Here is a 72,089-nt window from a genome sequence, read left to right on the forward strand (position 1 = left end):
TGGGATGGGAGGGGCTTCCATCCCAGCAGAGATCTTTGCAGTCTTCCTCCTGATTTACCCAGTCAGGGAAGCTTCCCCGTGACCAGTGACCACTGTCTACACCCTGGTGACTTGTGGCACACTCTACCCTGCATCGGCTTGGTACTTCTTCTGAATCCTGCGGGCTCTCCATGGCAAAGATCATGTAGAGTTTGTCTTCTAGTTTTCTCCAGGGTCTGTGAAAAGATCATACATCCAGAAAATCTCTCCTCAACATCTTACACATGTATTCTTGTCATAATGGCAAAAAGTCGTTCATTCATTAGACTGAGAACTTCTGGAAGGTAAACTGGTTTTGGAAATCCCATCAGGTACATTCTGCGGCCCTGATCGAGGACTCAGTTGTATTTCCTGCATGCCTGTATAATCATTCTGTGTTGGTATGTATCACTTGCATGATTCTTGCTCTCTGAGTCTCTACTGTACAGGTATATTTGATGGTCACTTATTAACTTCAAATATCGCTTACATACTGGAGAGAAAAGCAAAATACAGACAGGGTTTCTGTTCTGACACACCTGGATGCCCAGAACTGTGACTCTAAACATCTCAAATGAAGCACACTGAGAAATGGATTCCCCGCCCTCACTCACCCGAGAACCAGTGTTCACAGATCATGTGCATGCAGCACAGCAGACAGGCTCTCTGTTTTCTATTTTACTCATCTTTCCTTACAGCAAAGTAGCCCTCACAATCCGTTCAATTGATTTTGTGACCCGAGGCTACCTGGATCGTTCCCACAATTTGAAAAGCATTGATCCAGTGCAGAGGTTCAAAGTCTCTTCTCTGTCACGGATTCCTCTACATCACTTACTTCCCCACAGAAAAGGAGAGAAGCGATATTGTAAAGGGAATCTGTTACTTCAAAATGTCTTTATAACAATTAAAATATGTTAAGAAACAAAATACATAATCCAGTCATGGATAGGCCTCATTGTCAGTGCATTAAATGCAAACTCTAGCAGCTGACTCCCAGCAACATCTTTTGAAACAGCAATGAGCAGAAACGCTATATTTAGAGTTCTGCAACTACAATTTGATTCCCAAATGCCTGATTATTAGGGGTGACTGTAACAGTGCTGCGGATACTGCTACAAAGAATCACCTACACTAACTAAGGCAGGAATGCTGACTTTCAGAAGTCAATGGAGACAAAGGAGCAGCCAAATTCATTGAGCCTGGAGGGTTGTAGTGTCCCATAGGAGAACCCTGGTCTTTCCCCTCAAAAAGCACTGTCCTTTTTTTTTTTTTGCAGCAGGACCCAAGGGTTTGATCTTGACTGTGAGATGAGAGTATTCAAAGGAAGGAGTAGATATGTGTGGTGTAGGTTTGTTATCCCAACACTCATAGGAGGCATAGCAGGAGGGTTGTAAGTTCAAGGCCAGCCTAGGCTATCCAGTGAGCCACTTCCCACTTAAACAACAACAAAAAAAGATGAAGCAGATAAGTTAGGTCCACCCATTGGCTACCAGAATATGAGAAAGGAGCCCTCGGCTGCCCATGGTTAGTCAATTTCCCATGCCATGGAGCCTAACCATTTTTGTTCAGAAGCCTGGGCCCATATCCCAGATAGAGCCACAAGTACACTTTCTTTGGATGCTGATCATCATGGATCTATCAATTTTAAAAACTGAGAAAGACTCACTGTTATGGGGAGCTGGGCTAGCAAGCCCACTACCAAGGTACCTCTTCCCCTTTCCAGCCCCTCAGTCCTGACCTGCAGCAGGAGATTTCACAGCAGGCAGTCAGGCCTTTGTAGTCAGTTGGGAAGAAGAGCATCTTCCAGAGTTGGCCATGTGTAACTCACTTGGGCTGTGCTGATTGATGTGTGGCCCCACCCCAGAGAAACATCTGTTTCAGCTGTTAAGGTGAAGGATACCCTAGCAGCGTGGACCAACCTTAGTCCTGTTAAATCTACCCTAAGAACCGAGTGTGGGAGGGAGCATTTTATCAGCTCCCTGGCTGTTTGTCATGAACAAGGTGCCTGCTTGCTAACACGTTGTGGAGAAAGTCACTCCGAGACTACAACTGTTAGATAAATAAGACGACACTTCTTTGGAAGATATTTATAGATCAAATGGGGTGAATTCCTAAGGAGCTGAAACATCTGAGAAGTAAGGCTACTGTACCTTGACTGTTTCTTCCTGACTTACTGAGGAGCAAGGAGGTCTCCCAAGTTCAATAGTGTGCGTGTGTGTGTGTGTGTGTGTGTGTATGTGTGTGTGTGCGTGTGCTGGCTGTATGCACATGCGTGTGCACGCATGTGAGGATGTGAGGGTCAGAGGACAAAGTCAGCTGTTCTGCAGGCACTACCCACTCACTGGCTTGGGACTCACTCATCAGGCTAACCTAGCTTGCCAGTGAGCCCCAAGGATCTGTCTGTGTCTGCCTCCCTAGCACTGGGATCAGGAGTACATGCCACCACACCCAGAATTTTTTATATTTGGGTTCAGAGTGTGTGTCTTTGGGTTTCATTGCTGTGAAGAGACACCATGACCAAGGCAATTCTTATAAAGGGCTGGCATGTACTTTTAGAGGTTCCATCTATTATCATCATAGTCGGAGGCAAGGCAGCATGCAGGCAGGCATGTTGCTGAGGAAGGAGCTAAGAGTTCTACATGTTGATCCAAAGACAGCCAGGAGGGGATTCCTAACCACACTGGATGGAGCTTGAGAATAGGATATCACAGTCCACCCCCAGCACTTCCTCCAACAAGCACGCTCACTCCAACAAGGCCACACCTACTCCAACAAGGCCACCTCTCCTAAAATTGCTACTTCCCACAGGCCAAACGGTTCAAACCCCCACAGGGTGGGATTGATGTTTTATAGTTGCATCAGACACAGCATCCTGTCCACTTGTCCAGGTTGAACAGAAAAGGAGTCATTTGCATCATTAGTGTGCATGATAGCTTATGTGTCAGCTTTGCTAGGCTAGAGTTACCAGCTGTTCAAACGCCAGTCTCTGTGCTGCTCAAGGTGTGTATGTGCTCTATATGTGTACAGTGTCAGTGGTGTCAGAAAAGGTGTCAGATTTCCCTGAAACTGGAGCTATAAGTGGTTATGAGTCATCCGGTGTGGGTTCTGGAGACCAAACCCAAGTCTTCTGCAAGTGTCACAAGTGTTCTTAACTGGAGGCATCTCTCTGGGCCCTTATGCCCGACCTTAACAGCATATAAATGATTTTTCACGAATGTTCAAGTGATTGAAGTGGCCTCTCTCTGAGTATTGTTCTGAGTATATATAGTAAATACACTTCTGTGATGGTACAGTGGACTTCCGGGAGCCTAGATGACGCCTGCAATGAGTAACCCATGTTTCAAGCCAAAGAAAACAAACCATAGGTAGGGACCATTGAGATGCACAGTGAGTGTGTCAGGGTGCTTCCAATGTGTCCACAGGGTAGGTAAGCAACCAGAGTGGCCATTTGCTCTCTGTCGTGAATTTCCTCAAAACCGGATCACCTGTAAAGCACAGAAATGTATCTCTCACAGACTGGGGTCTGAGAAGTCCAAGGCCTTGCCTGGTGGACATGTTTTCTGCTGAAGGCTGCTTTCAGGTTCCTGTGTTCTCAGCTGCTGGAAGATGAAAGGGAGCGCTCTCTAATATATCTTTTACAAAGATGCTAACCCCACCCACAAGAAATTCACCCTCGTGGCCTATTCACCCCTAAGGGCTCTGTCTCCTTATGCGAAGTACTTTATAAGGGAGAGTCTCCAGATATTCTGCTCGTGAACACATACCCATAGAACCCCATATCCGCACAGATATTTGCAATCCACGTTGATTGGTGCTGTATTTAAAATAGTGGAGGGATGGAATCATTCAAGATGTCCATCAATAGATGACTGAATAATGAAAATGGGCTACATATACAAAATGGAATATTATTCAGCCATAAAGAAAAATTGAACCAGAAATTTGCATGACAACAGATGAACTCCAAGACTATAATATTAAGCGAGAAAACCCAAACTCAGAAAAACAGGAAACTTGTATGTTCTCCTTCCTAGCCTATGATGTATTCATGTCCATATGTAAAATGGCAGCAGTGTCGGGATAGTATGGCAGTTACAAAGAACCTAGAGAGGGTAATATCAGTTGATGAAGAAGGACTGAATACAGACGGGAGGACTCATGAGTCGTGCAAGGGGATATAAAGCTATCATTTTCTAGTTCATATTTATTTCCTTTGTGTGGTATCTAATTGCATAGAAATACAGTTGGTAGTGAAAGTGTAAATCTGTAAACAAAGCCCCGTGGCTCTTCTCACTGCAAAGAAGTACGCTAAGGTGGGCAGAGTTTAGACATGAGCAAGTGTGTGAGCGCTCGCATTAAGCTGGAAGTGAGGTGGTTTATTTGTGAGTTAATTAGGAGAAAGCCATATTTTAAAGGGGGAGGTTAAGGAAGAGGAGGAGAAAGACCAGAGAGGAAAGAGGGGGAAGGGAAGGAGAAAGAGGAAGAGGAAGAAGAGGAAGAGGAGGAGCCAGGGACTCAGCAATTAGAGTAGGCTGGCTGGCCAGGTAGCCCCAGGCATCTGCCTGTCCCCATCTCCTGGCATTGATATCATAAGCAGGCACGACCGTGCCTAGATTTGGACAGGAGACTAGAACTCGGGGCCTTGTACAGAAAGTGCTTTGCCCACAGAACCATCTCTCTAGTCCCCATGCCCACGTGTTTTGTTTTTTTAAAAAAGAACCCTGGTCATAAATTCTAGAAAGCAATCCTTATTCTAGGCTATCAGACCCTACCTACCTGGTCCTTTAAAAAGCTGCACAGGCTTTTCAGTGTTTAGCTGTACCATTGTGTGTTCAAGAGGTCCCCAAGAATTCCAAGCATTTACTAGGTTGAACAAGACAGGCATGGGCTCCTCACATTCTGCTTGGGCTCTGATTATGACTTGCTGTAGTGCAGGCTAGGCAGAAACCATGCAAGTTTTGAGACCTATTGACAATTTGCATCCAGCAGAATGGCGCCAGCTTCCTCTGTGTGTCCAGCTCAGTGAATTGTGTGTTTGTCTTTCATCCCAACTAGGAGACAGAACAGTACATGTCGCTCTCCTGGGATTTCTTGGCACTGGAGTACACTAGCAATTTCTGTGTGACCTGGTGACTCCAGGGCCACTTTCTTATTCTAGTTATTTTATCTCTCATAAAAACCTCAGCTCTGAACCTTCCATTTGACCTCAGCCATGTTGCAGCTATACAGACGCTGAGCTCTTTGTGACATACTGCTATACCATCTTTCTTCCGTTTTGTGGCTGCGCTACTGAATTTCTGTACCAGGACACAGAAATGCCCACTTATCTTTATGCTAATGCCCTGTGCTACTGCAGCACACTGCATTGAATCAACACAGGTCTATCATGCTCTGGTCCTGAGCTTCCCCGGGCTAACATCAGGGTGTCTGAAGGTGGTCTTCCTCAGGGGCCTCTGAGGGTGGAGTCCAGTTACTTACATAGGTTGCTTTTGTCCTTGGCTTAGGGCCTTCTTTTTCTATCTTTCTTTTTAAAATAACTTTATTACATTGTATTTTGATGCACATGCACATGTCCATGAATGGAGGTTCAGAGGGTGTCTTGTGGGAACTGATTCTCCCTCTATCATGTAGGATCCTGGCATGCAACTCAACCCACTGAGCCATACTACCCACCCGCCCAATTCTGCCTTCCAGAATCCATGGTGATAATTACACTGTACCGGACAGTGTAACATTAGGAGCCCCATGTGTCTAGGACAGGTTTGCAGATGGCTTCATCAGTGTGGGAAGACAGAGGGAAGGGGGAGTGGAGGGAAGCTGTCCGCTGGCTGGTGTCCACTGACCTACATCCCAGGGAGTAAACGTTTCTTTCCCACGAAGAGGAGAGGGACGCAGGTGAGTGTTGTCAGGGACTGGGGAAAAATGAAGCCAATTACTGGCTAAAGCCATCAAACAAATCACCAGCTAGACGAGTGTCCACAAACGTCGCTCTGTCTTAGCTTGCTCACCGTTTGTCTGAGCTGAGCTTCATTTAGTTCTTCCCTTCACCCCAGATCCCATATGCTGCTCTGTGTGCCCGAGCCCACTGCTAGAGACACGGGTGTGCAATTATCCAGCTCCTACGCGTTTTCTTGTTCTCTTGCTCTCTGAGCTTAATTTCCCGGAGAGGCTTTGCCTTGAGTTTGCTTTCAAACCCATAATTACGAGGAGGCACCTAATGAGTCCAGGAACAAACTTCAGCACCGCACAGCTATTTGGTTTTAATGGGATAAACGGGGGGAATGTCAAGCAGGGGGAAATCTCTGGCTTGTTTCTCTTGCATGTGTGCCTGAAGGATGGCCAGCTTTCCAAAGCACTTGATGCAGTTCACACTGGGGGATTTATCTTTCCGGAGTCCTAAATCGTCTTCGACCCACCTTGATATCATCCAGGCTGGTGACCCTAGCTGTTCTGGCAGACCCAGAAGGCTTCCTAGTTGGGGTCAGCAAAGAAGAAGATCACCAAGGTCACCAAGGGTACAGCAGGGCCCTGACTTCAACCAACACACCTCGGCACTCCCAGGGGAGGACTGATTTCCTCCCAACACACACTACAGGGTAGTGACTCAGACTGAGGCAATTGCAAACAGCGTGGATCATAATGAATATTTTGACTTGGAAAACAGCGTTCTCAGTGATGCCTAATGTCTACGAGAACTTGAGAAGTGACAGGAAAATCTATTATCAAAGTGCCGTTCCCACAGTGTTGTTATTAAGAGGAATTTGCTAAGAGAGGTACCTGCTGAGTACCGGGTACTGTGCCGGGCACTTAGGGCCTGGGGAGGAGTATGGGGGTGGGAGAGAAGACAGAAGAAGGTGCATACGAGCATGTAAGTCAGTGGTAGTGGTTCCCAGCCTTCCTAAGGCTGCAATCCCAGTTTCCCATGTTGCACTGACCCCTCAACCATAAAATTATTTTGTTGCTATTTCATAACTATAGTTTTGCCATTGCTATGAATCTTCATGTAAATACCTGATATGCCACCTCCTAAAGGGAACACGACCCACACAGGTTGAGAGCCACAGATATAAGTAAACACAGGTGCCTCTGCATAGGACAGTGCAAAAGGAAGACAACAAGATACAATAAATGGAGAAATAGATAAAGACAGGACTGTGTTCCAAGGTGTATCAGCCAACACTGGATGCCAGCTGTCAGTCAGCCATCAGGCACACACTCCACTCCCCATGATCAGACTGACTCTTCCTGGAGTAAAGTGGTCCCTCACAGTGCAAGCTTGTTCCCCAATAACTGTATTCTCTTCTTTCTGGAAGAGCGAAATTAAGGTGAGGAGTAGAATGGGATGAACGGGGACAGAGGTCACAATCTCTGCAGGCTTTGAGAGCAGGGCCCAGCATGACTGAATCAGAGAGCAGAGTGCTTTGGGAGAACAGCAGCACTCAAATTATGTATTGGCTGATGCCTGAGGTCATTGATCTGGGAACTAAGCACTGAGCCTTGGCCACCCAGGTGCCGATGGTGTAGATACTCAAAGGGAGACAGGAAGTCCTCACATAACCCCAACTCTCCCACCCCACCTCCCACCCCTGCCCCTGGCTTGTGGCAATTTGCAGGTCACCCTTGACTTGGCTCCAGCTCAGTTAAGACTCATCTCTCCTCCCTACCTCCCATTTTCTATCTTCCTTTCCAGATGGTACCAACAAAAGGTGTGGAAGGCAGATTTATAACCTCTGCAAAGCAGACATTCTGCCTGATTTCTGATTCCCCCTTTCCCATTCCATCACAGATCAGAGTTCAGGGAAGCACCTGAGGTAACTATCCAACCTCTCCTAAAACACATGTGAGAGTTATTCTCTTGAGTTGTTATCAGCCTTGCAGATGCTGGGGCCCTCTGCAGAAACACTGATCTCAGAGGCATAAGAGAAGTGTCAGGAGACCCTGTTTGAATGGACGGTCTAGGTGGCTCGAAGTCCTTCACTTTCTGATCTGTAGCACTAGCACTAGCAGCCATCACACTCAGAACATAAACACTGAGTAGGGTCAGTATGGAAACTGCTGTCCACAGAGCTGGCATATGGCCCCACCATCTACCAGTTTGAGTTAATGACCAGAGCCTATTATTTTGTCTGAGCCACATTTTTCTGCCTATTAAAGTTATTTTGGGTCTGGGGATTGGTACAGTAGTTGCTTAGCAAGTACCATGACTTGAGTTCAACCCCTAGTACTGCTCTCTCTCTCTCTCTCTCTCTCTCTCTCTCTCTCTCTCTCTCTCTTTCTCTCTCTCTCTCCCCCCTCCGTGTGTGTGTGTATGTGTGTGTGTGACATACCTATAATCCAAGTATCCCAGAGGTAGAGGCAGGAGGATCTTAAGTTGATGATCATCCTTGGCTATATATCCAGTTTAGGGTTAGCCTGGGCTACATGAGAAGACAGGAAAGGAAGGGAAGGGAAGGGAAGAGAAAGAAAGGGGAAGGGAGAGAGTGGGAAGAAAAGCAAAGGGTAACTGATGACATCAGAGGTGCCCTCTGGCTCTAGCTACCTGTGTTTTCCAAAGGTATCTGTCCCAACTGGGGGGTAGGGAGAGGGCAGCTCTGCTGCTACTGTCTGTCCCTCAAGTTCCATGGACAGCCACCACTGAGCTGGTGTGTCATGGAAGAAGAGCCACTCTTCTGAGTGACAGCCCCTCCTCCCTCCTATAACCTCTACTCAGTATGACTTTATGAGGACTTTCATCCCATAGCCAACCTCTGTGTCACAGTCCCTAGAGGATTCTGGCAGGCCAAAGAGCAAAGCACTCAGAAGAGTCATCAGGGTCTCTGTGGCAGCTCCCCTCTCTGGCAGTAAGGACTCAAACCAGTGTCAACCTCACACACACACACACACACACACACACACACACACTTTCTAAAATATGAATAGTATGTACCCCATATGAGTGGCTTCCTATTGTTCCGTATGCTTCTATTAGCTGTTTCAATGGTGTGTGGTGGCAACTCGTTATTGTTTTGATCACTTACCTGATGGGGCCTCTTTGGAGGCTAGGTTTCTGCCCTGCCACCCTCATGCAACCTACTCAAGACTGTGGTACCAAAAGAGGAAGAGTCCCCCATGTTGTGCCCAGCCTGAGCCTGGGACTATCCACAGTCAGGACAAGTTTATGCCCAGACCAGCTCTGCCAACATACCTGCTCTTATCTCTCCCAACCATAGACTGAGCCCTCTAATCTTAGGAATCCAGGAATCCCCATTCTGTGAACCCCAGAGTCTGGAAGGGAAAGGAGCTCCATTGGTCCTTAAGACATATCCAAGTGGATCCTCCCATCCTCGTGCATGGGGGGGAGGGGGGAGCGCGGAGGGTTCATTTTCCAGAAGGACTGGCTCTTGGTACCCTCTTGTTAGCAAGACCTCCAGCTCCAAACTTCACCACCTTCATGTGGGTTCAGGGTGAAACGTGGAGAAGTCTGCCTTCGGACTTCATATGAGGCATGCAGGGCAAGTGACACGGTAAATGAGTGTGTTTCTAACAAGGTTCCATAGACTTTGCTCAGTCTGTGAGGTCAGATGGAAGGCCACATCTTCACTTTTGATAGATGATTGGCATTACCCTCAGTTACACTGAGGAACAGACTATCAGGATATTAGCTCCGCTCGACCTTAACACCAGTGGAAACCACAGCTGTGATGTGTCATCTTTCTATTCCTGCAAATATTTGAAATGTAGCTGAATGTCATGACAGTGTTTATATTGTCCCTGGATCTTGTCATTTACTGCGACAATCACTGTGCTGCAGACTTCAAGAATGTTTTAGCAATTATACTTTAACATGATTTGGTTCTCTTCGAATTTTGAAATTATTTTGCTTTCAAAAAAGTTATTTGGAGGAACCCATTGGTGTTATAGGCTGCTAACAGCCCACTGCCTATACAAGGCTACAGATACCCTCCTCACTCCAACCCCACTTCCCCACCCCACCCCTGTTCCAAAGGAAGACTTGTTAGCATGAAGGATTCTGTCTTTGAGTGAAATTTTTAGAAATTCTGAAAAGCTAAGGGCTTTTTTTGATGAGAGAAGGCAATTCTGAGAATTTGTCAAGATTTCTGAAGCTTAAAGAAATCTCTGCGACAGGCGACTTCCCTCATGGGACTATCAGTGGAAATGTGTCTATGAGTGATAAACACCATCCTAAGTGTGATCAGATGAACAGAGCCATCCCGAGTGTGATCAGATGAACAGAGCCATCCCGAGTGTGATCAGATGAACAGAGCCATCCTACGTGTGATCAGATGAACAGAGCCATCCTGAGAGTGATCAGATGAACAGAGCCATTCTAAGTGTGATCAGATGAACAGAGCCATCCCGAGTGTGATCAGATGAACAGAGCCATCCCGAGTGTGATCAGATGAACAGAGCCATCCTACGTGTGATCAGATGAACAGAGCCATCCCGAGTGTGATCAGATGAACAGAGCCATCCTACGTGTGATCAGATGAACAGAGCCATCCTGAGAGTGATCAGATGAACAGAGCCATTCTAAGTGTGATCAGATGAACAGAGCCATCCCGAGTGTGATCAGATGAACAGAGCCATCCCGAGTGTGATCAGATGAACAGAGCCATCCTACGTGTGATCAGATGAACAGAGCCATCCTGAGAGTGATCAGATGAACAGAGCCATTCTAAGTGTGATCAGATGAACAGAGCCATCCCGAGTGTGATCAGATGAACAGAGCCATCCTACGTGTGATCAGATGAACAGAGCCATCCCGAGTGTGATCAGATGAACAGAGCCATCCTAAGTGTGATCAGATGAACAGCACTATCCTAAGTGTGATCAGATGGATAGCACCATCCTAAGTGTGGTTGGATGAACAACACCATCCTAAGTGTGATTGGATGAACAATGCCATTCTAAGTGTGATTGGATGGGCTCACACCATACAAGCAACAGTGCTGTTAAATTAACAGTACTGAGCACCCAAATATTGCAATGTGCCTCTGAGATGTCTATTACCCCAAATCCACATGGCCACTTTTTGTCATTTTAGATTAGTCTTTAAAATTACTTTCATGTAAATAGAAAAAAAAGAGAGAGAGAGAGAGACTCTACCACAAGTGTTTACTCAGCTGTTGGATGTTTGGGCTCTTTCTAGCTTTTGGCTTTGACAGTCACATACAAATTCTCATCTACATAGGTACTCCCAACCACTTATGTACTCTAGCTACATATGTACTCTTAGCCACACAGGTAACGCCAGCCACATGTGCACCCCAGACACACTTGCATCCACAGACACCTGTACACTCCAGCCACGTGCATGCAAACACAATATCAAGTCACATCTTCAAGTACAGTATGCGACTTTTAATCATTCCACACTCGTGACGGAGATGTCCCAGAGGTGTGTGCTGGGGTGATATCTCACTGCAGTTTTAATTTCCACTTGCCTGAGGGCTCTTGATATCAAGAGCTTTCTGAATGCTGCTGGTCATTTGCATACTTTGGCGATGCTTGTTTCTTCTGTCCATTGCTGTGAGGTTCTCTCTCCTATGTAGTATAGGTCTACAATTATGCACAATTCTTTTGCCAGACATGGGAATTGCAAATGCTCCATTTATCCCCTGCTCGTTTTATTTCCTTAATGATGTTTCAGGAGAGGGCTTTTCCCCCTGTGATGAAGCCAAGTCCATCACTTACGATCATTTATTTTTGCAAAGGCATATTTTGCATGCCCCAAAGTTGTAGAGGTTTCCTCCAGTGTTTTCTGCTGGGAAGTTTAGATCTTTAGCTTTGAATTTATGTCTATGAGATTTTCAAGAGAGGTTAGTGCAAGGGATAGGCTGGGTCAAGGCTTATTCAGGGGCACGGGTATGCAGCCACCTTAGCACCATTTGAGGAAGACTGTCCCTATCTCATTGGATTGGCTTTAGCACCTTTGTGGCACCATGAACCATCTAAGTGCTGGTCTATTTCTGAACTCCTTTTTATTGATTTCCATGTCTAAAATTTCGCTGCAGCTTTATTTTTAAAGATGGAAAAACTGGAGTGGAGAGACAGAAAATTCTTGTACAAAGGCAGATAAAATAAGTCAGAAGCCAGGCTAGAACATGGCCCTTCTAAATATGCATCTCGGAGGAGGGGACTCGGGGGTGGATATGATCTAAATGCATTCTCTGCATGTATGGGATTGTCAAAGCATTTAAGATGGCAAAAAAGGCTGATCAGAAGTCAGAAAAATCAAAAAGACAGTGATCTATCCTTATCCTGGGGAGTCTGTTCCAAGGCCAACCCCCAGTGGGTGCCCCAAGCCACAGAGAGCACAGAGAAGTTAAGGAGTTCTTCACCTGTACTAGGCTTACTGTTTCTGAAGTCTTATATTCAGAAGCAAAATTAGCAGGCATTTCTTTTTCCTCCTTCAGTGTTTCACCATGAAGACATTCCTTCCTTCTTTGCACTAGATCTTAGTAATGTCAGCAAATGACTTTTTCTTCCCTTACATTGAGAATTTATCTATTTTCTTAGATAAGACACTTTATGGATATTTTAAAGTCATATTCACATGGCCAGCATCATTATCTTTGTGCTTTGGAGTTGGTGCCAAGTATCAGGGATTACCCGAGCATAGGCACTTGTACGTACTGTGACAGTCCTCAAGGCTCCTGAGCAGCTGTTGAGCAGGTAACATGCGGGCAAAGAGGATCCGTGTGCATGTGAAGGTCTGAGTCACACCCTGGTGGGACAGAGCAGGCTGGCATGACATTTCATCCTTCTTAGGGCCACATGCACTTGGAAACATGTGAATTGTTTAGCTCTAGAAAATTTCATTTAATACTTTTGAACTGTGGCATGGCCAGCAGTAACTAAAACCTGGAAAAGAAAACCAAGGTTAAGAGGAGACCACAACCATAAAGAACAGTGGGATGTGGGTGCTAAGGAAGCCACCAGCCTGTCTGGAGGGTGGCCACAGAAGGGACAGGCCAGCCAGAGTTTTCATAGAGCATCTCTGTCACCTTGCCTATGTTGTTCCATACCTGCAGGATCGCCACTGAAAGGTGGGGGTAGGGATAGTGACATCTTTGTGCAATGAGTTCAGGGTTACACAGGCAATGCTGGTGGCGTGTGCCTTGCAGCATCTGGGACATAGCAGGTGCTCAGGGGCTGTGGCAGTCACACTGTCACTTAGCACCTTGCTTCTGAAGTGGCTCCAGGGCTGACCCTTGGTGAGGACAGCCACTGTTGACTAGAGCACAGACTCCATCCTGATTTATCATTCTGGTCCCAAGTCACTTCATCTCTCCGAGTGCAGTCTCTTCAGCATGAAAGGGTGAAGGTCTTAGGAAGGAGACCTGGCTGAGACCCCAGAACAGTACCAAATATATGACAGTAAGAGGGTGGCTTCTTCCCCTCCCAGAATTCTGTCTCTGGAATCCAGCTCACAGGTCACCTGGCAAAGCCCAGCAATCTAAAGACTGCCCAAAGACTAAAAGTTGCATGGTGCTGCACTTTGAATCTGTCCCACAAAAGCAAGTGATCCAAATTTTATGTCCTATGCAGGAGTGTCAGGTGGCAGTGTCTAATAAGAGGCATTTAAGTAATGAGGCTACACCTTCAGGCCTGGGTTAATATCAACTCCAAGGGGGTCTGGAAGTCCCAAGTTCAACTTAGGTTTCTTACATTCTCTTTTTCTTGCCAAACGATGCCTTCCACCACATCAGACACCAGCACCTCCATCTCATACTCCCCAGTGACCATTGCTTTCAATATACATTGCCCAGTTTTCAAGCAGTCGGTTACGGCAACACAGAGGGCTTTAAAATACATAGTACTTGAAAGTACTAGAAGAAGAACCTCTTCCATGGCAGGTGTGTTTCGAGGGCCGGTGGTTAATGTGAGTTTGCACAAATTAAGAGACAGTCTAATAGGATGAATCCTCAAAGTCAGAGCTGTGTGAGGCCAGAGGCAGTGAACAGGGTATTGAAATGAGAATATAGTCACAGAAGGTGAGAGAGAAAAGAAAGACAAATTTTGGTGCCTCTGTGAAATTGCAAAAGGCCGCATTTCTGACAGTTATCTATTACACAAAAATGTGTCCACACTAGGTCAGCCAAGTACAGGTGAGATTTTATAACAGGAATCTTTATTGGACAGAATCACAATATATATATGTATATATATATTTCCCTTGTGTTAACCATCAATTCTATCATAAAAATATATTACAGCATTTGATATATATTCACAAAACATAAGCCATTGTAAACAGAGCAGGCAGCACTGGCCTTAGATTCAAATCTCTTGAGTCCTGTTTCATCAGCTTACAGCTGTTGGCAGGTGTGTCACAGGGAAGGCAATATTGCCACGTTGGGAGAGCTAGTAGTGATATTTTATTTAAGAATAATGGAGCCCTAGTTCTGTGGGTTAAATTAAAATAGCAAAGTTAAAAGCACAATGACACAAGACAGTAGCCTTCTGCTCCCCGTGTCTGGTACCCAGGGTTCAGCTGTTTGAGCTGAACTTTCGCCTTAGGTAGTGTGCATTCGTGGGCATGCACATGGACGGGAAGGTCACTGAGTCCACAAGTGTTTCTGTTCATTTTCCTAAGAATCTGCTAGCGAGGAACTGCAGCACTGCAGGAACCAACCAAGTGTCATCACAAATAGCTTTTATTTTCTGAAATCTTGGTTTTCTTGAAACCTTAAGATATAAAGTCCATTTCCTCATAGGATCCTAGCCTTAGCCTTGATGGACACACTTGATGTGTCCTTGCCGTGGAAGACCTCTATGTCATCTACTGGCCCTATCTGGATGCCTCCAGTGATGGATGGCATGACTCTGCTCACCCTCCTTTGCAGACAGCAAAAACAAAAGCAATATATGAAAATACAGGAGTATGAAGTATTGATTGTTGGGGCCCTAGTAACCTGGAGCCTCCAGGACAGCATGCTAGGTGGCCTTCAACCAACTTCCCTCTCACCTACAGGAAGTGATGCTTTTTCTACTAGGTACTGGGCAAGGTAAATTCACCATGCTTCCTTGGGAAGGGAGAGAGCATGAGTATAGCCGATGGTGTCTGTTGTCACCCACCACACTGGAAAAAACAGCAGAGGAAGATTTTTATCTACCCAAGAGCCAAATCAAACGAGAAGACAACATTTCTACGGCAAGGTTTAAATTTCTTCTCCTAGAAGTGCCTTAGCAAAGACCGTGATCCATTCAACAGCAAGGTTAATTGCCCCAGGTGGCAGGGAGAGCAAAACCAGGTATGACTGCTTGCAAGTCAGAGCAACTGGGTTTCCTGCAGGAGCCCCTGATGAGCCTGGTGGGGTACCGGATCCCATGAATGCCTCTGTTCTCCAGGAGGGATTGTGTTTACACATTGTGAAACAGGATTGCTGAGGTTTGGAATCATTTCAGTTTGCTAAGAAACTTGGCATTTGAAGCTTTCTTGAGCAGGGTGGGTTGGTTACTATAAATAATTCAAGCAAAGGTTTGGCAACAGAAGAGCTGAAGGAAGGCAACGGGGACCTGGGTATGTGCAGACTGGGTGTTGGGGGTTTTAGCAATTATGACCTGGTTTCATTCACCCAGACACATTGCAGGAAAGCCTTTGTGATGGCCTCTGATGTGCTTTCTGCCGTAAACCCCTTCTCATTGGGTATTAGTGAGTGTGGCCTAAGCCTGAGTCTGCCTGTCTCCAGATAGAGAGTCTAGGTCCTTTGAAGCCATCAGATCATGAACTCCACTTCCACGCTAGGGAGTAAATACAATGGTGACTATGAAGACTTACTGGGCATGTGTGAGGGCAAAAGGGAAATACCATGTCTCAGTGTTCCTAGGAGCAGACACTTCCAAGGTATACACATAGGCCTTTGACTCTAACATACCAATTGTTAAACGTGGGTGTACATGGTAAAGCAGAGCTCTGCTGCTATTGATTTGATTCACATTTGGCCTTTAAATGTGAAGTGTGTATTTACATGACACACTGCAAGAATGAACGAACGGTGCAGTATTCCCCCCCCCCCCCCCAGGGATGCTGTGGAATGCCTAAGAGGTGTGAGGACAGCCTTTGTATTGTGGCTGCCCCGCTGTGTTGATTCTTCCTTTTGTTGCTGGGACTGGGTAGTGGTGTGCTACCTTGTAACTCATCCCATTTACAAAATAAAGACACACATTTGCCCCCACTCAGAATATCATTAGAAGAGGTACCCTGGGCAAATCTGCCTAGGTTTGGTTTCTTGGAACTGAACAGTAGCTGTATATGGTGGTTCATGCCTATAATACTAGCACCCAGGAGGCTGAGGCAGGGGGATTGCTTATCACTACAAGATCTACTGCAAGTTTGAGACCAATGTGGGCTCGGTGGTGAATTAAAGGTCAGCTGAGGCAACCTGTAAGTAAGCAAGCAAGCAAGCAAGCAAGTAAATAAATAAATAAATAAATAAAGGAATGAACACTGCCATTAAGGATAAATGTTGGCTTCCTTGTACACCTGAACTTGATGAGATGAGCCTATTGCTGAAGATACTATACACATCAGACACAGGATGTGGGAAAAATCAAGACTGACTAGGAAGCTTCCTCTATGGCTGGCTAACTCTCATAGGACTGGAATGTGCTATGCAGGATGCCGGGAAAATGTCATTAACAGTCTTGGCCAGCTGTGAATCATGGTAACTACAGTAAAGACCAGTATGGCAAAATTTGCCCATGGGTACAATAGTTCACCAATGCTATGGGGTAATTGGCTATTTTCTGATTGGATTTAAGGCCTACTCCACAGGAGGAAACACATGCCTGGGTCTGTACATCCACCCAAGAATCCTTGGCTGGGGAGCTCGCAGGCTCCAGAGGCGAATGTGTTCTTCTATAGTTATACTAGTATCTTGATAAATGGAGACAGCATTAAACTGCCCCCTAAATTTATATTTCTGTCCAGACATTGATGTATCTTTGAAACCTCATCAGAGAAGTATCCTTGTATAGTGGATGATAGGTAGTAGAGAAACTCACAGCTGTTCAAATGACCAAATGAGAATAAATGACTGTGGAATGCTCAGCCCCCCCCCACACGCACGCACGCACGCACGCACAAACACACAGCAAAGGCCATGGACCATCATGAAGTTGGGGAGGACCAGACTGAAAATCTTTGTGTCTTCTAGACATGACAGAGCCACTGTGCTCCTGAACGCACAGCAGCTGTGGCTGCTTACACAAGCTCATGCCAGTGAGTATTCTCACGGAGGGGGCAGAGTTCATGAGCCCTCAGCTCTAACTGAGGAAGCATAGACAGTGTACAGCTCTTACAAGAGAGAGAATCAGTTTGTTTTTAAACACGTTGCCAGATAGGTTGACCATGCTCCAATGGCCCCACGCCTGTATATGTTGTCCCGGTCTCTAGGACATCACTTCCCTGCACCTTCAGACTGGACAGCTCTCAACTCTCAGAGGAGTTTATGTTTGCTGTAAATAGGGTTTAATACAGAGATCCACAACTGGTAGAACTAGAGAGAGTAAGAGACTATAGAGTACACAGCCCTAACTGAGACATCGATATTACGCCTTCTTCACCGAGACTCAGGAGCCATCGTAGAGGATGCAGTAGAAAGACTGTCAGAGCCAGAGACTGGGAGGATTGCAGCACACTCTGGGCATGACACTGACCCACTGTACACATGAGCTCACAGTGGCTTGGCTCAAGCCAGTTGGCCTTCCAATGTGGTTGGGGGAGGGGATCACAAAGCCCCACTCTGACTGAGGAGTTATTGGTAGTGATGGCTGCTGGAGAAGGAGTATCAGTGGGTAGATTGACCATGCCTCGATAGATACCCCTGTACCCCCACGCATACCCGCAACACCAATTGTACTCAGTGGATTTTAAAAAGTACATAAAGTTGGGAGGGAGAGCTTGTGTCAGGAGAGGGAGGGAAGGAGTTAGAGGCAAGAGCTTGGTGCTGAATAAGTGAAATATTCAATTAAAAATGATGAGTACTTGTCAATGCCCTCAAAATGAATGCGATTCCCTTTGCCTTCCCTGCTCGATCCTTCCTTTCCTTTGCTGTCCTCCTGCCTTTCTTTCCTCTCTTCTTGGACAGCTGAATAAGTGTGGATCTCCTTGTCTTTCTCTCATTTTGTTCTGGCTTCACAAACATCCACCCCATTGGCCAAAAATGGCATTCACCATATCTTGGGAGATACTGCCCACTTCTGAGCACCCTCTGGACAGTGTTCCTGGATGCACACTAAGCTCTACCCCGCTGGTCCACTTCTATGTCTCACTGCAGGCTGTACTAGCAGTTCTGGCCCAAAGCCCACTGCCTCTTCAAAGATTTTCAGGGGCTCCTGAAGCACCCCTGAACAGCACTGAGCAACACCCTTAAGCTAGGCCCACCAAGACACTCATTTCCCCTGGGGCCTAGCACAGGAAGCTCTCTCCGGCTTACAGGACTATGGGGTGACAGATAAGAACTCCATAGCTCTTGGTCAAATCCATTTTTTGCCATCTGCCAATCAGCATGTCATTGGGGGAGCCCATTCTCCAGACCTCTGGGATAGCACAGTCCTTGACTTGTGACATATGGGTCGGGCTGAGAGACACAGCTTAAGCTCCAGCTAGGTCCCCTCTCTGTGCTGGATCACTGATGTTTCACAATTCCATTCCTTAGGTCCTATGGCTCCTCCCTCCTAGAAGTTGACTGCCCAAAGTGTTCATCTTTTGTTCTTTACTCTGTGCTTGGGGAAAGAGCTAAGGAGGCCTGTAAGCCCACAGCAGCTTCTGAAGAGAGGAAGAAATGGCTTGTGTTTCCTGCCACCTCCCTTAGGTCAGGCGAGGGGCAAACAGAAAGGGAGCTGCCTAGCTCCCTAGGTGACAACTGGCTGCTTGAGCTTGGGAGGAAGTGGGAACTGTCAGGGAGGTGGGGAAATTACAAAGCAGGCTCCTCCCACACAGATATCCCTGCTGAACCTATAAGAGCAGGCTGGAGGGAGATGCTGTGCCCTTCCACCCTATCCCTACCGCAAACCCTGCCCTTCAGCTCTGTGTGAGTCCTGTGGCATCAGGATATGTGAAGCCTTATTTGGATCCCAGAGGAATGCTGCTTGCCACTAATCCTCATGCAGACCATGGCCCAAAGTTTCCTGAAAGCACAGGTTGACAAGGGGCCCTCAACACTTAAAACACTAATTAGCCAGTGCCTGGCAAACACAGAAGTGGATGCTCACAGTCAGCTAGTGAATGGAATACAAGGCCCCCAATGGGGGAGCTAGAGAAAGTACCCAAGGAGCTAAAGAGGTCTGCAACCCTATAGGTGGAACAACAATATGAACTAACCAGTACCCCGGGAGCTCATGTCTCTAGCTGCATATGTAGCAGAAGATGGCCTAGTCAGCCATCATTGGGAAGAGAGGCCCCTTGATCTTGCAAACTTTATATGCCCCAATACAGGGAACACCAGGGCCAAGAAGTGGGAGTGGTTGGGTAGGAAAGGGTGGGGGAGGGTATGGAGGACTTTCGGGATAGCATTTGAAATGTAAATGAAGAAAATACCTAATAAAAAATTGGGAAAAAAAAACCCCACTAATCAGATAGTGTCTCTGCAGGTGAGCTATCACGGCTGAGAACAAAGGTAGCTGTTACGCAGTGTCCTTCAGTATTCCCTAGATACTAGTAGCAAAGGGAGAAAGTTGATTGGGAGCTGAAGTGAGTGATACATTTTGATGGGTACTGACAGCGCCAGCCACCACACCCTTCTGGATCCTATTACCCTGTTTACCTTCTTCCCTCAAGTCTCTGTGTGCCCAGGACTCAAAAATCTTCTCTATAAAGTGAAGAAGCCTAGTAGGATCTACTTCCTAGATCATCACAGAGGTCAAAGGAAACCCTGCCCAAGCTGGACATCTGGGATTTTGGAGATTTAATCCAGACATTTAAGACCATCTTTCTACAGTTGGAAGATCACTTGACTCAGCCACCTGAACACCAATATATACATCATATATAGATCATAGAATCCCAAGTCCTGCCAGCTTGCCTGAATTCGCCTTTGAAGTGGAGGACTCTGGAGCTTCTATTGAACACCTCCCTTGGTGACAGTTGAGGACAAGGAAGTTTAAGAGTCACTGTCTCCATTCAAACCCTCAGACCTCGGGAAGGCAATGGAAACCCCATAGCCTCCAGATCTCTCCCCATGGTGTTCATGGGGTGAAGGGTATGAACTGATCCGTGAGATTTCTAGCACCTTATAGAATAGCATCAGGAAAACCAGTCAACTAACTTACTTAACCCTGTGTTATGGTCAAATCCTGACAACACATAGCCTTTGGTTCATCTGGCAGCCACATCATAGCCAAGTAAGCACAGTGCTTGCTGTGCATCTAAACCTGGGGACAGGTGACCACCAGTCCACAGGCTTGGCTCTACCCTGTCTACCTTCTTTCAAGGACAAAGACACATGATAAAAAAAATCTCACAAACACAAGGTGAGAGGTTTATTGCACAGTGATGGGGGCCTGAGCTAAGTCCGGAAAGAAAAGACCAGAAATGAGCCAAGGAGGCTACTGAGCCATGCTTGGTGAACACAGACAAATGTCTACAGGAGGTGAGCTAGCCATGCAACACCCAGAGACTCTTAATGATCTGCTATTCAACAAGCATCCTGTTTTTCCAGGGCCCTAAGTTTCTGAGATCCTGACCCCCAAGAAGGGATCCAAGGAAAACATAGATTGGGGCAAAGAGATCATAAAAGACAAATAGTGTGTGAGAGACCTGAACTGAACACTCTGAGTGGATTTGAGATCTGGAAGTCCTCTCTTCTGCAGGCACCACTCTCAAGCTTCACAAAATGGTCTAATCTGCCCAATGCCTCTCATGTGCAAGTGCAGTGAATGTGACTCTTTAAGTAGCAGGAGTCAAGCCAGTCAACGAGGCCCTTTTTCTCGGCTCTGTTGTTGTTTTTATGCCTGGAACCTGAGAAAAACACACATTGTTGGATTCATTAGATTACCAGAATGAGGTAGAGTGCTCAGGTGGGAACGGGGATCCCAGGGGGCTTGTTTCAGAGGCGAGCAAACCTGACTATAAACATTTATGGGGAGGCAATCGCCGCAGCGTTGGCTAGTGCCCATTGCCAGTGGAGCTGCTCTCTCCTCACCTTCCTTGGGTTTTCAAGCTTGGGTCTAAGTGAAAATGAAAACTCTCCATCAATAGGCTTATTTGGGTTCTTGTCAGTGACATGATGCCAGCATATTGGGTTTTAATAGATGGTAAGCAGTTTTAGAGGCATAGTGAAAATTACAGTGTACATCCTTCCGGATATGTGGTATCGTGGGTGGCAGATCCTGCTTCTTGGCTAAGGAAGGGACAAGGAGATCTCAATTCAACTCAGGGTACAATATGTTGCCTATACAGAGCAAGCAGAGATTTTTCCAGGGTTACTCTCCTTCAAAAGCAACACGGGGGGGGGGGGGAGTGGATGTCATGACTTGCCTCTGCCTGTCTACTGACCCCACCCTCTGGGTCCCCATTCATCCTCTACCCAACTTTAGCAGTAGTTTTGTGAAAGGGGGAGTTATTTTGTCTGTGCTGTCTTAGCCTCCTGCTTGATTTGAACTTCCCAAGTCCTTTGAGTGTTGCGATAACAGAGGGTGGGCAACTGCTTATTACTAGGAAAGCTATAGAAGTGACTATTGTGATTTGGGATAGATGGAACCAAATGTATTCTAGCCAGGAGAGTTTTGTTCTAGAAACAAATGTGTGGCATGTGTTGCGCTGGTAGGTAGATGACAACCAGCTCTCGGGGGAGAAGGCTTGATTTATAACACTTAGCTATTCTGAGTGTCTAAAAACTTCCACCATGGTTAATTTCAAGCCACTGTTGTAACATCCCTCATCCCAGGGAGGAGGGGTATACCTTACCAGGTCCCCCAGAAGGCTAGCTGGGAAGAACTGAAGACAAAGTCCAGACAAGTGTCCTGGCAGTCCCTTCTGGTGCCCTGGTTCTTTTTCTCTAACAAGGCAGGCGTGAGCATACCTCTCCCAGCAATGGGAGGATGTTAAAACCTCCTTAGATGTTACAACTATCCCCATTCTAGTCTCCATGGAAACTGAAGCCTGACAACACTAGGCCTGCTGGAGTTGTTTTCTAAATGAATTGCCAAGAGTTAATGATAGGCCATCTTTTCAAATCGACAAGCAGACACTTGTCTGCCTTTAACTACTGGGGCTGCCTGGCAGGGAAAAATCAACATTCTTTGGGTTGGTCCCTGGTGGATAGTTCCCCCTATGCTCCCGAGACTAGGATGTGTGGAGCTATACAGGAGAGAGTGATACTTGTGGTTTTATTGTTCTTCACCCTTCCCACCCACAAGAGTCACTTAGAGGGCTCAGACACAACTGCTCTGAGCATTCTCAAGTGCCTCTGAAATGATAATGAGACAGTGAGTAGGCATGGGCCGAGTGTGCTCGCATGCATGTGCACCTGTGTGCACACTCACATACGCAGGTATGTGGAGGCCAGAGGTCAACCTCACATGTTGTTTCTAAGCTGGCATCTGCCTTGTTCTTTTCTTTTTTGAGAACCGTCACTGGCCTGTAGCTCACCCATTCAGCTAAGTCTTGGCTGACCTAAGTCCTGTGGAGTCGCCTCTCTCGATTCTCCAGTGCTAGGATTACAGGTGCACACCACCATGTCCAGTTTGCTTTTAATTTGGGCTCTTGGGGTTGGACTCAGGCCCTCATGCTTGCACAGTAAGCACTTTACTGGCTAAGCTATCTCTCCTGTCCTTATCGTAGTTTTCAATGAGACTAAGACAATGGCTACCAATGGATTGGCATGTGTATTACAGGGACAGCAGGGACAGCATCTTGCACTAACTGCACTCTCTCATCAGTGACATGGAGCACTTTTGTGGTGACCTTGGATAGCTGCTGCTTTCTCAGGACAAAGTTGCAGAATGAGGGTAATGAGCCACCAGGATAATGGAACCCAGTATCTGAAAACGAAGACTTCATCCCTGTTCAAGTCAGCTCCTAGAATATGACAGTCAAGATGTCTAAGACAAGAGGAAGTCTTCCCTACCAACTCAGATCCCAGATATGGAGGTAGGACAGACCAGCCACCATCTTCCTGCTTTCCTGGGCTCCTTTACCTATGGCATGCAAATCATAAGAATGTGACTTCCTGCTCAGATTTCATGGAATCTAACATTATCTAAGACCTGTCTACCGAGACCACTTTCATGCTAAGATTGTCAATACACGCAAACATTAGTTCGATGGAAGAGGGACAAAAGGTGAGTCCAATTTATCATTCCTAAGACAACTGGTAGGTAGCAAACTGGTTGTTAAACATGTTCCCATTGAGTGCAGGGCCCAAGGGTATCAGCTGATCATGATGTAGTTGGCACCAGCTGGATAATATTTGGGTTACAGCAGCAAACACTACCAAGGGGGAAAAAGAGATGCCATAGTAGATCTGGAGCCAGATGGCCACAGACAACCTCACTTTCAGCATCACTAAGATGTCCCTTGGAGCATGGAGCCCCGTGAGCAGTAGTTAGCAGACAGGTGGATATCATGCCCGCACCTGCCACCAGCACTCTGTGTCTTTGACACTAACTGGCCTACCGTCCTCTGAGAGGCCTTTGGTGAGTCTAAGCTCTCAATACACACTCTCAGAAAGAAAGACAGACCAGGGCGTGGCCTATGGCCATCCTTTGGCGACAAATAGGGACAGTCTGACATCTACCCTGGAAGAGCCAAGAAGCAGGCCCCAGATCTTGTTCAGACGTCAGCATCACGGCAATCACCAGGCAATGGTGGCAGTTATTGTCCACCCAGGAGTCCCAGACCACCTCCCTTTGCTCTGGCCACCTCGTTCTGAACTCCCCATCAGGAGAGCGGTCCTTCATTCCGACACTGGCAGAATGTTCTGGCTGTGAGAGTCACCTGTGAGGCCCACAGAGTGAAGGGAGCGTCTGTTGAAGATCCTGTTCAGAAGCTCCTTGCAGCTCCTGCGGTATTGGTGTCGCAGCAAGGAATACACGAAGGGGTCAGAAGCGGCCTTGCTGTAGGCCAAGCACTTGGACAGCACACCCCAGTGAGAGCCAATGGGTGCTGTGGAGAAGAGTTCCACCAGCCTGTGGAGAGATGGGGGATGTGTTACTTGAGGGAGCTGTGGGCATGCGTTCAGAACATGGTTACATGCCCCTATAATTAATATTACATGAAAGCAATGAAAATAAAAATGGTGGCAATGAGCATTGATTAGGCACTTATTCTAAGTACTGTGTCAACTGCATTACTGTAGAGAAGCTGAAAGACATGACTACCTCAGATCCCCAAGATACCCATAAGGTTATCAACTATAAAGGCAGCTATAGTCAACTATAAAGGCAGCATTTAGAGCCAGCTCCTATTCTGAATTCCAATCTTTAAGATGAAGTGGGTGGATAGCTAATAGCCTTCTGACTTCAGTTCCTTGGACAAGTCTTCACACTCCTTGGGGCTGTATGTCTTATCTGTAGAGTAGGGAAACCGGATGGGGTTGTTTCTATGATCTTTTAATCCATGAGAGTCGGCTTTGGCTCAGCCTCAAACCCAGTTCTGCCTTCTTGAGAAGTCTATGTGGGAGGGCGGGCTGAGGAAAAGCTTGGCAAACATTCTGCAAAGCTCCTGACATCCCCTGCTCCAATAGAGCAGCTGCAAGTGAGGAGGGGCTCTTCTTAGGACTGGGGTTGTCTTTGACAATAGCAGTAATTAGGAGACCTGAAAATGATTTTCACCTACTGAAGGAGGGCAAGGGAAGATACATCCCGTGTGTTCGAGAGTTTGGTTTTTAGAGTTCTCCTGGTGGCCATGGAACTCACGGAGTGGTGCCAACACCAGGTTCCAAGGCCAGTCAGAGTTCTCGAATCCCCACCCCTACCTCTAAGCATGACTACTCTCTCCCAAGTGCTCCTGGATCCATTGGCCAGACTTGGAGATGTATCCAGCATTAGCACAAAGTCAAAAAAGACCCACAAAGCTTGGAGAACTCAGATTCCCTCTCCTCCACCCATGGTCAAATGAGAAAGTTGAGATCCAGAGAGCAGAGGATCTCTGCAAGTCTAGTGCCTGTATCCAGCTAGATTCTGGCACCCTGCCACCACTGGGGTCATCTCCAGGAGAGCAGGCAGTGGTTGGTGGGCTGCCTTGGAGGGGGCTCAGGAACAAGAGGGAAGCAGTGTCAGCTGGAACCCTGTTGCCAATTTGGTTAGTTTTCCTAGAATCTTTATTGGGTGGAGGACGTGTCATGGGTCCTAGAGTTGGTGGAAGGAAAGGACAATTGCTGCCCTCCATTTCCCACTAAAACTCCTGTGTCTTGAATGGATCTCTAGTGAGGCCACCCTGAGGCTGCCATCTTTGCCTCACCATCTCAGCAGCACTCTCTGCCCTTGTCCTTTAACCCTGTGAGAACCAGGGCTACCATCTCCTCGTTTCCTTGTTAGACTCCATGAGGAGCTGAGGAACTAGAACTAACTGTATTAAGGAAATACTCACGTTTTACAGAGCTATGTTTTAGAAGTGATGAACTGAAAGAGACAAAGCTCCAAATTTAGAATTCACACTTAATAACAATGAAATATGCAAACACTGGCATGCTGTTGCCATGCGTCTTAGGCTTTCTTTTGCGGCAGTGAAACACCATGATCAAAAAGAAAAGTGGGGAGGAAAGGGTTTATTTGGCTTATGCTTCCGTGTCACTGTTCCACATCAAAGGAGGTCAGGGCAGAAACTCAAACAGGGCAGGAACCTGGAGCTCATGAAAAGACCATGGAGGGGTGTTGCTTACTGGCTTGATTCCCATGTCTTGCTAAGCTTGCTTTCTTATAGAACTCAGGACAACCTGCCCAAGGATGGCACCACCCACAGTGGTCTGAGCCCTCCCTCATCAATCACTAATTAAGAAAATGCCGTACAGGCCTGCCCACAGCTGGATGTTGTGGAGGCATTTTCTTAACTGAGGTTGCCTCCTTTCAGATAACTTAAGCTTGTATTAAATTGACATAAAAGTAGCCAGCACAGTATGTAAAGATGCCACGTCATGTTACCCAAATGTCCTGTATTGTTGCTTGGTCCTGACGTCATGGCTTCCCCCAAAAGATAAGATAGGTGTGTGTGTGTGTGTGTGTACACATTCATGTGTGAATACATCTGTGATCAGAGAATAACATTGGTATGTTCCTTCCTCAGACACCTCCCACATTTTATTTAGGACAGAAGTATATCTTGTTGGGCAAGGACCTCACCAAGTTGGCTAGGCTAACTGGCCCACAGCTTTGCAGGGACCTGTCTGACCCTGCCACCTATTTTGTCCTTCTGAGGTTACAGGCATATGCTGCTCTACCCAGCTTTTGACGTGGGTTCTGGGGACCTGAACTCATTCTTTATGCTTGCATTGCCATTTGAGCTATCTGTCCAACCTTTACTAATTTTTAAAAAGATTTAATTATCAGACCATCCAGCAAGATCAAAAGTAGTATTTGGAGGCTCTGTAGGACAAAATTATGGCATTTTCTTTCCAAAGACTCTATTTGATGTCTGAAACCCTCCAATCACTTCCCGTTTGTGTCTCCTTTGGACCAAGGGTTCACTGTGTGCATTCTTCCATCTCACAATGATCCTGCAGAATGGATCTCATCTCATCTTACACATGAGGTCATTGAGGTTCAGAGAGGTAGAGCAGCAAACCAGGGTCCCCTGCCAGAGAAGTGCAAGTGTCTCTCCTCTAAGCCTGGCTAGAGGCCATGCTTGGACCTGAATCTTATCACTGTAGGGTGACAAGATGAGCTTTGGGGCCCCTTTCTGACCCCAAGAAACCCTTTCCACAAGGTCTTGATTTGCTGTGTTAAGTCTTTGTTTCTTGTCTCTATTCCCTCCACTCAAAAAACAAACAAACAAAAACTGTGACAAGTTCTTCTTTTAAAATCATGTCTGGCCTTTGGAAGGCCCCACACAAAGAAGAACTTCAAATGAACACAGACCAGATTTGGCTCTACATAATCCTGGCCAAGGAGATGCTTCGATACCTTCTTGCTGTTTAAGCCTCAGTGTGGTACATAGCCCCAGTACTCCAATACACCTCAGTGTGGTACATAGCCCCAGTACTCCAATACACCTCAGTGTGGTACATAGCCCCAGTACTCCAATACACCCCAAAAGAACCCTACAGGGATATGGAGGGGCTGTTAGGCTGCTCTGGTGTTCTGGGGTCCTTGCCTGTAACAACACTGCAAAGGAACCAGATTCCCACCCTGTTCCCAGAGCCCATGTAAGCCTAGGTAACACTGGAACTTCCACAGCTTTGGCTCCTCTGGAGCGGCATGGTCCCTCCCACTCCCCAACAAACAGGCTTGTCCCACAAAGCACATCTCCTGCTGGCTGCCCTCACCTTTTGCTAAGCACAAGAGGATTCCCATATGCTTCCTGGGATGTGGACCAGAAAAACCTCTACTTGCCCTAAGGCTCCAGTCATAGTGACACTTGTATGCTCAAGATGCATGGAGACCAGTCCTGCACACCCTCTGGACCCCAATCTTATCCCCTCAGGAGAATCCATGCCAGTCAACAGGCCAGGGGTATAGCAGGATGCATGAGGGGATAGGCACTTCAGGCCATCCTGAGGAAGGCATTGGAGCTCTTTAGAGAAGTCTGAGTAGTGATCTGACCTGCATGTGTATATGTACCTGTGTGCATTAGTGTGCATGCATGTGTTATGTGTAGGCTATGCATGCATGTGGTTTGTGCATTCATGTTATGTGCATGTATGTGTTGTGTATACTAATGCATTATATGAATGTATATGCTTGAGTATGTGTGCATGTGTTGTGTATATGTATGTATATGTGTACATTTATCTGTATGTGCATATATATGTTATGTGCATGTGTGTACATTGTGTCATGTGTATGCATATGTGCACATGGGGTATGTGTGTACTATGCATATATGCCCATGTGTGCCAAATGCATTTATATTATGTAAATGTATATATATGTATTTTGTATATATGTGCATATGTGGTTCATATGTATGTGTGTGCATGTATGCCTTATGTTGTGTGCACATATGCACTGTGTATGCATTTCTGCATGTGTATGCAGGTGTGCCATATGAGTGTATGTGTTATGTATATGTATGCCCATGAGTGTCATGTGTAGGTCATGTCCATCTGCAAGCATATGTACCATGGTGTGTTTTGTAAATATATGTATCATGTGTATGTGCATTTATGTGTGTTGAGCATTGGATAGTGCTTCAATATTCAGACCTTACTGAATTCGGGACAGCAGACACAGAGAATCCGGGTCACAGACTACACACCCTGAATTCTGTGTGCTTGCCCATGCTCCTTTGTATAATGGACTTCTCTGAACTGTGACTCTCTTTTGACATGGAGTCCCACTGATACTGCTTGCTGGAAACCATCTGAAAGAGGCTGCTACAGAAAAGGGCTGACAAGACAGGAAGTTGCCTACCCACGCCCTTACCCATAGGGGACTCTCATACTACCCAGCACCCTGAGCCACCATGGTCCCAGGAGGAGGAGGAGGGGAAGGGGAGGGGGAATGGGAGGGGGGAAGGGGAGGGGGAAGGAGGAGGGGGAGGAGGAGGTACACTTGTCTGAATTCTGAGGAATTCTTTGAATCCTGGGGGAACTAATATCCTGACTTGTTCCCGGTCAGAGTCCCCAAGGAGAGAGGCTTATGGTAAGAGGTGCAGAGCTGCTCAACACCAGCTCAGTATCCTGGGCTCAGCACCTCACTGCTCTGCAGACAGCACCTCCAGCCCCCCATCCTCCTATCATCCTCCCTAATACAGAGGGATGAAACCAAGGCAATTCTGTGTTAGTCATACAGTCCAGGTGTAGAAAAGCCGTGAGTTGAACCCTAGGCTTTGAGTACCAGATATCTCCTGCTCTCTTCTAGGCTGCCCCACAGGGTCCTGCACGGTTTCAGGTTCCACCATGCATCTGACCCCTTTGCTGTCAATACCGAATTTACAGCAGCACAGTAGAGCCTCCTCTCCACACTCCTTCTGCCCATACTGCTCCTCTAACCTTTGCCCTTTCTCTGTTTCTGTCCCTGTCTGTGTGTCTCTCCTTGTAACATACCACACAGAGAGACAGACACACAGATGCACACACATACAGACACACACTGACAGGTGCACACACAGAGACACACAAACAGACACACAACACACACATACACACACACACACACTGGGCATAAAATACAAAGTGAGTCACAGAAGTTTGCTTGGGAAAACAGCCTGATTATGCCCAAGGCTTCTGGAGACTCGATCTGCATATGCAAAGGCCTGTAAGCTCTAAGCGGATGCTTTAAGCTTTCATGAGACATTAGCGCAGAAGAGTCATTTATTAATAGAACATTAACAGTTGGGAGCCACCTGCACATTAACCCCACTCCCCTCGCCATCATTCCATTACTCTGGAAAGCTCTAATAATGGGGCCATCAGATCCGCAAATGCCTCCAAACCCGATCCTGATGATTTACGACAACTGTAATTATTTGTAAGTAGAGATCGCTGCACAGACGATAAGCTTACAGTCACGCGAAGACATACGAACATTAATTCAGAAAATACTTCCCAAGAGCCTGTGGGTAGAAATCTGCAGTGGCCTTGAAGACGCTGCCAGGTCATTCCAGGAACAGTCTAACTGACCCAGAGCTCAGTGGAGCAGCGTGACTCTGAAACAGGTATGTCAGGTCTCTGTAAGAGCTCGCACAAGAAAGCTAAGGTGACAGAGCCTGAACAACATCTAAGGCTGGCTTCCACATGCACACACATGCACAAACATGCACACACACACACACACACACACGCATATGAACACACACACAGAGACAGAGACACACGTACTCACGAATGTACACAGCAGATGAATTTAATTTTTATTGTCTATTTCACTTACTATCCCAGGAGGGAGTTGTTATGAGAAGTACTGATTGTATTAATTTTTATCACAGTCAATATTGGAAGTAATAAACCTGAAGTAGGTACATCTCAATTCGGATAGGTCACATGTACGTGCTCAATGGTCAGCCATGTCTGGTGGCTCTCATACTAGAGCATAGCACTATATACCCCATTCATGCCGTCTCTTATGCTTCAGTTATCATTATTCTCCACACCTGCATGGCCATATCCAGGTCATAGGCTTTGCCTATGAGACCTAGTCAGGAGGCTCTATCCTACCACAGAGTTCTGGGTTCTGGGCCAACCTGATGCAATGGCTTTGTCTTGATTAGAAACTCCCTTTGCAGGGCCAGGGCTCCTACCAGGAGGCTCCTGGGGCTCTTCAACTCATTCTTTTTTTTTTTAAAGTAAACTTTTTATTTATTTATTTATTTATTTTGGTTTTTCAAGACAGGGTTTCTCTGTATAGCCCTGGCTGTCCTGGAACTCACTTTGTAGACCAGGCTGGCCTCGAACTCAGAAATCCGCCTGCCTCTGCCTCCCGAGTGCTGGGATTAAAGGCGTGCACCACCACGCCCGGCTTCTTCAACTCATTCTTAATCTTCAGGGGAACTTTTATAGTCTGCACAGGGAAGATGCTGGAGACATGTGTGACAAAGTGATGGAAGGTGACCTTGCGTGCCTCTTGAGACCTTTGCTTGGGGTAGTTCTATATATACACAAACAAGATGCTGAAAGGAGGTGATGGGGAGTGACTTCCTCTCGTGATCCAGGGTCTATGCTGAGGAGGTGACAGTGGGCCGGTGTCCCCTGATGATCCAGGTTCTATACCAGAGTGGGCAAGGCTTGTCATCCCTTGGAAATACTGCTTATTCTCATACAGGATGCATAGTTTTGTGAATATATTTTTTTAACTCAATTACATTAACTCCATTTGGATGCAATGTATTGTGCTATGAATCTGCTAGCAGCTTGACTGAAAGATTATTTGTGCCTGGGCACTATTAGAAGGAAATAGGCTATAATGAGGAGAGAGAGAGAGAGAGAGAGAGAGAGAGAGAGAGAGAGAGAGAGAGAGAGAGAGAGAGAGAGAGAGAATATGGTAGGAAATGAAATTAAGCTTGAGAAAAGCCTAGTTGCCTAAGGTGGGGGTCATGTTTCTTATTCCTTGAGGGTTTGAGTTAATCTGCTCAATGACCCTTCCTCTCTCTGAGGTCTAAGAGGAAGGAGTCTTTGTATACATCCTTTCTCACCCATTTTCTGTGACAGGCTAGATCGCCTTCAGTCTCTGGTGTTATGGGTAGGGAGAATGCTGGCTGAGAATCCATACAGGCATGCCTATGTCACACATTATGTTGCTCCACATCCTTTAATCCCAGGACATCACACTGTCTTCTAGAAGCCCAGAGAGGTGAGGGCTCTCTCCCAAAGTTGCACAGCAGAAGGTTACAGTTAAGGTTGGCCTTAAGGAGGCCCCTCCCTCTTTGTGGCTGTTAGGTCTCACGCAGAGTCCTGAGCTAAGGTACCTTGGCTTCCTGGTTGTAATATGGGTCTAGATCACAGCTTCTCAATCAAGGTGACTCTGGTCCCAGGGAACACTTGGAAATACCTAGAGACTTGGTTATCAAACTGGGGATGTTAGGGAAGGATAGAGGTGTTCCTGGTTGGGTGGTTGGACCAAGGAGCCCATGATACATTGTACAAAGCATAGGCCAGCCTCTCTCTACCAAGAGTCATCTGTATACAACGCAGCAGCAACAGTACTGAGGTCCAGTGAACAGCTGCAGAAGAAAAAAAATTGATGACTCTGCCCTTTCCTATGCTCCAACCATCTAGGGACTCCCCTGCCACCGCCCCCCCCGTTCCCCTCCATAGCTCCAAGTCCTGTGTTCAAAGCAAGAAATAGGCTGAATCTATCTCCCTACAAGGAAACACATACCATGGAAGGCAGTGGGTGGCACTGTACTTGGGCTGTCCAAGGAATGGGGGGATAAAGAGGTGAGCAAGACCCCCATATGCATTGTCTGTATGTTCTTGTGGGTCCTATGGACAAAGAACTGTGTCTTAGCCTAAACAAAAAACTGGCAGCCAGAACTGAAATTAGCAGCCAGGCTGGGCTCTGTGTAAGGCCAAGTGGGGAAAAGAGAGAGGGCAGTCACAGTTGGCTCACCCTCGTGGGGAAGAGGAGGCTGGGTGGCATTGAAGGGAATGGCCATCTGCACTTCTGCACTGGTACTAGCTTCTCTCTCTCTCTCTCTCTCTCTCTCTCTCTCTCTCTCTCTCTCTCTCTCCCTCTCTCTCTTCATTTCTCTCCCTTTGTCTCCTTCTCCTCCACCCCCTACACACTCAAACACAGAGGAAACCGTTTCCCAGACTCAACCAAAGCTCCCACCTCCACCCCTTCATAGAAACCTTGTCCTTTGTGAGCTCCAACTTTGCAGATCACACAACAACTTAGGATACAAAGCTGGAGAAGTTTTTTTTTTCACCCCCACCAATCTACAAAGCAGCTTGGGAGAGAGAGGTGGGAGGGGGGCAGTCCTTTTCTTTCTTCCCTCTCTGACTGAAATTGGCATGGGGAACAGTCACAGCTGGAGCGGGCTGGTCTGAGAAATGCTGGTTGCCAGTTCCAGTAGACGGCAGCCCCTACCTGTCACAGTTGCTGTTATACCTGGCTCTTGGTGCTCTGGGAAGATGGAAACCTCACAGCCATTGGCCCAGCAATACCGCCACAGGAGAGGTGGCCTGCCTGGCACGGCACCAAGAAAAATATCTGCTTTTGTTCAGGTGGCAGATATCCTGAAGTAAGTTGTTGGGGGGCTGGATGCCCAGCACACAGTGGGCAGTGGCACCCTGGACTGTGTGACAGTTCCCTCCACCTTTTCTTCCTGTCAGCATCTCTTGAAGTGTGGGGATGGGGTGACAAGTTGGGATGAGATTATCTGGAGACTGAGTGAAGAGACTGTCTGCTGTGGGGTACTGAGTTTAACACATAGGAATCTAAGGTTGACTACTAGGAGGGATATGAAGCCCCCCCCCAACCCAATAAACCTGCTATTTGAATCAGCTGGCCTGTCTCTGGGTGTATAACCAAAAGAAACGAAGTGAGAGTCCCACAGATACCTATATGGCTGTATTTACTTCAGCCCTTGTCCGTAGCAGCAAAGGCAGGAACCAACTTTGGGGCCACAATGGACACAGAAAGAAAATGTGGAATAGACAGATACACACTGGACTATCATTCAGACAGAGGATGGAGCAAGAGGACACAACAAAATAACTCACATGTGTGCTGCCTGCTTTCCCATAACACACACTTTAAAAAGCCCAGCTGAATGTACAGAGTGACTCTCACAAGCTGAGACAAGACAAAGCGGGTAGACAGAAGGCAGGTGGGTCCTGGGCGTTAAAACAGGCCTGAGAAATACATCCTCACTTTCTACACCCTGTGGCAGAGGGGCTGCACTCCACAGCAACCAGTTACACATGTTATAAACAGCGAACAGAGAGGAGCATGGAGGCCCCAAACACGGGATAACAGCAAGGAGACTGAGAACAAATGGAGGGATTTGATCTGTACCTGTTTTGTGTGTGTGTGTGTGCAGTGTAACTTCACGCAGGGCCTCACAGGTTCGTGGGGTCATTATGTGCTAATCAAAATTGTTAGTGTTGTTAAAGGAACTGGACATGTTAACTTCCCCAACTTGATTACTACCCGTTGTATACATGAATCGAATTGTCCAGGGTACTGGTGACTATGTGCAATCAAAATGCTAATTAAGGAGCTAAAGAGATAGCTCAGTGACTACGAGCTCAGACTGCTACTGAAGAGGACCTGAGTTTATTTCTCAGCACCCATGTTAGCTGCTCACAACTGCTTGTAATTCCAGCTCCAGGGGATCCAAAAATCCTCTGCTGGCTTCTACAGACACCTGCACTCATATGTATATATCCATACACATACACATAATTAAAAATAAAAAGAGATCTTTAAAATGCTAATTAGTAATAAGGGCGAGTCAGAGGCTGGAGAGAGGCATACAAGTGTCGACGCTCACCCTTCCATGCTTGCAGGAAAGACAGGTGGCCAAAGGGACCCTGCTCTGGCGCTCCAAGCCCTGTCCCCCATCCGCAGGTCGGCTTACCTGGTAATCACATAGGGTGCAAAGCACACAAGGAAGGTCCCTATGAAGGTGCTGATCTTCTTGGTGGCACGCTGTCGCCTCCGCTTCTGTTCCTCCAGACACCGTTCCCTCACACTGCGCAGGGCAGAGAGGAGAAGGTAACTCATGCTGTGGCCTGGCCAAGACACAGGAAGGTGCTACTCATGAACGCAAGCCACAGCTTTGAGGCACATGGCTATGAAGCCAGAGACCTGAGGCCCAGGCTTGTGCCCCGGAGGCAAGCTGTGTGTCATTGTCAAGATCTTTATCTATAGCGTACTATCATATACCACGTTTTCATGATGTGCTTTCTTATAGACAACGCAACATAATGCTAAATGGGATTGTTTGAAGAATTAAATGCACAGCGTACAGTGTTCTAGTTTCCTTGCCCTTTCTGTGATAAAACTTCCTGACCAAATGCAGCTCAGGAGAGGGAAAGGGTTTTCTGGTTCACGCTTCCCTGATGCAGGAGCCCATCACATAATGTCTACAATCCAGAGAAGAGAAAAGCAAACAAGACGACGCTGCCTGCTTGCTTAGGCCGCTAGCTTTCCCTGCCCCAAGTTCAGAAACCTCGGCTGGGAAAAGATGCCGCCGTTATGTCAATGAATCATGAAGACACTCCCTCACAGACATGCCCTGGTCTACCTGTGCTAAATCATTCCTCAGCTCAAATGCTCCTCCCAGGTAATTCCAGGCTGTGGCAGGTTGACATTTAAAACCAATCATCACACACACACACACACACACACACACACACACATACACACACACACACACACACACACACACACACACACATACACACACACATACTTAAACATATCTGGCGTAGAAATGAATAATACAATGAGTATTATAAATTATATTAGAAATAGTATAATACAATTAGTATTAGTATTATACAATGAGTACAAACAGACAGGGATTCATTATCACTACTGCTAATGCCAATCACTAATTCTTTTGCATAATTCTGGAGGTACAATTTGTGTGTTGTCTTTTATTCTGATCTTTACCATCTTCAGACCTGCAGGGGCTATTTCCCTGCCTCTGGGGCTAGCCAACTGTTTGTGCTGCCAACTTGACAAAATCTAGAATCACCAGGGAGATGGGCCTCCTCTTACCTACGGGAGTGGAAAGACCCATCTCGGTTATGGGCGTGTGCAGTTCCCGACTTGGGATCCTGGCTGTATGAAATAGGAAGAGCGAGCTGAGCATTAGCATTTATTATTGTCTGCCTCCTGATTAGAAACGTGATGTGGCCAGCTGCCTCAAGCTCCTGCTACCTTGACTGCCCTGCTAGGATGGACTGTCCCTTGAACTATGACAGAAAAGAAGCGTTCTCCCTTAAATTGCTCTTATCAGGGTATTTTACCATAGTAACAAGAAAAGAAACTAAGATATTGCTGTTTTAGATGGGTGACAAGGAGCTCTGTGAAGAGGGGAATGGGTGAATAGAGATAGCTATGAATTGTGTCCATGTGACTTGAAGATGGGACTCACTGGATAGAGGAGTGTTGAGAGGCAGGGAGCTTCCTTATGCTCCCCAGAGAGTCAGGATTCTAATGAGAGGGCATGGCCCTTCCTTGCCAAAGCCTGGGCAACTTAATGTCTGTAAAGGTTCTGGGGGACTTCAGAGAGATAGACCCTTGAATAACTGAAGGAAGGAAAGGCTGGGGCTGTAACTCCCTTAGACTACACAGATCTTCAGAAATCTGTGGTGTTGTCTCCCTGAGTCTCCAAGTTTAAGGGAAAGGCACTGTGCAACACTCTCTTCTTTGGACTTTGCTTCTTGGCTAATAGCCTAGTGGTTAAGTGTGAAGAGCCAGAGTTAGACTTCCAGATTCAAATCCAGGCACGTCTAAGCCACGGGTTTTCTTATTTCTGTAAAAACCCTTCTTGTTGCATGCAGGTGAGAGGCAGCTGTGGTTAGAGACTGTGCCCGGGGTTCTGTGAACTAGTATTATGCAACCTAACTTCAGTCAACTTTGTGGCCCACTTGAGGCTCACAGGGACATCACAGATTCCAATGTGATAGGCAGTGAAATACAGTATCTGTAGAGGGCATTTGCCCTGGGGTCATGTTGCTACTGGCACAGAACAGTAGACTCTGCAGCAATATGCCTATCGAAGTGTATAGACGGAGAAACTGAGGCTTAAAGGAATGAAGAACCGGCCTGGCATGAAAGTCAGACACAAGTAGAATTTCAGACACAGGAGCACTGGTTGCAAGCCTAGTGCTTCCCATTAGGAGCCCAGCACCCCTTCCCTGAATGAAGCCAGCTCTGCTATCCCTGCCTGGGCTCTGCTGTTTCCTGGGTGCAGTGGCAGCAGGAGGTGAGTAAGGGCAGGTGACTCAATGCCCAGGGCAGCAGTGTGAGCATCAGCTTAGCACCCTTATCCCTTAGTCATGTGTGAGACCCCTCACCGAGCTCTCAGAATGATAGGCTCACAAAACTACTTGCTGTCATTTCTCTCACCAAAGCTTTGCCATTGATGCCGACTTCCTGTGAGCTTTTTTCACACTTACTCGCAGATGAGGACACTGGGAATAGTTTAGGACAAGCCTGAGAACATATAGAACCAAGGCTTATCTCAAGTCTCCTGCCCTCAGACTCTAGAGTGCTCCCCTTATCCCCACTGCCACTCTGGCCTGGTGGTGACACCCTGGAATCCTTGGAGCCTGTGGTGAAGAGAACAAGGGATACAAAGCCTCACTCTGACCATGGTGTGAACTTGTGTGCTGGCCTGGGGCTGGGGGAGGGGTGGTCACGAGATCTGTGCAGGGTTAGTATTTTTGAGACCAAGCAGACAGGTTCTCTGGCTGTCAGAGGGATGCACTCATCCGGTTCCAGTAGCAGCACCTCTTGAGTCCTCAACGATCTGAGATGACCATTGTCCTTCCAGAGCCCACACTTGGAGCCCTCACTGGCTTGGCCCATGTTGGCTTTCTGGCATTTAAGACATGAGATGAGCCAGGTGTGGTGGTGCACACCTTTAATCCCAGCACTTGGGAGGCAGAGGCAGGCAGATTTCTGAGTTCGAGGCCAGCCTGGTCTACAAAGTGAGTTCCAGGACAGCCAGGGCTATACAGAGAAACCCTGTCTCGAAAAATCAAAATAAAATAAAATAAAATAAAATAAAATAAAATAAAATAAAATAAAATGAGATGAGATGACTTGGTGATCAGAAAGAGCCCCGAGTTTGCAGTTAGGATGCACACACTAGCCGTGGTCCCCTCTCAGAGCTAGCGAAGAGTGGTCCCTGCTCTGAGCCCTGCACATTAGGGCTGGAGCTATGCCCACCATCCATTCTCGACTAGAGCAAAGATTCCTTGTCCAAATGCCTTGATTCTGCTTCCAAGATTCACCAGACCCCGGGTACCATGCCCAAAAGTAAGCTGCCGTGCAGATGCACATGGTTCAAGAGAAGCACCTGTGGTGCTGGGTGGAGTCAGGGATGGAGCAGTAAAACAGAAACACTTGGTCAGATAAAACTAGCCCCCACGGAGGGAGCCTAAAACCCTAAGTTTGAACCCCACTTTTAGGAGGTATGTCTGCCAAGACAGGGGGATTAGAATGCATTTCACATAACAGTCTTTAAACCAAATTTAGAACCTCTAAGCATCTACACAGTTTGTGAGCCTCTATCTGCCTGGTTGCTCTATAAACCTTACGTTTATAATTTGGGTGTAAGCTACTTTCTAGAGCTCATCACGTGCCTCCGTTTCTGGAGCAACCTCTGGTCTCTGTAAAGTCAAGGGCACAGAGAGAGTCTGACCCTTCACCCAACCTCTGACATCTGAAGAGGCAGAGCCAGCCCTCAGCCAGTCCCTGTGGCCATGTTTCACAGGAAGCTGAGGTGGTAGAGAGAAACCCCTATACACTGGGAGGAATTTCCCACTCAGCTTGTTAGAGAGACTCTGTCACCAACAGCTTATCTTGGGGAAGCCATCTGTCTGAGGTAGTGAGCCTGGGCCGGGCTGGAAAAAGAAGGCACTACAGCGGCACCATTGAGCCTGATCTGCTTGGCTGTCCCTGGCAGCTTCAGAAGAGGTTTTACTGGAGCAGTGGTTTTCAACTTTCCTCATGCTGTGACCCTTGAATACCGTTCCTCATATTGTGGTGACCCTCAACTACAGATTATTTTCATTACTATTTCATAACTGTAATTTTGCTACTGTTATGAATCAAAATGTAAATATCTGAGTTTTCTGGTGGTCTTAGGTGACCTCTGTGAAAGAGTTGTTAGACCCCACAAGGAGGTTGCTAGCCACAGGTTGTAATTAGACTCTGTCCAAAGCTTTGGCTGGGAGAACTGAATAGCAGGCACCAGGAGGGTTGAGATTTGCATATGGACCAGACAAGTGCCACCTGCTTCCTAAAGGAAGTGACTTGGGAAACCTTAGAACAACAGAAATGTACGATGCCGCTCTGGATCTCAGATTTAGAAAAAAAGAAGGTTCCTGACGTTTAGGGGTTGCTTGTAGCAAAGAGGCAAACTTGCTATTCAGTACTGCAGGAAAATCAGCTATCTCTGCTACCCTAACAAATGGTACCCGCGCTGCAAGCAGCACAAACCACATCTCTTCCAGCTAAGTCCCGAGGTAAGAGGGGTAGCTGAGATGACTTCCAGTGAGCTAAGACTCCACTTGCTGTTTTGACTGTCCATAGACTACTGTCCTGGACTGACACCAAAAGACTGCATAGCATAACATAGGCTTATAGCACCAAAGGATATCCAGAGCTGAGGCGGGGAAGGACTTCACTACAGCCCTTAGTGATAGGACCATGTCTTCTCATCTGTACCACCAAAGTGGCAGCCTGAGGATCAGCTGTTGTGGAGTCCCCTGTGGACTAGCTGTCCTGTTCTGTGGGATCCACCCCTGCTCCCCCACACACACTCCTGCTTGAGACCTCTGGGAAGGACAGTTTGTGCTCACTAAGGAGTCTGGGGCTCTGTGACCTAATGGTCACAGAGCCCTCAGGGTGGGGTGGGGTCTAGAAGCTGGGACTCCTCCAAACAGACTGCGGTGTAGAGGCAAGGTTCTCTGCAGAGCTGACAAAGACGACATGGATTCTGCTTAGTATCTGTCCCTGCTTAGGAGACCGCCCAGATAACTCACTGTAGTTCTGACCCGAAGTCAGACTGGCAGGAGCAGAGGAAGTCCCTGTCCCTAAATAGAATTCAAAGTGGCCTCCACCCTCCTCTCTGGTGGACTGAGAGCTGGTGGTGGACTTTGCATTGCTCTAAATACAATGGGCTCCTCTCCTGGCTCAGCCTTTCTTTCCTTCCATTGGGAGGCTAGACATGAGGGGGCTTTCTAGGACTTGTTCAAGTCTGCAAGCGCTAACACATCCACGCATCCTCACAAACTGCCCCAGCCCCAGCCCCAGCCCCAGCCCCAGCCCCAGCCCCAGCCCCAGCCCCAGCCCCAGCCCCAGCCCCAGCCCCAGCCTCAGCTCTAGCCTCAAGCCCAGTCCCAGCCCCAGCAGTAGCCCCAGTCCCAGTCCCAAACCCAGAACTAACCCCAGAACCAGAACCAGAACCAGAACCGGACCGGGACTCAGCTCCAGCCCCTTCTAAAGTGAAGGACAATGAACGGGAATGTTTCTACAGGTGTGGCTGCAGTCTCTCTCCTGAAATGACTAAACTGCACAGATCATTGCTGAGAGAGCTGATGTAAGCACATTTGGTTTAAGCTTCTGTAGGGAAGATTTTATTTGGGAAAGACTGGACCACCCTGTCATCTGGAATGTGTGCTCAGGGGCTGGCAGTAGACACACTCAGCCATGCCCTTCTGATGAGCAGGTAGAATAACACTCAGCATAGTGACATTCATTGCTCAAGGCAGGGAAGCTTCACAAAGGCTTTTGCTCAGTCTGTCCACTGTGCCCTGGAGGGTGAACATACACTGGGGTCTATATCCATTCCCCAAGGCTCCCCACATCCTGGGGCTCTGCTCACACATTGAAGCCTAACTGTCCATCACCATTGCTCCCTGTGTGCTGTAGCTTCTGTGTCAAGTGGACTCCTAAGCCCTCGTTTAGAGTCCCAGGCAGCAGAGAGGGAGTCTGCTTTTAATGTCTATAAACTGGCAGAGGCCACAGAGGCACCCTCCCTCTTGATGTCCTAGTCTCAGGAGGAAAGATGAGGTGAGCTCAGAACAGCCCAATTGACAGTTTCCTCCTCTTCCCCCTAAGGGACATTAAGGACCACGGAGATTCCTAGCCCATCCTTCCATTTGCCTCCCTCCTTCTTCTCCAAAGAAATAGCAATTCAACAGAATAGAAGTGGTGGGCAGGCTTGGTTTCAGGAACCTGAGATACAAATTCTTTAAGGGACCTTGAGGTTCCAAGTCTAGAAAACGATGGACTGAACCTTCTAGGAAGGCAAGAAGAACAGGGGCCCTCGGAGCTCATCACTAGGAGAAGGTGCTATGGACTCTGTTTAATGAGGACTCATGCATACATACGGGCAGAGGAGATCCAGGTGGCACCACACCCAGGACTGCAAAGACCCAGAGGAATAATACCCACCATTTGAAGAGTTCTTAAGGGTTTTCCAATCCTCTAGATACCCCTCTCAGATCCAAACCACTTTCAAGCTTCGAAAAGTGAACAGAGTTCACTGCCCAGAGTATAAGGGTAAGAAGATGTTCTGGCTGGGGTTTCAGTCCCATGTTTCAGAAAGTGAAGCTCTAGGCACCCGTTTAAACAGGATCTGCTATTCCACCCATGCTTAATGCCATTGATGCAGAAAGGGGATCTCCCGGGATGCTGGGACCTTCCTGACTCAATACCAAGTGCTCAGAGTCCTGGGTCAGGCCACTCACCTGGGGTGTATATCCACCAACAGCACAAGCGTCTGCATGGTGATCACGTCGATGCGCTTGCAGTGGAAGCGGGCCACCTTGAGCACCTTGAGGTACGTGAAGCAGAGCACGATGAAGGAGAGCAGGAAGCTGAGCGCATGGAAGGCGCTGGTGAAGACAGCAAAGCGCAGGCGCTCGTCCGGCCGCCGGCTGCACAGTGTGCACGAGGCATACAGCTGGTGGAAGCCGAGCCAGGACAGAGCGAGCGCGGTGGCCGGGAAGGTGAGCGCGTGCAGCCACGTGTAGGCCACCATGAAGGCGGCATCTCGGAGGCGCATCTTGGCACGGTAGCTCAGCGGAAAGACCACAGCCACCCAGCGGTCAATGCTGAGCGCGGCCATGCTGAGCATGGAGTTGGCGGCCAGAAAGGTGTCGAGGAAGGCGGCCAGGCGGCACAGGCGGTCTCCGGCCGGCTGCCGTTGTGCCACGACGCCGGCCAGTGTTAGTGGCATGTTGACCACGGTACACAGCAGGTTGCCACACGTGAGGTTGAGAGTGAAGAGCGCCGGCGCCTGGCGGCGGATGTCAGCGCTGTGCAGGAGGCAGAGCAGCACCAGCCCGTTGGACAGCAGCGACACGCCGATAGTGCCCACCAGCAGCCCCGCCAGGCCCGCGTCCCACGAGTTCATGGTGCGCGCCCGCCGCTGGCGCTCAGGGCCCGCAACCCCGCGCCGCCATGGCGCAGCCCGCTGTCGACTCAGCCCCTCGGCGACGCGGCAGCCCAGCGACCCCTGGCCCTTGTCGCCATGGCTACCCAGAGGGCATCCACCAACCCAGAAGCCCGCGCCACCCCCCCACCCACCCCTGGGCCAGCACCTAGGCACGCAGCCACCCGGAGCCCCACGCCACCTCCCAGGCGAGCACCTGGACACGGAACCACTCCGAGTCTGGGGTCACCTCACCGGCGATCACCTAGGCGAGTGTTCACTCCCAGTCCCGCACCACCTCTTGGCCTGTGCTCCTCTGACCTCCTGTAGTGCCCTGGAATCCGGGGTCGCAGTCTCCTGCGGTCACTGGCTTTGCCTCTGCCTGCACCCGCCCTTACTGGGTCCCTCTCAGCTCTGGCTCTGCTCCGCACACCCTCCTGCTTTGTGGCTTTCTCTCTGTCTCCCTCTCTCTGCCTCTGTGCTCAGTCTCCTGTGTGCTCTCACTTTCTGCCCCCTCCCCCTTCTGTCTCTCCCACCTCCAATTTTCTCCTCCCTTTCTTTCTCCTTTCTCTCTTTTTTCTCTTAAGAAACTGGCTGCTTCTGAGAAGGAAATCCCACCGATTCTCTCTCTCTCTCTCTCTCTCTCTCTCTCTCTCACACACACACACACACACACACACACACACACACACACACACACACTTGGAGGGAAGGAGCCCTGCCGGCTCCCTTGCAGAATGGCTGGCTCCCAGTGGCTCCCCTCCTCCCCTTCCTTTCTATCCTCCCCTATATGAGCTGGAGACAGGCTGAGTCAAGAAATCTAGGAAAAGGGAAGAATGTCTGGGCACCCTCATGTCCCAGTGCTGCTTGTCCCTGCCTAGGTGACCAGACCTTGACTCAGTCCACCTGTCCCATAGCTGCCCAGCATCTAGGATTGCTGCTGTTATCTAAGATGAACTGGGGAGCTTGGCTAGGCTTCTGCTGAGCTGGGATAGAATTCACAGTTCTGTCTTGCATTATGGCCAGAGATCTCCTGAGATCTCCCCTCATCTATCTGCAGGCAGTTGCTGTACTGCTGGACACTGAGTCTCCAGAGCTTCATCTCTTCACTCTCTAGTCATTCAGCTACACTTTCAGACATGGTGCAAGGTCACTTGAGGCTCACCGGGACATCCCTTGGGCATGCCATCAGTCAAGAACACACTCTATCTGTCCATAGTCATCAGAAGTAGTCCTGGTGTAGCTGGCTCTGGACACTCATTGTGTCCTGTGCCAGCTGCTGTCTTGTCCATTCTGTGTGTGGTGAGACAGCGAGTATAAGCTTATTAGGCACATGGATGAACTGTTCAGAGAATGGGAAGATAGCGGATGTCTCTGTTTAATCCAGACCATCAGAGTTTGGGACATAAAGGGTCTCAGCCTCCCCTCAGGTAAACATGTGGAAACTGTGTCTCTTCTATCCCTAGTCCAGACTCTGTAGCTTCAAAGGTGCTTGGTGGACAGACAGGTGACAACTTTCAGAGCTTCCTCAGTCTCTTGCCTTTCTATGGGATGCTACCTCCTCCGGTGACCACCTACACTATATTTCAGAGCCTGGTGAGATGGCTAGTGATGACTGCACATGGCCAGACCTCAGTCTGAAAGAAGCCAAATATAGACAGTTTCCCTAAGGGAGCCGTTGTGTCTCCTCCATCACACTAATTATCTTCCCTCACATAGTTTCAAGGATGGAGGGGGTTAATCTAAAGCACCTGCAAGTCAGAGAGAACAATGGCCTTTCTCTTCTACACCTTGACAGATGCTCATTAAACACCACTGTAATGAATGACACCTATGCCCAAGAGTGCCCAGGACAGGACCACTTCTTACCAGCTGCCAAGGGTGCCTGGGAACTCTTCTGCAACGCCCCCTTAAGAGGCAGCACATTGGTAATAGAAACCTGACACTCTAGGGGCATTTATACCACAGAAACAAACAAATGCCACAGCTCAGCCCCGCCCCACCCCCAATCTGAGCCTGTGGTGAAGCAGTTACCAGCACATCACTCACTGACCTTACAAGACCCTGAGCCAAACACCCATCTTCCCTGAGTCTCGGCTTCCTTATCTGTTTTCCAGAGCTGCGTTGATACTGTGTGGAAGTGGTTTTGCCTCTCAGGGTAGAGAAAAGCAAGCAGAATGCTGTCATCCTTCTCAGCCCTTGGTCTCCTCATGGGGCCTACAGAACTCAGGTTGGCTGTGCATCTTCATGTCTTGCTTGGTTGATGACAACAACGTGGGCTGTTCACCCATGTGTCTCCCTGCTTTCACAGACTGTCTTGACAAGCCTCTCCCCTGGGATGAGATGGGTGTTTAGGGATTGCTTCTGGAATAAACCAGTATGTTTTGGGACACACCAGTGGATCCTTGATTCTTACATTATAATGCTCTATAGAATCACTTCATGTGCTGTTTAAATTCAGATTCCTGGAGTCACCTCCTCCTAGGGTTTCTAAGTCAGGTATGCCTCATTTACTAGCTCTACAAATGATGCTCAGAAGTGGTCAGGCTAGACAAATGATGCTAACCATGCCCTGGACACATCCTCCATCAGTGGCCTGATGCTCTGGCCTCACGAAAGGACCACCAGTGTTTGTAGGAACCACAGGCTACAATGCATTAATTCATGGCATACAAGTTGCCAAAACCTGTCCAAACATCACATCTGATTTAATTCTTGAAAAAATGACAAGAGAAAGAGTTAACTACAGCTGGTATTTCAGAGATAAAGACAGCAGAGAACAGACAGAGACATTAAGTGACAGAACTGGTGAGGGATGAAGCCAGCATACCCAGCTCCACTGGCTGGCTTTTATTGTGAGCTCCAGAGCTCCTCAGTCACCCTTTCAATGAGATGTCTTTGTTCTATAACTTAAAAGAACCTCGACTTCTCAGCATCAAACGATGTTGATAACCAGGTAACTGGGCCAACAGTAAGAAATCAGTATTTCAGTTCTCTCTCTCTCTCTCTCTCTCTCTCTCTCTCTCTCTCTCTCTCTCTCTCTCTCTCTCTCTCTGTGTGTGTGTGTGTTCTCTCTGTGTGTGTATCTCCCTCCCTCCCTCCCCCCAGCCACCTCACCTCACACACTCAGCATATTGAAGATCATTTGTTCTCTGAATTCCTAAGGGCAACATTGAAAGGTTAAAATGCCAGAATAGAAATTCAGAATATTATAACTCAGTTTGCTGAGGAACCAAGGCTCATTTTCTCCTGCTTATTTAAACAAAATTTTCTGCTCCCAGTGGGATTGTAGGAGGGCTGATCTCCATGGCAACCAGGTCCCCAGCCTTGTTGGCCTTAGCCAGGTCAGGCTTCAGAGTTCAGGTCTAACATAGCCTTACACACTCATAATGAGGTTACAGTCATAGTTCTGTCTGGGACCTGATACTAGTCTATGATGATCCTCCAGAAGAGAATCTGAGAATCCAGCCCACTCAGCCAGGGGCTGCAAGGTCTTGAGTATGCCTTCCAGAGAACCACATGGTGGCTCTTCAGAGCATGCTCTTTCAAGCCAGAGGGAAGTCAGCCGTGATGGAATGTTGATGGCAGTATTAACATGACTCATAAAATGCTGTAACTGTGCTCCCTAGGGAAGCTCAACAACAGGACTCCACAGGGCAGAGGAATGCTTTGTCAATCCTTGCAGGAACTCCCCGGTGTATGTATTCTGGCACGTGAAAGAATATTTCCAGAACAGGTAAACTGTTTGCTCAAGGTCACTTTCAGCCACAGTAGGTGATCAAGTTGAATTGGCTAGAGATCCACATCTAGTAATGTAATGCATGGACATGCACACAGACACACACACACACAGACACACACATAGACTCACTCACACACACTCACACACAGACACACACACAGAGACACATACACACACAGACTCATTCACACACACACAGACACACACATACAGACTCACACACACACTCACACACACACACACACTCATGCACAGACACACACACACACACACACACATACAGACTCACATACAGACACACACATACAGACTCACACACACACACTCACACACAGACAGACACACACACAGACTCACTCACACTCACACACAGATACTCACACACACAGACTCACTCACACACACACAGACACACACACAGACTCACTCACACTCACTCACACACACACAGACACACAGACACACACACAGACACACACACAGACTCACTCACTCACACACACACACACAGACTCACTCACACACACACACACAGACTCACTCACACACACACACACAGACTCACTCACACACAAAGACACACACACATATAGACTCACTCACACACACACACAGACACACAGACACACACACAGACACACACATACAGACTCACTCACACACACACACAGACACACACATATAGACTCACTCACACACACACACAGACACACACACAGACTCACTCACACGCACACACACACAGACACACAGACACACAGACACACACACAGACTCACACACACAGACACTAACACACACACAGACACACACACAGACACACACACACTAACAGGTCGCTGACAGTGGTGGTCCCTTTCACAGTTGCCTTTAGAGAGTGATGAAATGCTATAAATTAAACAAGAAACCGAATGGCACCAGTGGGTCCATTTGGAACTTCAGTGGTTATTTGGGTGAGGATCAGGGGTTCCGGGTTTTTATAAGCTAAGGAAGTATCTGGGGAAATGCCTATGGATCTGAGCCTAGAGATCTGAAGAACTGTGACTCTGCAGCAGGAAGTGGACCTCCAAGAAGGTGGGAGACACAGATGGAGGTACCAGCCCCATGGCAGTCACAAAAATATAAGGCCTATTGAATTGATGGCTTCCATAGCTTGGAGCATCCAGCCAGCCTCTCATCCTCCTGACCTGGGCCTAACAGCTAGTTTTCATTTTCAAAGCATTTGCTCAACTGGCATTTAAAAGTGGTCACAGTAGCACTGTGTTGTATACCAGAGGCCAGCAAGAGATGGTCTCATCACCAAGATTAGGGCATTGAGACCCCAGAGAGTGCATTAACTCTTTGCAGAAAGACATATGGCACAGAGTGGCAGACTAGCTCCTGAAAGACTGGCCAAGGACTAGCTCAATGTCTGGTACCCTCTCTACTACAACTAGCATGTTAGGCTGGTGAGCTCTCTCCAAGAAGGCTGTTTGTTTATACTCTGGTCAACCCTCATGCTGGATAAACTGCACAGTCTGTTTTCCCAACAGGCCAAAGAGTCTGTGGCTCTGTTGAACAAAAACAAAATGTGGCTTTTGAAACAATATCTCAATTAGCCCAGGCTGGCCTCAAACTTGCTATATAGCTAAGGATGGGTGACATTGAACTTCTGACCCTCCTGCTTCTGCCTCCTTAATGTTGGAATCATAAGCATGCATTTGCACACCAGGCTCGTTTGCTCATTATCAAAGAGGAACACTGCATCACTAATGGGCCCCAGACCTTTGCTATTTCCAAGTCTTTGTGATGGCCCCAGATCACACAACCTGGCTATGGAAGGTGATAAACTCAGAAAGAGGGGAGAGAAATCTCACTGTCCAATAGCTGTGCTTGGTAATCTTCCAAAAGAAGCAAGGCTGTGCTGTCTGATGGAATTCAGAATGCAAGGAAATATTTATCTGAGCCTCTTCAGGATCCAGACACTCTGCTTGTCTTATCTCATTTAATCTTTGCAGTATATATGAGGTGCTTCTGCTACAGGCAGATGAGGTAACAGAGGTTCAGAGAGGCTAGGCACTGTACACAAAGACCAGAGCTAATGGGGGAAGGGAGTGAAGGAGACCCAGGCCCAATTATGTGATGAGTCTGGCTCTGTTATGATATCATATTCAATCCCAAGTCTCTCCTAGTCATACTAACAGCCATTCCCACTCTCTGCTCTCTTCTGCTCTCTTCCCAACTATGATAATTAGTGTCTGCTGAACACCCTGCTTCATTTCCCCACTTATGTTTCATGGAACAGTGTTTACCACCCTGTGTATATACTGAGTGTTGGAGGGAGTTATGTCATGAAGCGGCTTGCCCAAGGACTTTCAAAAAGCCTGGGTAGATCAGAGATGAGCTACATATCTTCTTCCAGGACAGGACTCTGTTTCCTATACCCGAATTCGCCTATAGAGGAAAGAAATCGCCATCCAACTAGAGCCTGTCTGGCCAAGATGAGGGGCTGCTTTTCTCTGCTTGGCTTACATGCAGACCTAGCCAGAAACTATGGAGAGGTTGCACCTTGTCTTAGAAACCCATTTCACCTACTTGTAGAAGGGAAGCCTGATTTTTTTTTCTTTATTTTTTTCTTTGTTTGCAACCTGGTTTCTAAAGCCTGGTTTCTAAACCTGGTCTCTCTGAGCTTTAGGCCATGAGGCACTGAACCCATCCACAGATGATGGCTTTCTCTAAGCTTGCACTGACTCCTAAAAATGTCTGAGTTTGTTCATTCCTGTCTCTGAACTGAACAGGGGAAGTAAAATGTACCTTATATTTCCAGAAACGGAGCCTTCAGGTCCTTATCCCAGTCCTGGGATCCAGTTACGTAGAACCACTGCCTGGGAATTGCTAGGCAGTCTGAAAGTTTGGAAACCTGTGAGTTGCCCTGGGAGATCAGCACCACGGGGCTGGACAGCTCCTGGATCTTGCAATGACCCTCTTGCTCTTTTCTCTGATGGTTTTAAGAAACTCTGGTTGGCATATGCAATAGTGTCTGGGTTTGGTGGCTGATTATGGGATGGATCCCCGGGTAGGTTAGTCTCTGGATGGCCCATCCTTTCGTCTTAGCTCCATTGGGAAGAGAGGCCCCAGTACAGGGGAACGCCTGGGTCAAGAAGTCGGAGTGGATGGGTAGGGGAGCAGGGCACGGGGAGGGTATAGGGAACTTTTGGGATAGCATTTGAAATGTAAATAAAGAAAATATCTATAATAATGATGATGATGATGATGATGATGATGATAATAATAGAAACGTTGGTTGGAGGAGTCACAGGAAGACTGAGCTGCACATCTGCTACATTGTGCAGGGGGCCTAGGTCCTGCCCATATATGCTCTTTGGTTGGTGGTTCAGTTTCTGAAAGCCCTCAAGGGTTCAAGTTAGTTGATTCTGTTGGACTTCCCAAGGAGTTCCTATCCCCTTCGGGGCCCTCAATTCTTCCCCCAACTCTTCCATACAATGTATGGAGTCCCAAGTACCATGCAATGTTTGAATGTGGGTCTCTGCATCTGTTTTAGTCAGAGGGACTGTGTGAGGGGAGGATTGGGCAGCAATTGGGATGTAAAGTGAGTAAATAAATTAATTAATTAAAAAGAAAGAGAGGGAGGCAGTGAGGGGTAAAGGGGGAGGGGAAGAGGGAGTGGGAGAGGGGGAGGGGGAGGGGGAGGGAGAGATGAAGGGGAGGGGGAGAGGGAGGGGAGGGAGAGGGGAAGGAGAAGGGAGAGGGGGAGGTAGAAGGGGAGGGGGAGGGAGAGGGAGGGAGGAAGGGACGGAGGGAGAGAGAGAGAGAGAGAGAGAGAGAGAGAGAGAGAGAGAGAGAGAGAGGTTGTAGAAGCAGAGCTAGCTTAGCAATGCTACTCTGCTGAGTTCTCCAACCAACCCTTTAAAAGAATCCAACCTCAATTACGATGTACTGATTTCAGAACTGTGGCTCATGGCCACAGAGATCATGAGGGGCAATAGCTAGGGATGTTGACCAAAGAGTTTATGTTTTAATTACTGACCTGGAGTGCCCTGTCATTTAAAAAAAATGTTTCAAACTATGCCTTCTACTTCCCATCTTTCATGCACCTCCTATAACCTGCATATCACCCACACTTTCAGGCCTCTCCCAGTGGAATGTATGATCAGACTTGAACTGACACTCCTGTCTTCCTGGGCCTGCTTATGCAATCTGCAGCTTTTTGTGTAAGTGTCCAGTGAATAAATGAAGGTACGGCTCTCCTCACCTTTATTGGTGGACCTCCAAAACCTCCCTTGACATGTCCCCACTTAGGTCAAGGAAAGCAGTCATATCTCATCCTTAGAAGTTCCCTGGAGGAATCCCTCACCTGAATGTCATTGTCTAGTTCTTGTCAATGGAGAGAGAACTTGGTCTGGAAGTATCATTTTGCTGGCAAACTTTGTTCTGGAAGCCAAGGGGTGTCAGGATTATGGTCTTGTCTCTGAACCTATTTGACCTTTGGACAATTCTCTACTCTCTCACCATCTTGGAAATGAAGTGGGTGGAGAAGGTGGTCTCACCTGTGAATTTAGGTTGTTTAAAAATGTCACACAAGGAACATGGATGAGGAGAGAGGAGGAGAGAAGGCCAGAAACAGGCACCCAAAGGCCTTCTTTCCCCATATGGTGGAAATTAAGTCCCTTCTGCTGCAGTGGCAACTGAAACCCATGTACCACTTTAGCTTTTGAGGGCCGTGTGGGTGGACGTGTGGGGGAGAATTCACTTTTCTGCAAGTGTGAACTAGTGGGAACAATCTCTGAGCTCAGCTCTTGGCCCTCAGCACACCCAAGGGGTCTGTCTATGCATTTTAGGCCCTGCTCAATGTATACATTCACGGACTGAGCCTGCCAGCAGATCTGCCAGAGGCAGAGCCAATGTGTGTGCTTGTGTGTTCCAGGGTGTGTGTGTGTGGGAGAAGTCAAACCAGCCAGCAACATGGCTTCTTGTGGAATTGGTTTGGGATCAGGGAAACCAAGGCAGACATGAATCTTTTTCTAAATGACTCAACTCTTTGAAAGGCTTAGCAAGATTTAGAAAGTAAGAAAAATAGTTCTTAATTTGCATGAATTCCGAGAGACACTTCAAAGGGAAAACTCATTATTTGCCCATGCTTAGTGAGAGGGGTGTTGTTTGATGCAGGGGTGTGTGCTGTGGTCTCAGCTGTTCTGGAGAGTCGGGGAGGATGAGAGTGAGTTTGATGCTTTGTAAACTCTATCTGGGGGGAAAAAGGCAAGAAAAGAAAAAAGAAAACCAGATACAAACCCAGTGCACTGTGCTCACTGGAGCTTTCCTGACCCCTGTCCCTTACTCAGTCACTATTTGTTAGCATCATTGGCCCACTCACTCAGCCCAGTTTTCACTCAGGGAAATTTGGTACTTGGCAGTCCCACCAAAATGTGCCCTCATAGGCTGGCTTAGACAGATGAGAAGCCTCTGTCATGCCTTCCCTCTCTACCCTGTAGTTCTCTTCCCCATCCTTCACTGGTCAGTGCAGTGGCCATCAAATCCCCCATGCCACTATTCAGTATGCTGTGGCTCTTAGACCAGGAGCTCCTCCCTTATGCAGATTATTATAAGGAGTTTTCTTCATCAGGTTTGCATTTACATAATGAAATGGGAAGTCCTGGATATAGCATCTGATGAGCTTGATAAGCCCGGCATCTATGTCATCTATACATTTACTGAGTCAGTGTTCCTGTCTCCCCAGAGATGCCCCTTATGCCTCTTTTCAGCCAACCCATGACAGTCCACTCCAGCTGCCCACTGCCCAATTCCATGACAGTCCACCCCAGCTGCCCACTGCCTAATCCCATGACAGTCCACTCCAGCTGCTCACTGCCTAATCCCATGACAGTCCACTCTAGCTGCCCACTGCCCAGTTCCATGACAGTCCACTCCAGCTTCCCATTGTCCAACTCTTTAGTCATCATGGATCAGTTCTCTACTTGAACAGAACTATACACCTTGAGTTCTTCTAATTAAATTCCTTTTACACAGCACAATATGTTTTAGGTGTCTCTACCCTACTGCATCCTTTGCAAGTTCATTTCTTTCTGTTGTTTATTACATGTACATACCTATGGGGTTTTAGCCACCATCATCTTGATAGACATCTGCATCACATTCTTGTTTTAGGTTTACTATTACACCACGATCGAAAGCAAGCTGAGGAGAAAACAGTTTATCTGGCTTACACTTCTATAGAACTGTTCATCATCAAAGGGAGTCAGGACAGGAACTCAGCACTGAGCCTGGGAGCAGGAGATGATGCAGAGGCCATGGAGGGGGGCTGCTTACTGGTTTGCTCCCCATGGCTTGCTCAGCCTGCTTTTCTATAGAACCCAGGACTGCAAGCCCAGGGCCCTCCTTCATCAATTACTCATTAAGAAACTGCCATACAGCGGGATCTTATGGAGGCACTTATCTCGATTGAGGTTCCCTCCTTTCAGATAACTCTTGCTTGTGTCAGGTTGACATAATTTTCCACACAGATTCAATTTGTAACTATTCTGAATAAAAGCTACTATGGACATTTTTTTGTGGTAGATTTAAACCAGTCGAGCTGATTCCTACCTACAGTCTTCAGCCCTACTGACTAGTGTTCATGGTACTAAAAGACACTCTGCTTGCTACCAAAGGAGAAAGATAAATGCCAGCCCAGCTGCAAACTCTATACCTGCCATGGTGACCTGCCTGCAAGGAGCACTAGGAAAATAGTGGCACCTAGCTTGTGGGAGTAACCAACCAGTATCTGATTAAACGCATGGCCTATTCCATGAGATGGAACCTGACACTGCTCAGGTGGCCAAGAACCCGAGGCTAAATAGGCCATGGATCTGGTGGCAACCCAAATACTACTCTTCTACTAAAAGAACACAGAAATAAAATGACTCTTAACAACATTCTGCTGCATGTATAGGTAAGTGTCGCATTCAGCCATCCCCAGAGAAGCTTCCTTCTGCAGTAAGATGGGAACAGATGCAGAGACCCACAGCTGAACAGTGTGCAGAGTGAGAGACCTTGTAGTACTCAGTCCTAAAAGGGATGTCTCCATTAATTCCCTCCCCTCGGGGATCAGGGACCTTGCAGACAGAAGGAGTGTAAGAGCCAGAGGGAATGGAAGACACCAAGGAAATAAGGCCTTCTTTTTTTTTTCTTTTAAAATAGGCAGTAGCATAATATTCTTTAATAAGGCTACATTTTTCTCACTGTTACCAACACTATATACTGATAGTCCCAGTTGGTTTGGAAATACATATATGGAAATACGTACTCTTAAGTCTTCAGAAACTAATAGACTAGAATGACCATCAAGGCACATATTATGGTGCTAAATTTGCTAAAATACAGAGGCATGTGAAGTTCCATTTTTTAAAAAAAGGTGTGTGTGTGTTTATGCTTCTTGTATGCAGGTATTTATACAGGTTAGAAGAAGATGCCAGATTCTCTGGAACTGGAGTTACAAATGGTTGTTGGGAACCAATCACAGGTCATATCTCCATTCCCTCTTCCATACCTATTTATAAAATTGAATGAAAGTGGGGCAAAGACCTACACTTGGTAGGAGAAAATGATGGTTTCAGAAAGGGATGGCATTAAAAATGATGTTGGAAGCAAAGGTAGGACTTTGATGTGTGAGAAGAATTCTATCTAGAGATAGCAGAGAAGACTGGAGAAAAGAAATCACAGTAAACCTGAGAAGGCATTAGGAAAGAAGTCATGCTACTCAAAACCTTGCTGTCCATCTGATGACCTATTGCAGAGCAAAGGCTAGTAGGAAGACCCTGGTTTTGTGCTTCTGTTAGGCACAACTGGTGGTATTTTAAAAGACTGGATGACAGGAGACTGATATAGCTGTCTCCTAAGAGGCTCTGCCAGTGCCTGACAAATACGGAGGTGGATGCTTGCAACCAAGCATTGGACTGAGCACAGGGTCCCCAGTGGAGGAGCTAGAGAAAGGACACAAGGAGCTGAAGGGGTTTGCAACCCATAGGAGGAACAATAGTATGAACCAACCAGAACCCCCAGAGCTCCCAGGGACTAAACCACCAACCAAAGAGTACACACGGAGAGGCCGATGGCTCCAGCCACAATTGTAGAAGAGGATGGGCCTTGTTGGATACTAGTGGGAGGAGAGGCCCTTGGTCCTGTGAAGGCTCCATGTCACAGTGTAGGGGAATGCCAGGACAGAGAAGCAGGAGTGGGTGGGTTGGTGAGCAGGGGGAGGGGGGAATGGGATAGGGGGGTTTTTGGAGGGGAAACCAGGAACGGGGACAACATTTGAAATGTAAATAAAGAAAATATCCAATAAAAAAAGAAAAAGAAGAAAAAGGAAAAAAAGTATGTATATATATATATGTATATATGTATATATATAAATACATATATATATATATGTTTATACTTAAACAGTTCTGCATTTCAAAATGATAAATTTTTGTATATTATCAAGGAAAAATATTGAAAACTTCGAGCTGTAGTGCAACTTTCTGTAATTTGAGTAATGGGTATAAAATATCAAATATAAATAAAATATATCATAAAGTGAAATTTTAAAAAAAAAGAAGAAGACTGAATGGACACAGTTAAAGTGAGGGCCTGTGGTGTAGTGCACGTAAATAGAAGTTGCAGGAGGAGAAACCATAATCAGGATATAATGTATTAAAATAACATTTTCAATTAAAAATGCCAATTTAAACTGTCAGTGCAATTTTACTATGCAACCTACAGTAAATCAGGCTGCCTTTTTCCCCTACTGAATTATAAGAATTTTAAGCTATATTTGTATTCAAAACATTTATTAGATATGAGTTCTAAATACTTGTCTAACCTATAGATTGTCTACTTTAAAAGATATTTTTAAATGATTATTATTTTGTGTGTGCATGCACATGATTGGTGAGGCATACATGCCAACGCATGCATGTAGAGGTCAGAGGACAACCTTTTTGATTCCATTCTCTTTTCCTCTACGTAGATTCCAGTGTTGGACTCAGACTTACGGGTATGTGCAGCCATCGCCTTTATCCACTGAGCCATCTCTTACCCCGCCCTCTATTCCTTTAAAAAATGTTTTAGACTTAGTTTATTTCATGTGTATTAGTGCTTTGCCTGTATGTATGTATGTATGTATGTATGTATGCATGTATGTATGTATGTATATATGTATGTATGTATGTATGTATGTATGTATGTATGTATGCATGTATTCAGGAGGTCAAACTTATTAATATTCATGAAGTTGAACCTCTCCTATTTTTGTGATTACTGATCTGAGTTTTCTGAAGCATTTTCCCACACCAAAATAAGCTGGAAACAGTTTGTTTCCTTCTAGAAACTTTGTGTCTTTAACTTTTATACCTAGGCAAAGGACTCGCTCACATTAATCCTATGTAAGGTCTAAGGTAGGGTTGAGAGTGGCTTATTGCTTGACACTCCACATCGCTACCAAGCAGCTTGGATTGAACCTGCTTTGCGTCCTACACGAAGTTGCTCTGGGGGCTTTGTTAAACCACCAAGTACTTCCCATTTGCTCTATCCTTTGTTCTATTCTGTTTCTTGGTGTGTCTTGACACCAGTGTATGGACTCTTGGTTATGTTCCTTCATGGTACGTCATAAAAGTCACTTTAATAATCTTTCTTAAGACTTCTAAATTCCAATATCATGATATAAAAATTCCATTTTATTCTTTTTTTCATTATTCTTTCAGTTTTCCCATACATCTTATAAATTTCCTGGAATTTTAACTGGATAACATTTTTCCATAGATTAATTTGAGGTGTTCTTAAGACATTGAGTCCTCCAGTCTCTCTCTGACCAGGGAATCCTGTTGGTTAGCGTTCCTTCAGCTCCTTCTCAGAAACACCCATTTTCTGTCTTGTGTTTCCTTTTTAATCTCTGCACATTTTATGCTTGAATGCTATCATTTGTGTCATTGTCTTGTAAATTTGTTCTTGATTTGTTCACTGCCAGAGTACACAAATACAGCTGGTTTGTGTTGGAGGAGGGAGGTGGGCTGTCACTGAATTCTCGTGTGATTGAGTTTAGGCTGTTTTCCTGAATTTCTCAGTTTTTGTGTATACATAATCCTGCTGTCTGCAAATTAAACCAAAACAATAGTTTTGTTTCCTTGTCTATTCTACTGGCCAGAGCTTCTTGTGCCATATCATGTGACAGTGGAGAGATTTCCATTTTGCTCCCATTTTCAAAGAAACAATTGTATCTCATTCTTTGTCCCTGTTCATCATAAGGTTCAAAAACTCAAGTCCTGTGCTTCTGCAGTGAGCATTTGCCTAAGTGAGCTATGTCCCCAGCCTCAGTCCTGCTTCAGGTGCAGGTATAAGCAAAAGACATCCATAGGAAGGGTTTAAAAGGCCCCAGGAAGGTGATTGGTGTTTCTGTCTGCAAATGAATGTCACCAACAGAAGCTTGTCTGCCCCCTGGGAATGGAATGTGTCAGGTCAGCGAGCAGCCGTGTGCCCAACACATCAGTCATTACATGGCAGTGCCACACAGGCATGAATCCCTCTCCAATATGAAGATGCCTCCTAATATCTCCCCAATTTAACCCTTTTCCTTATGGAATATGGTTAGAAAAGTCTTACCAGCCAGAGGTCTAGATTCAGAGAACACCTGCCACTCACCAATGCCCAAGAAACAAGCCTGCTCTGCTTGCTCACCTCTGTCTGTGAGAATGGTTCAGCTAATCCTGAATACTCATCTGGGGTGTGTGGGACACTGTCTGCATTTAATAATAAACACATACCTTTGTTTTCTTCCTTCTAGGAAACAGAGCGCATGCTAATACATCGGTTTGTCTCTGTCTCTGTCTTGTGTGTCTCTGTCTATGTCTCTGTATCTCTGTCTTTGTCTCTCTCTCTCCCTCTCTCTCTCTTTCTCTCTCTCTCTCTCTCTCTCTCTCTCTCTCTCTCTGACTCTTGCCACCGTTAGAATTAGTTGTTCAATTTTCTCCTTGCTCCACCCCACCCCCCAGATCTACTCCAAAAGGTCAGAGGCTATACCTAAGGACTATATTGGCATAGAACCAGGTATCTTAGCAAGAGTATTTGTCTTTATAACGCAATTTTTAAAACTAGGTCATACAGAAGAGGAGATTGCTTTGAAGGAGATGGGGGATGTTATGGATCACCTTGAGTCAGGCAGCAACTGTCTCCACAAGCAGTGTCTGTTCGTGCTGATATCTGGGAGCAGGACTAGAATTCCACCCTCTTTTTACACACCCATTCTGCTTCTTGCAGTGTTCTACTTTTCTCTCCCTCTCTCTGCTGGTTCTATTTGTCTGGTAGACAACATGGTCACCAAGACGGTGACCCCCTCATTTCTTGTTGGTTTACTTGCAAAGGGATCCTACCACTGATGAACAAATCCTAAGGATGCTCTTGGCAAGCTGGGATCAGGTGTTCATGCCTGACCCACGGAACGCCACCACTTTATGCTGTGACATCTGTCGGAGAACAACTCAGAAATCCCTTCTAATTTGTCATTTTTATGCTTCATGCATGTGTGGTGGACGAATGCAATGGTTGTGAGCCCGTCAAAAGGCTGAGGGAGAAAAAAAATCAAGATTGTAGGTTATTTTTGTCCAAAATTATGTTAGAAGCAGCTAGACCAAGACTTTTTTTAAATATTCTTTTATTACGTATTTTCTTCAATTACATTTCCAACGCTATCCCAAAAGTCCCCCATACCCTCCCCCCATACCCCTACCCACCCATTCCCACTTTTTGGCCCTGGCGTTCCCCTGTACTGGGGCATATAAAGTTTGCGTGTCCAATGGGCCTCTCTTTCCAGTGATGGCCGACTAGGCCATCTTTTGATACATATGCAGCTAGAGTCAAGAGCTCCGGGGTACTGGTTAGTTTATAATGTTGTTGCACCTACAGGGTTGCAGATCTCTTTAGCTCCTTGGATACTTTCTCTAGCTCCTCCATTGGGGGCCCTGTGATCCATCCAATAGCTGACTGTGAGCATCCACTTATGTGTTTGCTAGGCCCGGGCCTAATCTCACAAAAGACAGCTATATCAGGGTCCTTTCAGCAAACGCTTGCTAGTGTATGCAATGGTGTCATCGTTTGGAGGCTAATTATGGGATGGATCCCTGGATATGGCAGTCTCTAGATAGACCAAGACTTTTTGAATGTTCAGATTTCCTGAAGGCTCAGTAGGGAATCAACAGCATTTTTGAGAAGCAAAGAGGGGCCCAGGGAGAGAGGGCTCAGTGGGTACAGTGCTGTGATAGTGTGGGAACCTCAGCTTGATTTCCCAGAACCTCCTGAGAGCTGGGTACAGACATGTGCTCCTGTAATGAGATGAGAAACGGACAAGAACATCCCCAGAAGCTCTACAGCCAGCTAGTCTGGTATGCACAGGGGCGAGCAACAAGGAGTCCTTATCTCAAACAAGGTGGAAGGCTAGGATTGAAGCCCAAGGTGCCCTCTGACCTCCACGCATACGTCCTGACACACATATGCGCATACATATATACATTATACATGCACGTGAATAACACATATACCATATATTCACACACATAAAGATTCTTTTAAAGGAGCAAACAGATGTCCTTAGATGCTGTGGTACATCCTCCCATAGAGGAGAGGAGATTCAGATGCAGGCTTGAGGACCAAGAGGCTTCCTGGGGGTCAGCTTTCCCTTGTCCACTCTAATCCAACAATAAAGGAGGAGAAGCTGGGCAGCTGGGTGAATGGCGGCAAAACTGGGCCGGTGCTGCCTGTGGCTGGACTATTTGGTCTGCATCTTTGAGGTGAGGAAAGTTCCATATGGTAGCCCAGGCTGCAGCTGGAGAGAAGTCATCGGCACTGCTTGGATGGTGCTTTCTATATGTAGAGATCTGTCCTAAGTGGGTGGCATAGAATAACCCATTTTCTAAAGCAACCATGTGATACAGATGTAGTTATTGTTCCAACTGCTCCGGGTTGAAAAGCCCCCATCCCTCCATTTCATCTTTACTTGGAACCTCAGAATGTGACCATATTTGAGAACAAGGTCTCTGCAGACGGAATTAATTAGTTAATATGGGGTTTTATTGGGTTAGGTGGCTAATCTAGAGCCCGGTGCCCTTGTAGGGAGAGGGAAATTTTGATAGAGACTCACAGAAAGAAGAGGGTCATGTCAAGAGAGAGCATGCATGAGTGGTGAGAGGAAGTGACATTGCCACAAGCCAAAGAGCACTAAGGATTGCCAGAAACCACAGGAAACTAGGAAACAGAGAGGGAAGGATATGCCTCTGAGCCTTCAGAGGAAGCACAGCCAGGCCAAACCTCTGAATGTTATTAGCATGTAGCTTCCAGAGCTAAGAGACACCAACACTCTAATCGTTCAAGGCCCATGGTTGTAATTTGTCATAAAAAACCCTGGGGGATAAACATGGTGCCTAACTTCTGTTGTGTGCAAACAACATAGCTCAGTTGAAACCCCTTGCCCAAAACCACACAAGCTGAAAGTCGCAGAACTGGAGGATATTGGGGAGATGGAACTAGGGAGGGACTTGGGAACAGCACTGCCCAGTGTGACACAGTCTGGTCACTTAGGCTGCCTTCTGAACTGTCTTGCTTCTGTGGAAGCTCAGGATGCTGAGAAATGCCAAGAGTCCCCTTTGCAGCCCTTTCCCTGGACGGTTTTGCTTCTGGCAGTCAGACAGCTAGGAGCTATCCACCTCCCTGAGGCCACTTCTCCAGTGATGCTGTGACCAAGTATCTTAGAAAAGTGACCCAAGGATAGAACAGCTTGTGTGGGCTCACCATGTGAATGTCCAGTCCATTGGGGGTGGGGGGTGTTGGCAAGAATAGCTCTGTAGGGTCAGGCGCATGGGACAGCTGGTCACATTGTGGCCACAGCCAGGAAGTAGAGTGTGAGATGCAGGTTCTCAATTCTCTTTCTCATTTCTCCTTTTATTCAGTCTGAGGCCAGCCCCCCATGGAATGTTGCTACCCATATTCAGGATAGTATTTCTCTCCTTCATTAAGCCTCTCTGGAGATACCCTCACACCCTTGGTCATTCCAAATCCTGACATGTTGTCAATGATTGGCTGTGACACTATTCCTCTGCTATGGTCACCCCTTCCAGCCTGGGTCCTTCTACTGAACTGGCCTCACTTCCCTTTGCTTCTGGTTTTTTTTTTTCCCCTGGGGAAGGAGGCCTCCTGACCAGCTTCTGGATGTGCACGAGAACTGACCAGCTGATGGTCGCTGCTGTTTGCCCCTGGCTTCGTTCATCTTGGATTCCTGCAGTTGTATTGCTTTCCCTGACTAGACTTCCACCAGCATCTGGATAGATGGAAACACAGAAGGCCATGTCCACCTGTCATCCCAGCACCTCAGCAGAATGCTGTAGCCATCCCTGGGTTTCTTCATTGTCTTTTCCTCAGACTTCTTCCTGCCCATTTTTTTCTCCCCCAGTTGGGCTCATACTGCTGACAACATTTCTCGGTGATCAAACCAGATCAGCCCATACTCATCTCAACTTCTGCGAGATGTCAGTCTAAGGGCTGTCAAGTGACAGATCTCCAGGTGCTACATGCAATGCGGAGTCATAGCCTTTCAGAATGATAAATAATGCAATACACCTCATATTTTCCACCAGATAGGGACATTCTCTTTCCAATGCTGATGATCAAACCCAGAGTCATATATGTCAGGCAAATGTTCCCTTGCTGAGTCACACACCCACCCCTAGCTGGATTTTGCTTCATTCTGGGTTGTTGTGGTGGTGGTTGTTGTTGTTTTTAACTGTCGTTATTGTTGTTTTTTCTTTCTTTTCAGAAAGAATCTCAGAAATAGAATTGAGGTGTGCAGACATCATGTAAAGTCTAATAATCTCCACAATCGAGGGAGTGGCCATACCCTCTGGCAGCTCTTCACATCTTAGTTCAGACCTAGGGTCTCCTCTGTTCAGTGCACGTTGATCAGATGGGTGGACATTTATTTTGGTCTACTTCGAATATTGTTGATTACTAATGAGGCTGAGCGTTTTTTTTTTTCAAGTATGCTGGCCATTTGCATTCCCTTGTTTGTAAAGCCTCTTCCCCAGTCTCCTCTCCTGCCTGGCTGCTTTCTAACTAGCCTGTGGGAACGCTCGCCTGAGGTTGGTAACCTTGTTCTGCCACGTTCACTTACTGACATTGCCCAAACGAATGGGCTTTTTAATTTTTAAATAGTCTCTCATTGTTCCTGGAGCTCTGCATGTCCATAGGGAGAAGATGGAGGACACAGGCAGGTGATGATAAAGAGGAAGGTTCCCTCATCCCTGCCTTCCAGAGACTTCCACTTTTAACACCTTGGCATGGCTCCTTCCATTTTCATTTCACCCAAATGAGATCACTCTGTACATAATGTTTTATAATCTGTTTTTATTTCCAGCCCACAGTCTCCACTTTTCTGTCATACTGGGACACTCTAGGCATCCAACTCCAAGACACTTCTCCAGTTGCCCCAATTGGCCCTATAAGGTCTTCCAGAGCTGGTTTATCCAAAACAGTGTACTATGCACCACCACCCAGAGCATGTCACTCGCAGGCTCCTTTGGGGACAGCAGAGTCTTAGTTAAGCTCACAGATTTGTTAAGAGACCAGGGCAGTCTCTCTACAGACAAACTCACCAGCTGGAGCTGTCCACCTTCTGGCCCTGACATCTCCTATCCAACCCATTTTCAGTAATGACAATGTTTAGTTATGGCCAACATCTGGACTAAACTCTCCTAGGATTTTGTTCTCTGATTTGAGGTTTTGGGGTCTCCCCTCAACCCCCGTGGCTACACTGCCCTGGCTTTGTACCTGTGTTTTTTTTTTCTTATGTGGGCAGGACGCTGCAGTGTAGTCCCTTCTGGAATTTGGAGGAATCTTCTTATGACTTAAAGTTTAAGATCTTCATGGGGGAAGAGCTCACACTCTGAGTTCCCAAGAAAGACCTAGTTAGGGCTGGTGGCTGGGGCTGCAGAGGTGAGCCAGTCTCTCACTTCCTGCAGAGAGAATCTGAAGCGGGTGTTTTACACATTCCTCTATTTTAGGGATTACTCTGCCTCAGCCACCTGCCTCCAAAGCAAAAATATCCCAGTTCCAGGGTGTTCAATCTGCTTTATTTGCACAGACCCTTCTATGAGGTCAATGGTGGTCTCTTCCTGGGAACTGTGTGAGCAAGTTCTCATGGGCTCAGCTCTAAAGGAGAAACTTTCCCCAGAACATGGCAAAGGAGGACAGGACAGGCTAAAAGAGGAGCCTGCACTTTGCTTGTGGCTCTAGCAGGGAGGACCCAAGCCCAAAAGCAGAGCCTGCAGGCTGGAGCTCTGGGTCTGTGGGTGCATTGCTCACCCCTACAACTCCAATTTCCATTGTTCAGTTGTACAATGGGGATAATAATAACTCAGGGGCAGGAATATATTACCGAGGAATTCTATCTAAACTCAAATGCGGAGGCTGCTGAGACACTGATCGTTCAACCAGCAAGTTCTTGGATGGCTCTATCTGGGTTGGTGTTGGCAGATCTGCCTAGCAGCAGGCAGGGGCAAGGAATCGATCCTCTCAGGACAAAATTACAGGGAGACGCTCTTTTTGTGATGCACCACATTGTCTATTTCTTTGGTTAGGACAATGACGGTGCAGGAGTCTGGGTAGGCGGTTGGGGTAGACAAAGCAGGAGAAAGCAGGGGTGTTAGTGGGAAGAGGGAGAGGGTGCCTTAGCTACCTGCTAGCAATTAAGAAGTCTTGGAGCACCATGGCAGGGTGAGGACAGGCCATAAATTCTCTTAGACATAGCTAGGAGGCTCTATACCAGTGGCTCTCAATGCTATAAGAGCCTCCTATTGCTACAACCTTCCCAATGCTACAACCCTTTAATACAGTTCCTCATGTTGTGGTGACCCTAATCCATAAAATTATTATTTTTTTCTACTTCATAGCTGTAATTTTGCTCTTGTTATAAATCAAAATGTAAATATCTGTGTTATCTGATAATCTTGGGCAACTCCTGTGAAAGGGTCATTTGGCCTCCATAGGAGTCACTTCCCATAGATTGAGGATCACTGTTGCACACAGAAGACAATTTGCCTCATTTTCTTCAGCAGTTTATGGAGCATTGTGCAGAAACCCTCGCACAGGACCACGAGGATGCATGTCTAGAGAATGGGCATTGCAGCATTGCTCCAGATGCACAGACCAGGAACAGCATCAACCTTCAGTGCTGGGAAGTTGGCAAACTAGAACTTCCTCTTCATTCTCCGGACTTTAAGAGTTATGTTCTTGTATTGAGACACAATATTGAGAGCAGATCTTAGAATGGTGTGCATGTGCGTAAGGCAGTATCCATATTAAAACATACGTGCATGTGAGTATGGATGCAAATGTTTAGCAGAAAGACTAGAAGGCTGTCCCAGAACCTCTGAGGCAGATGGCGTGGGAAGACACGTGAGCATGGGAGGAGCTGAAGCCAGCTGTCCTTCCTGTTCAATGATGTATACTCACCTGCCCTTTGCTTCCTTTATAACAAGCACACTGATGTCGCCTCTGTAAGGGACATGTGCTATATGAGGTACACAATTCTGGGAGGTGTCAGATGGGGGAGGAGAGGGTGGCTTTTATTACCGTAGCTGCAAGGCTAATAGGTGGTGGAGCACGGTGCAGGGCAGAAGAGGGCATGCCATCGACAGGGTCTTTGGTCTGTGCCGAGACCCAGTTCTGTCTGTTGCTGTGTCAAGATGCCTGGCACTCCTTGGTCTGCTTCTTTATCAGTTGCATAGGTGTGACAAAGCACTTGACTCCAACATAGAGAAGGACTGGATGAGACAACACACACACACACAAATGTCATGCCATATTCCAAAGAGAACGTGAACCTGTATAGAGTAAGATGAGGGGGGAGGAGAGGAGAGGGAGTGGCCATTTGCGTCTCATTGCTGCCACCATCCTATTAGCAGGCACTGTTATCTCTATGCTATGGAAGGAAACGCAGGCTGCGCTCATATAGTTCCTGAGTGGTGAGTGTGGGCCAGAGTCAGTGTGCAGGAAGCCTCTCCTTCCTGTGCATCATGCAATGCCCATCACCTGTTTGCCAGTCAATGACTGACAGTGTCCCAATGTTAGAATCCTGGGGACTTGTCACTGCTGTAGATTTCTGAAATGGGTATTCAACACCAGGGTATCCTTAGAATGCAGACTCACCAGTGCACTTGATGCATCTACTGCAAGCTGAAGGCTGAGCCAGGAACTGGAGCAGAGAATGCTACTTACTAGCATGGAAGACTCAACCCCATCCCCCAGCTCCCCTTACCTTAGTGAAACCTCATCCCATTCCTCAGTTACTGCAATTATTGCCACCTTTGAATGCAGGGTGTATGCTAATAGACATAGAATATCATGGGGGTTTGCTCAGGCTCTTTTGAAAGGACATCTTCACTGTGTAAAGAAACTAAGTTCATACTGGGCCAAGAGTGGTGTGCAGACTGGGGTGTGGTCAAACTAGGATGGGGGTGTCAGTACCCTCCTCGTCCTCCAACTTAAGGAATGTTGGAGACTGTGTGATTGTGGGATTTCTCATTCCTATCCGGAGGGTGTGTCAGGGTCCCAGGGTTCAGTTTATCGAGTCAGTTTCTTTTCTTCCCACCATAAGGAACAAAATATGAGAAAGACCTATGGAAGAATAGAAGACCCAGAACAGGATAGAAACCTCACAGGAAGACCAACAGTGTCAAGTAATCTGGACTCCTGGGAGCCCTCAGAGACTGAGCACCAAACAAAGAGCATACACAGGCTGGATCAAGGCCCCCAGCACATATGTAGCAGAGAGCTGCCTTGCCCTGCCTTAGTGGGAAAAGATGTGCTTAATCCTACAGAGACTTGATGTGCCAGGGTGGGGGTGGGGGATACCCAGCCGGGGTCCACCATCTCAGAGGTGAACAGGAGGGGGGATGGAGGGTGAGAGTCTGTGATGGGACTGGGGGTGGGGTCAGTGTTTGAGATGTAATTAAATTAACTAATTTTAAGAATATAAGAAAGACAGTAGCTCAGACCTGGGTTGAGAGCTGCCCACAGTCTGCAGCAGGAGAGTTCATTCGGTCCCAGATGGGCAGCGTGAGTTAAAGCATTGCTTTCCAGCCTTCCCAATGATTCCCAGCCTTCCCAGTGACTCCCAGCCTTCCCAATGATTTCCAGACTTCCTAATGATTCCCAGCCTTCCCAGTGATGATTCCCAGCCTTCCCAATGATTCCCAGCCTTCCCAGTGATTCCCAGCCTTCCTAGTGATTCCCAACCTTCCCAATGATTCCCAGCCTTCCTAATTCCTTTACTACAGTTCCTCATGTTCTGGTGACTCCCAACCATTATTCCAATACTACCTCATAACTGTGGTTTTGCTACTGTTATGAGTCATAGGTAAATAATTTTGGAGATAGACTTCTGTCGGAGGGGTCACAACCAACAGGTTGAGAACCACTTATTTTAAGGCTCTGTATGGCCCTGGTTCTCTCTATCTGGAGATGCCTGAAAATCCTTGGGCAGAAAGCAAAAACACCCAGAGCTGCCTCCAGGGCCTGTCAAGGGAGAGTCACTTGGAGCCGAAGGGACTGAGGGAGACAGTTTACCATTTTAAACATCCATTCCTCTGTGAATAGTTTTTGCCTGGCCCCATTCCACCCGTGATGCTGTATCCTGATCCACTGAGGTCCAAGTGCTTACTGTGTTGTCTTGTGCCAACTTTCAGCCCAACTTTCAACAGAGATTCACTTTCTGTTATGAAGCTTGCCAGCCCTCTGGCTCTGTAGTTCTTGATTCATGTTTCCCAACTCAAGCCTGGCATTCTCTGTAACAATCATGCATGTGTATATGCAAGACAAACACACATACATACACACTTTTAGGATAACATTTGAACAATTCATTCCCCCCTAGAATGCCAACATTAACATATATATGTATATATATATATGTACATATACATATATTTGCATACATAATCATGCATGTCTTGAACAAACACCAAATGATGTCAATGTGTCCTATGCAGAAAGTTTGTGCATAAAAAAAGCAGGGCATTCCAGATGTGCTGACAAGGGTCTAAGGTCTACATTTGTTCCAACTCTGGAGGGAGAGGATTTTGACAGTGAACCATACACATTCTGTGAACACATCTCTGTGCACACTGGCTATTAACTACAATAATAAACAAATCACAAAAATGTTCCATTCCCAATTCCAGCCACTGGCAGCCATGACCAGGCTCCTGTTTGATTGGCATGTATGTGGTTATCCAGCACTAACCACGGGCAATGCCACAAGGTGGCTTTTCGAGCTCGGGGGGAGCAGGACACCTTTCCAACACGGGTACTTGCAGAACAGGTATGGAAAGCATTGGTGACAATGGCTCTGAGTGCCCAGGACTAATAAACAGTTGACTTGGCATAGCTGATGCTTCAGGACACACAGCTGTGTTTTCTCAAGCTTTCTGGGCATGTATTTTACTTTTTCCTTTTATTTTATTCCTTTATTGAGATAAAATTAACATCATAGTTTGCATATTTGAAGAACACACTTCAGTATCTCATAGTATATGTGAAGTCATATGGTCATAACCATGCCTAATTATTAAAACTTTTGGCTCCCCCACCACAGTTAGCAACACTTACTGTTATTTGGTTATCGTCTGCCCCCTCATCACTGCCCCCCTCGAGTTCCCCTGAGCCCAGGTGTCTCTAATCTTCTATCTCTATGACTTACCTAGTCTGGTCATTTTGCACAAATGGAATCAGACAATATTGTCTTTTGTGAGTACATTTTTTCCTTCAGCATAATGTCTTCAGTGTTTGTCTGCTTTGTGGTAGGTATCAGCAGATTCAGAGGAGTTGTTTCCTTTTGATTGTCAAACACTACTCCTCTGTGAGAATAGAATGTGCACTGTCTAACCATTGAGCAATGGATGGCCTTTTCTATTTGGGCTATTGTGAACGATGCTGTGGTAAGCACTGCTATAGACATATCCCAAGTTCTCTTGTTCTGTATCTAAGAGTTGGAACTGTTGTGGCCATAAAGATGCATATAAAATATCTGTGTTCAGTGTTTTGGGAAATCCCACACTGTGTTCCGGGGGAATTATACCATTTTACATTCCCACCAGCAGGTATCAGGGTTCCAACTTCTCCACATTCCTCTAAACACTTGATATTATATTTATCATAACTTCATTTATCATAACTGTGGAAGTTATCAGAATCAAGATAAAAGTAACGATTGATTAATCATGCAAGCTAGGAGCATATGATGAGGGGGTCTCATACCTGTGTGTCTGGTGAGAGCTACCCCAAAAGACTGACAAAATCATGACTGTGTTCCAAGAACACAATACATATCCCAGGATTGCTAGAAAGTAGAGCCCTAGGAAAAGAACAACGGGAGGGGGAAAGGTCAAAGAATGAATGAATTTTCATGAGAATGTCCCACATAGGCTCATATATTTGAATGTCATCATGAATTGGAACTGTTTGAGAAGGATTAGAGATGTGATCTTTGGGGAGGCGGTGTGTCACTGGGAGTGGGTCTTGAAGTTTTAAAAGCCCACACCAATCCAGAGTCTTTATCTCTGTTTGCTGCCTGCTCATCAGTTACTGCTCCAGCACTTTATCTGTCTGTTTCCTGCCATGATGATCCTTGACCGAATCTTGGAAACTCTAAGCAAGCCCCTAATTAAAGACTTTAATTAATAACAGCTGCCTTGGTCATGATTCCATTACAGCAATAGAGCCACAACTAACACAAGGTCAGGCAGTGTCTGTCCTATTCAATGTAGAATTCTGTGTCCTGCACCTTTCTGGTGTAGGAGCCATGTCCACTGAATAAGGGTTGAGTAGACACCTAAGTGTGCCCTAATTTCAGCCTGTAGCCCTAATTTCAGCCCATAACTCTAAGCCCCCTGAGAGCCATCACCCAAATGCTAACTGCTTGGCCTGCTCTACAAGCCTGGCACAAGCTCTGTCTCCCTCCACAGCATCCCCTCACCAGCACCCTGCCCAGGATGTCCTCCAGTCTTTGTCTTGTTTTTTGGGGGGGGTGTTTTGATATTCGGCCCCAAGTATCCAATGCTGGTCTATGACTTATGTCATCAAGGCTGATCTTGCACCTTCAATCTTTCTTCATCCACCTCTTAAGTGCTAGGCATGCAACATCCACCACACAAGATTTCTATAGTGTGTGTGTGGGGGTGGGGGTGGGTTGAAACCAGAGTTTGTATGCATACTAGGCAAGGATTCCTAACTTGACTTACATCCTCATCCATGCTCCAACCTTTGACCTGTATCTTCCAGAAAAGAGCAAGGACTCACTGGATACGAGCAGTTCCTGGACTCTGTACTTTTTCTTCCCTACAAGGTAGTGACAGGCATCTCATTTTGACAGCGAGGAAATCGGAAGAGTCACTCTGCTGGCGAGAGGTGCAAGCCCTTGCCTTGCTGTCCCAGACAGTGATGAGTCCTCTATGTTCAGGTTATTTGCAAGTTTGCTGAGATGGACCGTGAAGCCCTACCAGCCCACCATTTCTTTTTCTTGCTCCTTTTAGGAACTCCCAACAAGATCTGAGGGGCATGCTTTTTCTTTTCCTCCAATGTGACCAATGCAGTGGTTTGAGTCTGCCATGTGTCCAGCTGTGTGATCAGGACAGAAACACATGGAGAAAGGTGTCACCACTCAGTTCCTGCTTCCAGCACCATGCAGAAGTTCATGCAGTGAGTCCTGTGGACCTACTGTTTCCTTTGCCTCAAGAGCGTTCAGGCAGCTACAAGGAGCTACCTCGATGGTCCTTGCCATTCTATGGCCCCACTTTTCTCCTTTCAAGGAAGGTGGGAACAGCTTCATGTCAGGATTGTTTTTTTTAAAGCTCCTAATGTTGGCTGTGGTTCCATCACTACGCAATTAGAATGGGTGGGTTAGATGGACTGTGTGGTGAGTCCAATTACATTGGTAGACATTGGCAGTTGAAGCAACCAGAACTTGTCTCATTAGTGGAAAAGAATCCAAAAACTTGATCCCTCATATCTGTGTGGGCTCAATTTCTTTCAAGAGTCTGGGAGCTCCACGATCACCTCAGCCTGTCAGGAGCAGTGAGGAGAGCTGTCTTGGGTTCTGAAAGCATCACTCTCTCCCTCTCTCCTGATAAGCCAAGCCCTGACAAAGATGCAAACCCCATTCGATGATACTGGCCTCTGGCTAATGACACACTTCAAACTTGCATGATCTCAGGCAACACAGAAGTCTTAGAGCTGAGCTGGTGACCTTCAGGAAGGTCAGCTGTGCTCCAGATATTCCCAGTTGTGTCAAGCACCTGCAGCCAGGGAAGACTCTACAGTGGGACTCCCTCGGGCTTCCTGGATGCTCCCTGCTGCAGAGCCAAGAAGAAACAAAGCAGGCTGGAGGATAAGCACTCAGATTTGCAGGCCGAGATGGCCATGGAGCTATTTCAGACGCTATTCATGCTCCGTGGTTTTCTATGGCCAGCAGAACTGCTTGGTTTTAACCTTTGCTCAATGCAGGCACATGCTCCTCTCTTCTGCTTTGTGATCATTATCCATTTTTAATGCCTGGAGAAATGTCAACTCTTGGCACCATTGGCCTCTTCAAGTGTTTTGTTTTGACCAATAATGCTACTGTACTTACAGAAGAAAGCATTTGATTAGACCAATAAAAATTAGCTAATTAGCTTTTCAAATACTTGCACAAACTCTTGAAGTGCAGTTGATTGACAGGCGGTTTCCATTTTCATTAGGCCATTTGTTTTGTCTTTAGAGGCAAAAGGCCAGAACATTGGGTTGAACATGATGCAGAGCCAGTGTGTGCCTGAAGGTATTTACAGAGGCTTTTCTGCTCTCTGTCTCCCTCGAGTGTTTATGGCCTTTAAATGGATTTTTCATAACATGGGGGGAAGGGAATGAATTTTTTATAAATCTAAAGGATATTGCATTAGTTACTTTTCTCATTCCCATGACCAAATATCTGACAACTTAGAGGAAGAAAGATTTTCTTGGGCTCATGATTTTAGAGATGTTGGCTCATAGAGTAAGCCAGTTCACATTATAGTGGACAGGAAGTAGAAAAGAGGGATACAAGAAATGGGGCAAGAAAAGACATAGGCCCCAAAGATGGCACCCAGTGACCTACTTCTTCCAGCTATGCCCCATCCCCTAGCTTTTACCAGCCCCCAACAATGCTATCATATTATGAACCCAATATGGGATTTTTCCATTGATCAAAGACAGGTTTATCTGATTGTATCCGGAGGAGTAGTTTTCCTAACCTGCATGAACTTCTTGATGCAATTAAGTTGATAAGATTACTCCTGGCAACACCTATCCTGATAGGATTTTAAAATAAACTCCAAACTGTATGTCTGGGAATTAATAGTACAGTGTGTTCATGCCCATAGTCGAAACCCCTCTCAGCTTGGGAGGGAGCTGCCCACAGCCAATACATAGTCTTAATAGACTGACTGTTCCAATCTGCAGTGGGAATTGGGCCACACCTATATGATAGGGAGTTGAGACCTGACAATATATATTCTCATTATGTTTGACAGAGTGTCCATTATTCTTTAGAAATCCTTTCTGGAACTGGACTTGGAAATAACAGTTTAGATGAGATGCTATCTGTGATCTGGAAGATCCAATGCCATTGTCATGGGGCATTTGTCAGCCACTGTTCTACAGAAAGAGAGGTCTCACTACCTCATAGACACAACATGTTCTCAAAACCTCAAGGACAGCTTGCTTCATGGCAGTTGAGGATTAGGAAGGATGGTTAAGGCTAGTTGTCAACTTGACAGAGTCTAGACTCACCTGAGAGAAGGGTCTCTGGGCATATCTGTGGGAGATTATCATGATGGCATTAATTAAGGTGGGAAGGTCTGCTCCCCCAACAAGGCCAGCTATTTTCTGGGAGGAGATCCTGGACTGTTTGAGTGGAGAGAGCAGCAGCACACAGTCGTTGCTCTCTGCTCTCTGCTTGCTGGCTTTGGAGGCGATGAGGCCAGCTGTGTCAAGCTCCTGTTGCTTTGACTTCCCAGTAATGATGGATTACACCCTTGAGCTGGAAGCCATAATAGACTCTTTCTCTCTTAGAGTGTGTTTCTCAGATTATTTTATGACATCAACAGGAAAAGAACAGGTGCATCGCATTCCAATAAACTTTGAAGGAGATGCAAGAGCTCAAGGGTGTGGAGTCAGGGTGAGACTTCAGGCTTGGCTTAAGAAAAGGACCAAGGTGTGACGTTCTAGGTTGAATAAGGAAGAAAGGTACCCACCCCCAGGTCATGGAATTATTAAACTTGGAAATCTCTTAGTAAGTGAACATTTGAACTTTGATAGACGCCAAGTATCAGAGATTAGAAGGAGCTGGCAAGAATGGATAACAAATATTCCAGGGTTGCTAGAAACTAGAGCCCTAGGAAAAGAACTACAGGAGGGGGCAAGGTCAGAGAGCTTGGTAGGGGCCTGGAACCGTTTCCTGCTCTTCTCTGTCATGTGACTGCTAACACCAGCTGAAGTCAAGGTAGAGACAGAGGCCAAGCTGCCCACTGCTCCCAGAAATCATAAAGGGTTGTGTACCTATTGACTCTCAGAGGGGACTAAAATACCAGCAGCAGATTTTTTTGAGAATCACCTGAACAAACAATGACATTTCTGTTCTATCTTTAGACACGCTGTAGTTTCCCCAAATTAGCACATTTTTTTGACATTTTTTTTTTTACTCAATGGTCTTCCTGTTCTTTCCACATCCTTTGTTTACAGGTAGGGATGTCTCCCAGTACATCCAGAGGAAGAGCCCTGACCCACATAGAGCTGAGGATACTCCAAACTTTTCAGACCCTCCTGGGACTGCCTTCCTCGTTTTAGGAAAGGATGACTCAAGGCGGATGCTGACAGAGGCAGGACTGTGTCAAAAGTGGCACCAAGGGAGCTGGCACTGTCCTCTCTCCTTCTGGGGCGTGACTTCAGATCTCATCCTTGAGTGGCTGCAACTCAAAAAGATGTTCTGTGAGACAATATGAGTCACCATAACACTGGCTCCCTTTGACAGCTCCTGCTATGCAGTGAACCATGCACACCACATCAGAGCAGAGTGCAACCCTGCCTTGAACTACAGCTTCCTGCCTTGAGCTTGCAGGAGCCGGCTGAGGACAGAGTGATATTTTTACCATCTGCCTAGATGCCTGAATCACAGACTGTTAGATTTGGGGGCTTCCTCAACATTGCTCCAGTTCTGTTTGTTACCAACTCTGAAATGCTCAGGTACTTCTCAACATCCACCATCATTTTCACTGGAGAACTTCCGGTGATGAGTATCTTACTAAATGAATCACCCAGCGTGGGCACAACCCGCCACCAAGTCCACCCACAGCTCAGATCTATGCATTTCCAAAACTACTTAGCCATGGAAGTCGAGGACTGTAATTTTGTTCATTTCAGTTAATGATCCTTGGGGTCAAGATGACCGGCCTGAGGCTGTAGCTGAAGAGGTCAGTGGGATGGAGAGCTGAGGAACAGCCCTTCAGTGTGACTCTCATGGCCACAGCTGGCCATGGCACTGTTTTCTTTCCAGCCTCATGTTGAAGGCCTGGTCCTGCG

The 72,089-nt window shown here is 46.9% G+C and overlaps 1 protein-coding gene across 1 annotated transcript; it reads right to left on the minus strand.

The window, feature by feature from the left end:
- Positions 1-16,047: 16,047 nt before the first annotated feature.
- Gpr26 (G protein-coupled receptor 26) lies at positions 16,048-41,798 on the minus strand. Its single transcript, XM_021168889.3, has 3 exons — positions 41,004-41,798; positions 34,145-34,258; positions 16,048-24,153 (listed from the first exon to the last, which is right to left on the minus strand). The coding sequence occupies exons 1-3, from the start codon at positions 41,669-41,671 to the stop codon at positions 23,922-23,924; spliced, it is 1,014 nt and encodes a 337-aa protein (XP_021024548.1). The 5' UTR covers positions 41,672-41,798; the 3' UTR covers positions 16,048-23,921.
- Positions 41,799-72,089: the final 30,291 nt, after the last annotated feature.

Source organism: Mus caroli, unplaced genomic scaffold (genome assembly GCF_978045245.1).
Source record: "Mus caroli unplaced genomic scaffold, Mus_caroli_1 scaffold_8, whole genome shotgun sequence".
Lineage (NCBI taxonomy): Eukaryota > Metazoa > Chordata > Mammalia > Rodentia > Muridae > Mus > Mus caroli.

Excerpts from the sequence above, each read along its gene's own strand:
- Gpr26 (XM_021168889.3), bottom strand. The coding sequence starts at position 41,671 with ATGAACTCGTGGGACGCGGGCCTGGCGGGGCTGCTGGTGGGCACTATC. Across the intron at positions 34,259-41,003 it reads TTGGTGGATATACACCCCAG|TGTGAGGGAACGGTGTCTGG; the intron begins GTGAGTGGCCTG and ends TGCCCTGCGCAG. Across the intron at positions 24,154-34,144 it reads GCACCCTATGTGATTACCAG|GCTGGTGGAACTCTTCTCCA; the intron begins GTAAGCCGACCT and ends ATCTCTCCACAG.